This window comes from Pleurodeles waltl, chromosome 1_1 (genome assembly GCF_031143425.1).
Source record: "Pleurodeles waltl isolate 20211129_DDA chromosome 1_1, aPleWal1.hap1.20221129, whole genome shotgun sequence".
NCBI classification, from domain to species: Eukaryota; Metazoa; Chordata; class Amphibia; order Caudata; family Salamandridae; genus Pleurodeles; species Pleurodeles waltl.
The window spans coordinates 723,492,468-723,564,556 of NC_090436.1; positions in this window are offsets into that span (position 1 = coordinate 723,492,468).

Genomic DNA, 72,089 nt, shown 5'->3' on the forward strand with positions numbered 1-72,089 from the left:
GATCTATGAGGAGGTAAGTTCTCTGCTTCCTTCTCATCAAATACATCTTCATAAGACGAATACTGTTTGGGCAACTGAACTTCTTTCTCTGCGGCGGTAGCTATGTAAGAATGGCGAACTTCTGATTCTTGAGTCCTTTGGAGACAATGTTCTTTACATAGCACTGATGAGAACACGATCTTTCGTTCTGCCCAGTTAATCTCTGGATTGTGATGAGTTAACCATGGCAAGCCAAAGATGATCCCATACTGGGGAGCATGGATCACGTCAAGGATGAGTTCCTCTTTATGTTTCTTTCTTTGATTTTTACCTTCACAAATTATTGTCAAGGGGGCAGTCTGAAGAGTTATCAGACCTCCAGTCAAGAGTTTTCCATCAACTGCCTGGATGGTTTCTGGGGTCTTCTTTTCAATACATGGGATCCCCTATGCACGAACCAATTGGGTGTCAACAAAGTTTCCGGTAGCCCCAGAGTCGACTAGAGCCTTCTTGAAATAGGTCTTTTTCTTGACCTGAACTCTTATTCACAATTTTAGATGTTTGGATTGTGAAGGATCAACGGTGACACCCAAGAGCAACCCTTCTCTGCAACTTGGGTGCTTTAGATTTTCCGACTCGACTGATGCATTGGTTGCAACTTTCTGAACTGGGCCTCGCTTGCTCTTTGTTTTGACTGGACAATCTTTCGCGAAATGACCTTTCCGCCCACAATAGAGACATTGCCCATTTTTTCTGCGTAGGTCCTTTTCATCTTTGGTCAAAGGTCTCCTGATGGTTCCAATTTCTATCAGTTCCGGCGTTCTTTCTCTTGGAGTTTTTGAGTCTTTGTTATCATGAGCATGCCAAGAAGGTTTTTCAGTCTTTTTACGCGTTCCTTTTCGTTCATTTAAATGATGATCAAGCCTCAAGACAAAGTTGATTAAATCTTGACAGTTTGCAGGTTGTGGGTCGATTTGCGCTAAGATGTCTTTTAGCTCCTCTTTGAGTCCCCTGTAAAACAAGGCCGCTTGTTTTTCTTCAGGCCAGGATGTCTCAGCGACCACCCGATTAAAATTGGCTAAATATGACACTAAGTCCTGATTCCCTTGGCGTAAGTCTAATAATTCACGATCTGCTGACTGTGTTAAAGTTCTACGATCGAAAACTCTCTCAAATTCACAAACAAAATTTTTCCAGTTGTACAGCAGGGGTCTATTTTTACGCACAAGAGGAATAGCCCATGTAGCTGCATCTCCAGACAGATATGACAACAAGAAAGCTACTTTAGACTGGGCATCGGGGAAAGTATGTGGTCTGCAAGTGAAGTGAAGTTCCACTTAAACCAGAAAAGATTGCGCTTTCAAGGGATCACCTGCGAAGCGTTCTGGGGGAGCTAAAGGAATGGCTGAAGGAACATTGAGGGAAATGTTAGTCGGATTACCTCCAGAAGTCTGAGAAGAAGTACCTGGCCAAGACACACCTGTGGGACTTTGTTCTTTCTTCTCAACCTTATTCTGTAACTGACTCACCCTCTCACCTAGACCATTTGTCAAATCCTTTGATGATACCACTTCTGACTGGAGCTGGGTGATAGCCTTGACCAGCTCGTCCAGTGTGGCCATGCTGAGAACATACACAAACCAGGAGGATAATAATTTGTGGTCTCACTATTCTGTCAGAGTCACCAGATCCTCGGGGTCTGTGCACGTTCCCAACACTTCAACCACAAGACAGCTCCAATACTCTGATTAGATTTATCACAGAGTCTAAGAGAGTCCAAGTGGGGAAAAGGGGATTAGGACGGGAACAGCTGGGAAGGAGACCTGTAGGAAGCAAAAGGTTAAAACACAACATCAAAATTACATCTCATGAAATCAGTACCATGCTACAACTCTAAGCTTCGTCTTTTCCGAAAAAACATGAACAACCCTAGAATAGTCCTAAAACTGACTAGGCTTTAGATGACCGAATACCTGAGGAGGAAACAGGAAAATTTAAATAGGACTTTCAGATTCAAGTACTTTCTTTAGCATGAGAATCAGGAAACACTCTGAGCAATTTCTAAACAACCATATGAATCTCCTTTTAAGAATACATATCAGGAACACACAGCATTACATCTAGAACTCTGGTATTGTTGTGTTCATCTCAGAAAAAACATTGGAAAGTGAATTGCGCACATTGCAGATTTTTATATGAGTATTAAACACCGTAAAGGATTGTGCACCATGAAATCACACAACGTAGATTCAAGGAATAAATCACGCGACGTGTCAACTTTAAATGCTACCAAGAAAATGTCTTAGAATGGTAACGCACAGTAATTTACATTATTTATACACGAGGAAAGAATTGCGCGTCTTGCCGATTCAAATGCCACCATACAAATGCCAAGAAATGGTAGCGCACAATGAACAACATGAAAAGCATTCAGGAAAAAAATCGCGCGTCTTGTCGATTCAAATGCCACCATGCAAATGCCAAGAAATGGTAGCGCAGAATGAATAACTTGAAAAAACACTCAAGGAAAGAATCGCGTGTGTTGCCGATTCGAATGCCACCATGTAAATGCCAGAAAATGGTAGCGCACAATGAACAGCATGAATTACACACGAGAAGTGAGCCACCATGTAAATATCAAGAAAAGGTAGCGCACAATGAACAACAAAATTAAATGCTCATGAAACGAGTTGCACATCTTGCCAACTCGTAAACACATCATGTAAATGTCAATGTCATGTAAATGTCAAGAAATATCAGCGCGCAATGAACAACAATGTAATAACGAAGTAAAATCTTTATGGAATAAATTGCGCGTCCTCCCTATTTGCAAACCACCATACAAATGTCAAAAAATGGCAGCGCACAAGTAATCTGTTATTCATTTAAGAATGAAAATCAAGAATATGAAAATTCTCAATTATGGTGTTGGAAAATGTCCAAACACCGTCTTACCGCCTGGAAACAGTGATCACCAATGAGAGATGAGTGCAGAAGACTGGAAAATCCAAATAGGCCGCCGGGACAGGAGCTCAGGAAGAAGCTGCTGCTCTGCACCGGGACCTCTGAATAGTGAGCACTGGAAGTTGGGCTGACTCTCTTTTATAGAGTCTTGGCCCAGCCTAGAACCACACCCAGGCATGTTGCAGGGAAAGTCTCTAGAAGGCCCTGGAAAGGGACCACACCCTAACACACTCTGAATGTCTGCAGCAATACATTGCAAATGTACAGTATTTATAAGCACCTTAAAAATGAATCTTTTGGAAGGAATTCTGCAATGCAAAAGGTTAAACAATAACATATCATCACAATGCATAAATTACATTATCTTGCGAGTGTTGTTTTTTTGCATTCTAGATGCCCGTAGAGCGCGCACAGTCCTGGTGTTGACAGTGGGTATGTAACTGTGCCCTTTCTGCCCTTGTTTAGTAGGTTGCGGTACTTACCGTCATCGTCTTCGTCGGCAGTCTCGGTCGTGGAGGTATATGGCAAGGAACAGGGCTGGCATGATCTGCAACTCTCTATTCATTTCAGCTTTGACGTGTTGTGTGTACCTCCGGTGAGTGTTTCCTTTTATTTGTTTCATTTCCACCTGGCTCTGCATGGCGGTGGTTGCCGCCCCGGAACTGACGGTGGTCTAGTGCTTCATTATTTGATGGGCAGTTAGGGCCTTTCCGCCGGCCTGTGGACGGGCTCTGCAGTCGTTGTCGACACTTCTCTGCTGGCAGTAAGTGGTTTTCAGGCTGCCTGTTTTTAAGGTGGTTCATAATTTGGTGGTCCAGACCGCATGACTGTGCTTACTGCCGTGTTCATATTGAGGGCCTTAGTGTCTTATCACTGTCCAGAACACAAGCGCACAGTCAAAAGAGGCACAGACTGTAAAGAGGAGGTAAAAGTACACCCACTGTACCATGCTTGTAAACAGGATTTCCTATTACATCACTTCCTGTGTGTCACGTTTTATGTTATGCTTATTTCTATGACGCATTTGTGTGGGTATTTTAGACCCATGACGCACGTGCATCAATTTTATTGATGCATTACCGTTATGCATCGAATTCACTGAAAATCAGCATTGAGAAGAATGCGAAGGTAGAATTCAGGCTAAGGGCCCATGTGCCATATACCTTGCATTTGCGGATGTTTTAAGAGCATTTGAGTAAATTTTTGTGATTCCTTGTTTTTGTTCCACTGTCTTTAGATACACCCTGTATCAACATACAAATGACATGGGCTGTGCTGCAGTGTGGCATATTTTGCATGGCCCGATGTTGTAGTCCATGCAACAATGTGATGAGGGTGTGATTGGCCCGTTACACCGATGTGTGTGTTACAGAATCAACAGCATGCAAATAGTTGCATGTCCTGCATATGTATGCATGTGTGACAACAATGTAGCCACATATGTATGGCAGTGAGTACAATGCATTAATTTTGGTTTGTGATTGTGAATTGCGTTTTCGTATGTGATGTGTAATGTTGTTATACAGAGCATAATATTTAAGACGACATACACAGCTCAGGCATTGTTGATGATGGCTGAAATAATGTTACTTAAGAAATGTCACCCGACAACTGCCTCTCTAAGTAGATTTGGAGTTTATGGTGAATTGTGTGTGGCCTACACATATGTCTGACATGTGTACATCTTTGGTACATACTGTGTATGACACACTCTGCCTACTGTTTACCCAGATTATGTTTTGACCACAAATGTTTGATTCAACTCATTACATTTAGCATTGGTTGTGTGGTGGACCCGCAGCCCTAGTTGCATATGTTCTCATCCATACTGAAGTACATTCCACAGATGTGTCCATGGAATGTGTGAAGTCATGTGTACCCTGTGTCAGGGTTGGGCCCCATGGCAGTGGCAAGACAGATTACCATGGATGGTACTGCACAGGCCCAACTTCTTCCATTGCTTGTTATACCTGGGCAAATCATGAGAACCATTGTTACCAAATATGTCTCCCCATTGTCACACATGTTCCATGCAGCCATTACAACTCACACACTGAGTTGTGACAGTGTTCTTTTCCAACATGACTAACTTTCTAATTTTGGTCATCCACTACCTCATATGGGCCCCTTGAATACTTCCTATTTGGACATGATGTACTTGTGTGTGATGAGCTATTGATGAAAAGGTTGGCAACATGGTTGTACAAGATATGCTGTGGTCCATAGATTGTGTCCTTCAGTGGTCACGTTCCATTGATGAGGTTATTAGTGATGTTTGTGATAATGGCAGTACAATCATACACATCACATATCATGTTGCAACAGTACATGTCAAATTTGTATTTGTAACATGCTCCTTGAGGTTTGACTCACAATCCTATAGTATATGTAGTGGAGACTGAAGAGACCAACACAGGATTGGTTATATAAATGAAGTGTTTATTTTAAAAAAATGACAAGGTGATTTAAGTGGTGCTTAAGTGAAAAAGTTTTCAACTATGTGCTGTCTGCAGCATGTCCCAGCAGCTGTGTTGTGCTGTTCCCAATTCATTTCTACATCACCATCCTCCTCCTCCTACTAAGGCAGGTCATCAACCTGATCATACATGGAGACGTTCATGCGCACACATACGTTGTGCAGGATGGCACATGTCATGATGATTTTACAGACAATGTGTAGGGCATATAGGAGGCTGCCTTCTTTTATCTCCAGGCACCTGAATCTTGACTTCAGTATGCCAAATGTCCTCTCCATAATACTCCATGTCCTACGATGTCCCTTGTATTCACGCTCTGCTGCTATGCTTGGTGTAGGAAGTTGGCTCTCTGTATACTGTCTCAAAGTAAGAGATAGTGTGCACAGAATCCAAGGGTTCCCCTTAGAGGTAAGATAGTGGCAAAATTAGATAATACTAATGCTCTATTTTGTGGTAGTGGGGTCGAGCAGTAGGCTTATCAGAGGGTAGTTTTAAGCATTTGTTGTACACACACAGCCAATAAATGAGGAACACGCACTCAAAGACTACTCCAGGCCAATAGTTTTTATTTAGAAAAATATATTTTCTTAATTTATTTTTAGAACCACAAGTTCAAGATTTGAAGTAAATACATAAAATGCAAGGTACTCCACACAGGTAAATTTGGAACTTTGAATTAGATCAATAACATATACAGTTTTTGTTAAAATGGCAATAAGCTATTTTAAAAGTAGACAGTGCAAAAATCAACAGTTCCTGGGGGAGGTAAGTATTGGTCAGATTGTGACATAAGTAAGACACTTATAAGTCTCAGTTCCTGGGCATAGGCAGCCCACCGTTAGGGGTTCAAGGCAACCCCAAAGTTACCACACCAGCAGCTCAGGGCCTCAGGTGAAGAGGTGCCCAAAACACATAAGCACCTATGGAGAACAGGAGGGCTCCGGTTCCAGTCTGCCAGCAGGTAAGTACCCGTGTCCTCGGGAGGCAGACCAGGGGGTTTTCTAGAGCACTGGGGGGGACACAAGTAAGCACACAAAACACACCCTCAGCGGCACAGGGGCGGCCGGGTGCAGTGTGCAACGCAGGCATCGGGTTTTGTATAGGAAACAATGGAGGGACCTGGGGGTCACTCTAGTGGTGCAGGCAGGGCACAGGGGCTTCTCGGCCCAGCCACTACCTGGGCTAGGCAGAGGGTCGCCTGGGGGTCACTCCTGCACTGAAGTTCGGTTCCTTCTGGTCCTGGGGGCTATGGGTGCAATGCTTGGTCCAGGCGTCATGTCCCTTGTTACAGGCAGTCGCGGTCAGGGGGTGCCTCTGGATTCTCTCTGCAGGCATCGCTGTTGAGGTCCAGGGAGGTCGTCTCAGGCTACTCACGGGGTCACAGTCGCTGGGGAGTCATCCCTGTGGTGTTGGTTGTCTGGATCTCGAGCCGGGGGCATCGGGTGCAGAGTGTGAAGTCCCACGCTTTCAGCGGGAAGAGTGAGGTCTTTAAAGTTGTAGAAAAGTTGCAAGTTTGTTGCAGGTTGTTGAGCAGAGCCGCTGCTCATGGGAGTTTCTTGCTCCTGGGATTCAGGGCAGGCTTCAGAGGTCGCTGGTCCCTGTTGGATGCGTTGCTGGTTGCAGGTTTTCGAGTCAGGAGACAGGCCGGTAGGAATGGGGCCAAAGCAGTTGTCGTCTACCGTCGTCTCTGCAGGCTTGTAGGTCAGCAGTCCTTCTTCTTTAATTTAGGTTGCAGGAATCTGATTTCCTGGGTTCTGGGGTGCCCCTAAAGGGTAGTAGCCAACGGCTACTGTGCTGGAGGTGGCTACACCCTCTTTGTGCCTCCTCCCTGAGTGGAGGGGGGGACATCCCTAATCCTATTGGGGGAATCCTCCAAAACTAAGATGGAGGACTTCTAAAGGCAGGGGTAATCTCAGCTCAGGGCACTTTAGGGGCTGTCCTGACTGGTGGGTGACTCCTCCTTGTTTTCCTAATTATCTGCTCCAGCTTTGCTGCTATAAATGGGGGCAGTGGTCGGAGGGGTGGGCATCTCCACTAGCTGGGATGCCCTGTGGCGCTGTAACAAAGGGAGTGAGCCTTTGAGGCTCACCGCCAGGTTTTACAGTTCCTGCAGGGGGAGGTGTGAAGCATCTCCACCCAGTACAGGCTTTGTTCCTGGCCACAGAGTGACAAAGGCACTCTCCCCATGTGGCCAGCAACTCGTCTGGTTGTGGCAGGCTGGCAGAAACTGGTAAGCCCCACACTAGAAGTTGGATTGGTATTGAGGGGGCATCTCTAAGATGCCCTCTGGGTGCATGTTACAATACATTCCACACTTGCATCAGTGTGCATTTATTGTGCTGAGAAGTTTGCTACCAAACTTCCCAGATTTCAGTGTAGCCATTATAGAACTGTGGAGTTTGTGTTTGACAAACTCCCAGACCATATACTCTTATGGCTGCCCTGCACTTACAATGTCTAAGGTTTTGCTTAGGCACTGTAGGGCCATAGTGCTCATGCATATACGCCCTCACCTGTGGTATAGTGCACCCTGCCTTAGGGCTGTAAGGCCTGCTAGAGGGGTGACTTACCTATGCCACAGGCAGTGTGAGGTTGGCATGGCACTCTGAGGGGAGTGCCATGTCGACTTAGTCATTTTCTCCCCACCAGCACACACAAGCTGTGAGGCAGTGTACATGTGCTGAGTGAGGGGTCACCAGGGTGGCATAAGACATGCTACAGCCCTTAGAGACCTTCCCTGGCATCAGGGCCCTTGGTACCAGGGGTACCAGTTACAAGGGACTTATCTGAGGTCCAGGGCTGTGCCAATTGTGGAAGCAAAGGTACAGTTTAGGGAAAGAACACTGGTGCTGAGGCCTGGTTAGCAGGGTCCCAACACACTTTCAATCACAACTTAGAATCAGCAAAGGCAAGAAGTCAGGGGGTAACCATGCCAAGGAGGCATTTCCTTACACTTGGGTTTGCAAATGGGGTCATAATCCATGATTGTATGGCATAACCCTGATCCGCTGCAAAAGATAATAGGAGTAAGTTGTTGTTATTTTGAGGTGGTTATGACTCATCTGTGTTTGTGGTATGGTGTGAGGTCCTGGCCTTAGGCAAAGTTTTCTTAGCTCTGTGTTGTTGGACATGACCATATTGAGTATTGGCTAAAGGGCCTGGGACGTATGATTTGGTATCCTAACTGATGGTCAGTATGTATGTACCATGCGTTGTTCACCTTTGTGTCATTGTGCTATCACTAGAGGGGACATGACACATCCTCACAACACAATGTGGTCAGATGTGGTGGCAGCATGGTAGCACTACAGAGCTTGGACATCCCAGCCATTTTGACATGACCCATTACAGATGAAGTGCAACACTTAGGCCCATTCAATGAGTGTGTGACAATGCACAACATAGCTCCAAAATTGGCAGCACTGTGCTGCAATATTTTGACTATGTAGGAATGCACCATGTGTGACATGTTACTAGGCAACAGTTTGCTGTCCCCTGTGCCAGTGGCTTATTTGCAGCCGTGCACCAACACTACCAACCTTGCAGCAGGGTGCTTGGCTAGCTGCCATGTGGAGGTGGATCTATCTGTGCAGGAAGGGACACCTCCCCATTCATATGCTCTTTTGATTGATAATTGGCTTTTTCTGTGTGTGCAGCAGTATGCAGCATGCATTGGTTGGCACGTTCATAGAGGTTCAAATCACAGTCTAGTTCCTTATTGCAACCTGCAAACGGCATCTCTGGGGTGGTGTTTGATGTTGGCATTCCCTCAGGTTTTAGGTGACACCTACATCTGAGTCAGCATCATCATGCTATATATCTTGTGGTGACAGACATGCAGCAACTCACATTGCACGCCCCTTTCATGCGCAGTGCTGCGTGGGATGGTGGACGATTTCCAATATGACTTCATGTCACATGAGTGGTCATCCGCAGACTTGTACATACAGTGCAGACCATGCCAATTGCACTGGGGGCTCTTACATAAGTCCCTTAGTGATCCTGAGTGGCAGCTGATGTTTGTGCCAGCCATCAGGTGTCCAAGGGTGTGTATACATTGTTCAGGATGATCAACATTACTACCAGGGTCTCTCCTACCTTCCAAAACATGACTCAGCATTTATATTGTCACCATATGCACAGTGTAGGCTATGGGATGGTGCTCAGCTACTTAGCAAATGTGTCTGTTGGCACAGTGCATCATGTAAGGTCAGTGATGTCCTCTATAGTCCTACAGGGTCCCACTATGTCATCCATGATCTGCACTGTCTAACAGTGACTCTGCCCCATGGTGGGCCATTTATTGTTTATGGTACAGACATGATGGTGTTGGGGGTCAGTAAGTGGTGCATGTGAGGTGGTACCAAAGTAGGGGTGGTGCCACTTCTCACAAATCTGGCACATGGCATGTGATGGGCATTCATTTTGTATTCCTATGTGTGTGAGCCAATGCGTCAGGCAAATGTATATGCGCACTAAAGGTAAGTCAGGTATGTGTTCATGAAATGTAGTTGGCATTGGCAGAAGTTGTCTGGCATTTGATGTTTGTTCTGGCAGTGACTTACACAGCATGATTTGAGGGATCTGTGCCTATACGAGACTAACGTAACATGAGCATGGTGTATGCATTGACAATGCTGTGCTATTCTTTGTTTGGTGTACTGTGTGCAGAGAGTACATAGTAGGCAACCTGTGGGCACTTGTAGTGGTTTGTGTATTTCTACTGTTGGCAAAGGGTACATCTCTGTGCCTGTCCTACCCATGGTGTGCCTGACAAGTTGTGGGTGTGTTACGTACATGTGGCTGTATGTGTTTATGGTGTGCAATGATTGTGCTGTACTGCAGCATGGTGCATATGTGATGTTAACTGCATATCTGTGTCACCCTGGCCATGTGTTTTTGTAGTGGTGTGTGTCTTGTGTATCCTACAGGGTTGGTGTGTTGTGTATATATTGCTAAATTTGTTGACTTGACCACAAGTAGGCCATTTCCATATTGTCCATCCTGGAAGTGTTCGTTTATCCTGCTGTACTGGAATATGTAGGCGCCATGCACACTCCCAGGATACTTAACCAAAATGTTTGTGAATAGTCCCTCGTTGTCCACTATGGCCTGCACATTGCTGGAATGCATGTGCTTGCGATTCCGGTATATGTGCTCAGTTGCTGCAGGTGGCACAAGTCGCATATGGGTGCAGTCAATTGCACCAAACACATGCAGGAAGCCATGAAATTGGTACAACCCCTGTTTCATCTCCTGCTGCTTTTGCTGGGTGTTGGGGAAACTGATGTGGCGGGATGTCAGGGAGATTATTGTGTCTAACATTTTAGGCAGGAACGCAGAGAATGACGGCTGTGACACACCAACAACTAGGGCACCCGTTGATTGAAATGAGCCACTTGCCAGCATGTGCAGGACAGCTAGCAGCTTTGTCACAAGTGGTGTGTTGTGTTGGGTCTGCAGGCTGGCTGTGATTTGTGGCTCAACTGGTGCAGCTGGTGAAGTATGGCTTGCCGGTCGGGTCTGTATGTCCTTATGGTGTCATGTTCCCTGAGGCCATGGAGGTTTGTCCTGTTTCTGAATACCTTATCCTGCCTTCTGCGTTGCCTTTGTGGGCTGCGTTGTAGTGGTGGTTGCTGTGGTTGTTGCTGTCCTCTGCGTCGTCTCGCAAGCTGGAGCAGTATCACTTCCATCTTGTCCTGTGCATTTGTGATATTGCTTCTGTGTGTTTTCATTAAGTAGTGATGTGTTTTTGCCTCATGGTAATTTGATGTAAATCATTGTTAACTTCATTTTTTGGCTCCGCCTACCAGCCATGCATATTTTTTGCCAGAGTGGATAAATATGGCATTAGGGGCTTAGAGTAATTTTTTTTAGACGGGAAAACCTACCTTGCATCTCATTGAAATAAGGAGGTTTCACACATCCAAAATATGACGTAAACTCCAATATTTTAATGCTAGACTGATCTAGCGTCAAAATATACATATGTAGTTGTGTTTGCGCTGAATTAGTGTCAAAATGAATGACACTAATTCAGCGCAAACTGTATAAATATAGGTCCATGCGTGGTGTATTATCGCACCTCTGAGTCTTCGTTTTTGGTACATATTTGTATAGCGCTTACTACCCTTGACGAGGCATTGAAATTGCTTTAATGTTTTTCCTAGCATTCTTATTTTCAATGCTTGTGTGCTTAACTTGTAAATAAAAACGTGCCTGTGCCCAAGCCCTCCTCTTAAACATGTGGCTGCTGCCTTAAAATGTGCGAACATGGAATACTGAGGCGGTATAATCCTGCAGCAATCTCGGCCTCTTCAATCCATTTAAAGCCACTACCTGCCCCTTCAGCTCACTTTTGTAGTTTTCTGCTTTCTCTCATAGGGACGCTTTTTTGTTTTTCTCTTCCTCCGTTTTCCCATATGTGTCTTTTGCTCGCAGTAAATGCTTGAGGCAGAAAAATAAGTGCTGGCTCTCAAAAAAGTGGCAAAGCTCCGCACTGGAAACAACAAGCATAAATTAAACACTAGTCTGTGGCCAGTTTGTTCTCGTTGTCCGTGATGCTGTGCTGCACCGTGCAACCAATTCTGGTAGCTTGTTTTTTCAGTCTGTCGTTCATGTGGTCCTGACTTATTGCCAGTGATTTTATATTTGAGTTGATTGTCTTGAAGCTTTGTTGCATTTTATGAAACATCTATTGTTTTCATATTTGTGTCACCATTGGAAGTGGGAACATTATCCTCTTTCAGTTCTAGTCTGGTATCCCTTCCCTGTGCGTGCTTACATGTTTTTGTCTGATTGAACACCATCTTCGCTAGCTGGTGTTAGCTATTATTTTTGACAAGGGCTGATTAAGAAGTTACTTCAGATAAGTGCAGCCTGGCGGTAGTGGCAGAGACAATAGAGAGATGTATGCAGAATAGAGAGTATAGAGGGGTGAAGCCAACTGCTGAAGATGGCGGTCGAGTTGTGGGAGAGCTCCGGCTCGCCCTGCCGAGATCCTGATGTGTAATAGTCCCAGCCAGGGGCTGGGGATCGAACCCCCCGGCTCAGTCGGAAGCAAGCCTCTTCGGGGGGGTCCACATTGCCTCGGGCACGCCCCTGACAGCTGGGTGCATGCCGGGTGCTCGGCCGGCTCCGGCGATTAAGATGGTGACCACGCAGGGGTGAATCACCTGTGCACCGCGAAGACAGTGAGTTGGCTGAGCGGGAGAAATTGGACCCCTACCGCTGGAGGGGTTGGACAAAGGGGCAGCCCAGACAGGAAGGAAGGAGTGTGCGGGTGTCCCTAGTGCAGCTAAGGGAGTGAGCTAGCGGCGGCTACTAGGCAACAAGGACGCTGAGCAGGCCTCGTGCAGGCCACAGGAGAAGAGTGAAACTTCGAGGCCCCCTGCATGGCGATACAGGCTGGTTAAGGAGGCCGGCTACAAACATAACTGGGTGGCCCAGCTGTCAAGGTGAGGAGAGGGGGTGGGCATGGAGTGGATCTCTGCCCCCCAGCAGTGATAGTCTGGTAGAGATTTAAGAGGCCAGCACCCAAGGAATTTTGACCCCTGCTGGGCCAGGCATGGAGACAAGACTCAGTTCGGGGGCAGGCAAACCTCACAAAGGTGAAGGGGAACCAGGGGACAACTGTGGCAGTGTCGCCCAATTGACTGCAGCTGCAGGGGGGGAGCACTGTTTGCCTGTTAGGGCCAGGAAAAGGTGCAGCTGAGACCGGACCTCTGGAGGGACCATTCGGTGCAGAGGAGTGGAACTTGCTGCCCCTGCAAAGATCTCCCCCTGGGTCTATGAGTGGGGGATCCCCATACCTACAGAGGACTGGAAGTGGTGGGGCCCCTCTGGGACCATGTTGCAAATTTGCACCCCATGGAGGGGCGAGAGCGCGATCGCGCCGGACAGCTGGGGCAGAAGCCCTCTTTCCGGCTGCCCTGCCAGAAAGCTGTCCTGAAGGCTTGGAGTCTGCCAGTGGAGCCCTCCGATGGGGAAGCAACACCTCAAACCACAAGTGCAGAGACCATTCAGCCCTGACGATGCTGAGGAAGAGAGAGAGTCGACATTGGACCAGGCTGCGCAGCCTCCCCCAGTGCAGGCCACTCTCCATAAGATACTGGGAGTGATTGAATACTCTTCTTAGACAAGAGATCGCGGGCAGACCATCGCAACCTAGTGGACAGGGTAAAAACTACGGAGGAAGAGGTGGCGGGTCTGGGAACCCTACAGCGATTCCATGAAACACAGAAAGCCCATCTTTCGGACAGAGTACAGAGACTAGAATACTGAGCGGAGGATGCTGAAGGCCACAGCCACCGCAATAACGTCCGTATAGTGGGGCTACCGTAAGGAGCCGAGGGTGTGGACATGTTGGCCTTCCTAAAATCCTGGATGAAGTCCATTATTGGTGATCAACAGATTACTGCCTTTTTCGCATTGGAGATAGCACACAGGGTGTCCCTTAGGCCCACGGCCCTGGGAAGACCCCCCCAGCACAGTGGTGGCAAATTGCTACACTACAGGGACTGAGACATTCTGCTACAGAGAGCAAGGGAGGCACGCCCCTCTATGGTAGAGAACGGTAAAGTCATTATGTTCCCCGATTACAAAGCAGCAGTGCAGGAGAAGAGGGCTTCCTACTTGACAGTAAAGAAGGCATTGCGGCAGGAGGGAATACGTTATGCGCCGCTCTTCCACTCTAAGCTAAAAATAATGGGGCACGGTAAGATGCACTTTTGCCAAACTCCTGAGGAAGCATGGGAATGGCTAGAGTCCCACAAAGGTGGCAGACTTGATGGTGCTCAAGATGCCCATGGGCTATCTGGCCATCCGCAGAAGAGGCGCCACTCTAAAGATGGACCTGCTGATGACCTCCTGAGATGACCAACGCAACATCAAGTAACCCAGGAACAGCGAGCGGCAATCCAGACAGCGGCATCACTGACAGAATCGCCGGCCTCCGACAGGGATAGTGTCTACTCATCTGACATCTGTGAAACGGAGGACACTTCTGACCCCAAATCTGTTGGCAGTGCGACAGGGGGCTGCCCCGGGTGACACCCCAGATGGCAGGAGACTTAGGCCCTCATTATGACCTCGGCGGTCTTCTTTGAAGACCGCCAAAGTCCCGCCTGACTGAAGACCGTTAGTGTTGGCGTCTTCCGACCACCATATTATGACTGCTGGCGACCCTCTGCCATAATCTGGTCGGAGAGCCACCAGCAGCCATACTGGTAGTCGGCGGTGCAGTGGAAGTTGCTCCTCTGCCACCGGCACATCATCAGAACACTGCCCACCGAATTACGTTGCAGTATTCGGCATGGCGGTGTTCTGGTAACGGGGTGCTGGCGGTGGAGCAGGCCCCATGGAACCCTTTCCCATGGAGTTCGGGGCAGTGGGGAGGGGAGGGAGCCCTGTCGCCTTTGGGGGGTGGTAGGGGGGCCGTGGCTGTTGGAGGAGGGCTGTGGGGAGGGGGAGGGGGCAGGTGAGACCCCTATCAGTGCCAGGAAGGAATTCCCTGGCACTGATAGTGCCTACCGCCATAGTTTTCGTGGCCGTACAGCCGCCACGAAAACCATGGCGGTATGCGGGGTCATTATCCTGCAGTCGGACTAGTGATGGCCGCCGGGCTGGAGACCATTGTCTCCAGCCTGGCAGTCGTTACCGCCATGGCAGATGGTGTGGTACATTGGCGGTTTGGCATGAGCATAACTACCAATGTCATAATTTGGCAGTAATTACCGCCAGCCTGTTGGCGTTGCTACTGCCAAATTAACACCGTCCGCCAGGGCTGTAATGAGGGCCTTAATCTTATACATATTGGGGGTCCTTCCTCGGTCTGCTGTCGGCCCCCTGGTGGAGAGGCGGCATGTAACTAGAAGGGCCCAGTCTGATATGGCTTGGACGACTATAAAAAGCATCTGGACATCCTCCCCCCTTTTTTGCCCATGGAATGCTCCAGGAGGGCGATGATGAGAGACTGTAGAAGTTTGGTTCCACTGGTTTGGGCGGTCGGCCGTTGCTGGACTGCTCTGGGGTCAGGGAGTTGGGAGTTGTGTTTGGTTCATTTTTCTTTTTTTCTTCTTCCCTTCTGGCCCAGATATGCAATAGGTGTGGGATGGATGGTGATGGGGAATGGGGGGCATGACCGTGGGGACATTACAACCCACAAAACAAAATGCTGAACACTGACACACCTATTAAATTGATGTCTTGGAACATCTGAGGGATGGGGACCACACTAAAGCGGCACAACATACTGACCTACATGAAACAGAGGGGGGTCCAGGTGACACTGCTACAGGAGACCCATCTCACAAAGTCAGAGGCTGACAGCCTCTGCAGGCACTGGCGAGGGCAGCTCTTCGCCACTACCTACTTGGTGTATGCACGGGGTGCCCTGGTATGGGTGCAGGCAGGGTGCCCTTTGAGCCCAATACAATTGACATGGATAAAGAAGGGCGGTATGCCCTTGTGGAGGGACACCTTGATGGCAGACCCATAGTACTGGGGAGTGTGTATGCACCTAACCAAGACCAGAATCATTTCTGGCAGACCTTGACGGTCCGACTGGAGCTGTTCCCTGAGGGGCCCTACTTGCTGGGAGGGGACTACAATAGCATTGTTGACCCAGACAGGGACCACTCCTTCCCATCGCTATTGGGAGCTGCTGCACTCAGGGTAGCAAAAGGCTTGGAACAACGGCTAGATCATTAGACATGGCAGATGCACGGTGGACACAGCACCCCCACAGTAGGGAAAACTCGTACTACTCATCTCTCCACCAAGTGCACCCGAGGATAGATCACATGTTCTGCTCTACGACACTCATAAGCGATGTTCTGCATACAGAGTACCTAGGTAGGGCATTTTCTGACAATAGACCTCTACTGTTGATGCTTCTGACACTGGGGGGGAGCCCCTCGATCCCAACATGGCAACTGTCTCCCAGAGCTCTGGAGGACGAGGACTTCTGTACTGCACTAACCGCTAAACCGAAGGACTATTTTTCCCTGAACAGGGAGTCGGCCTCCTCTAGGGGAACGGAATGGGAGGCCCTGAAGGTGGTTATAAGGGGATACTGCGATTGGGCACACACTGGGGATCAGGAAGGTGCTAGAATGGGACCTTACCCACTTGGAGACTGAGTTACGTAAGTGGGAGTTAAGGCTGGGGGCAGACAAAGGGACCTCGCAGCAGCTGGCTGAGGTGCTTGAAGCCCACACTGAAACCCTAGAGTGCCTCCGATGCCATGACTACAAGACATACCTGGGCAGTCTGCATGCATAGGGGGACAGAGCATGGAGATTACTGCCATGGCTGGTCAGACCAGAGAGCAGGGGCACCACGATTACCCAATTGACATCGAGAACCGGGCCTCCACTGTATTCCCCGACAGATATCAACGAAGAGTTTCATTCTTAATACACAAGCCTGTATGGCGGGCCATTAGAGGTGGTTCCGGACTCTCCGTACCTACCTGGAGGGCATGCAGTTGGTAACGGTCTCAGAACGGGACAAGGAAGAGCTGGGGGCACGAATGGATGAACAGGAAGTGGGATTTGCCCTCTTAGTGCAGGCATCCGGGAAAACGCTGGGTACTGATGGATTCCCACCAGAGTTCTATCAGAGGTTTGTCGGGATACTGATACCCCAGATGGTAGAGCCATACACAGAGGCTTTTGAGATGGGCAAACTACCACAATCGACTATGGAGGACCTAGTGATTCTGCTTCCTAAGGGTAAGCGGACGGGCAAGACAGTGGCTGATGACCCCCCTCTATGCTCAACACTGACATCAAGGTGCTGAGCAAGACGTTAGTGACTCGGTTGCTCCCCCATGTGCAGACCCTCATCCACACTGACCAGAATGAGTTTATACCCACAAGCAGCACATCACATAACTTACGGAGATTTTACTGTCTCCTTTACAAAGACACGCAACACCTGGGACCGACAGCTATGATAGTGTTGGTGGACCTGGAGAAAGCCTTTTACACGGTGTGGTGGGACTATCTAGAGACAGTGATGCTGCAGATGGGGCTGGGACAGCGATGGGCGTGATGGATAAAGCTGCTGTACACTCAGCCCACGGCGAGAATGAAGATGGGTGAACATTCTCAGGCAGCTATCAGATTTGTATAGGAACCGGACAGGGCTGCCCCCTCTCGACCCTATTATTTGCCCTTGTGATCGTGCCCCTGGCGGCGAGTTTCCAATCAAAGGCCGGAGAATGGGGAGTGATCAAACAAGGAACACCGCACATCATTTCTCTATACGTGGATCATCTCCTCATTTTACGGGATGGGTACTTGGTGCTCCCACAGGTACTGCAGATGATGGAGGATTTTGGCTGCCTCTCGGGCCTGCGCCTTAACCAGCACAAGACTTGTGTTTTTCCAATGGTGGTGGGGCGCCACCCCTGCTCTCGTACACTACGGATGTCCAATGGGCCCCCGTATTTTTAAATAGCTGGGTATCCAGATCATGATCTGAAGGATCTGCGCGAGGGCAATCTGGGAGGCGCGAACAGCGCTCTGAAAATGGCGGTACTCTTTTGGTGTTCGCTAAAACTCCCCATAATGGCTCGGAGAGCCGTGTCCTCAATGGTGATGCTCCCCAGGCTTCTTTACTACTTCACCAACTTGCCATTGCTTATCCCTGCGGCCTGGTTTCACACTCTGAATGGGCTCTTGCGGGAGCTAATATGGGACGGGGGAAGCCAGAGAGTAGCACTGGCGATGCTCCGCTTGACACCGGAAGTGGGAGACTTCAAGCTGTACCACTTCCTTCTCCACCTGGCCAGGCCCTGCGCTCCTGCGAACACAACTGCAGACCACATAGGCTCTCATTACAACCCTGGCGGTCAGTGTTAAAGCGGTGGTAACACCGCCAACAGGCAGTCGGTAAAAAAAATGGAATCATGACCATGGCGGAAACTGCCAACACATACAGCAACTTTAACACTCTGACTGCCGCGGCGGTAGCAACAAACACTGCGGAGGTAACTGCCAACAGCCAGGCAGAAGACAATGTACCGCCCACAGCATTACAACCCTCCCATCCGCCAGCTTTTCCGGGACGGTACCAATGCCATCAAAAGCACAGCGGAAACAGTGCTCTGAAGGGAAATTACTCACCTCTCAACACTCATGGAAGAATCAGGATGCCATGGAGCCCGAGCTTCATGTTTTGCCCATGCTGGTGTATCTTCTTATACACCAGGAGCATGAACGCAGGCGATGACAACCACAGTGAGTACTGCACCTAGCCCACAAGGGAGGGGGGAGGAAAAAGAGAGTAACACACACATGCAACACCCTCACCCTCACCCTCACTCACAACACTATACACACAAACACATGCAACAACATTACATATACACCCCATAACACTCGGGAATAACGCAAGGACAAAAGGAATGGAGTCAAATGAGTGTAATATTAGTAATACTTAGAAATACGTTCAGAAAGCAAAAACTGTATGTATAATATATACTATATATACAAAAGGCGGGACAATGCCCACTCAAAAACTGTCTGTGGCCCACTGGGCCAAAACACAGAGGCCAAGGCCACACTTGACTCCTGCCTCAATACGATGAGAACACTGCAGGGCCATCACTTCGAAAACACACAGGCACCTCAGGGGGACGGGGAATGGAGGGGCACCTCAGCCAGAAGATGGTACAACGCCACGGCTCCTGGAGGGGGCTCCATGCCCACTGCTTGGTCCTGGGGAGTGCAAGGCCACAGTCTCTCAAGTGGGTGGTTTGCCCACTGCATAGTCCTGGGGAATGCAAGGCCACAGGCCCTCTAGTGGGTGGTTTGCCAACTGCTTGGTCCTGGGGAGTGCAAAGCCACAGTCTCTAAAGTGGGTGGTTTGCCCACTGCTTGGTCCTGGGGAGTGCAAGGCCACAGTCTCTCAAGTGGGTGGTTTGCCCACTGCATGGTTCCTGGGGAGTGCAAAGCCACAGTCTCTCAAGTGGGTGGTTTGCCCACTGCTTGGTCCTGGGGAGTGCAAAGCCACAGTCTCTCAAGTGGGTGGTTTGCCCACTGCTTGGTCCTGGGGAGTGCAAGGCCACAGTCTCTCAAATGGGTGGTTTTCCCACTGCATGGTCCTGGGGAGTGCAAGGCTACAGTCTCTCAAGTGGGTGGTTTGCCCACTGCATGGTCCTAGGGAGTGCAAGACCGCAGTCTCTCTAGTGGGTGGTTTGCCCACTGATTGGTCCTTGCCAATTGGTCCACTTGTTCTGTAAGGGGCATTGTGCCCAGCATGCTTCATCCTGGCAAGGAGGGGCTGAGTGGATGGCTTCTTCTACTGGTTCTGGAGGGGGCATTGCACCCAGTGTGCTTCATTCTGGCAAGGAGGGGCTGAGTGATGGCTTCTTCCACTGGTTCTGGAGGGGGCATTGCGCCCTGTGATGCAGATGTTTTGGAGTGCAAGGTCACAGTCTCTCATGTGGGTGTCACAATGACAGCTTTTGCAAGGGCCAGGACGCACTGCAGCCCATGTAGTCACCACTACAGACTGCTCACCGGCGGTGATGGCTGCTCAGTGAATCGTAGTTGCGTTGCAGGTGGCGCGTTGGCAGTGGTGGTGGTAGCCTCCAGGCCTTCATCTGCAGCCTCGGACGGTTGCCCACTGCGGCTGCTGCCAGTGGTGCTGCTTGCGGCGGTGCAGGTGGCAGTGCTGGCCGCAGTGCTGGCCGCTGTGCAGGTGGTGGTGCAGGAAGTGGTGGTGGTAGCCTCTAGGCCTTCACCTGCAGCCTTGGACAGCTGCCCACTGGTGCTGCTGCCAGTGGTGCTGCTTGCGGCGGTGCAGGTGGCGGTGCTGGGTGCGGTGCAGGTGGCGGTGCTGGCAGTTGTGGTGGAAGCCTCCAGGCCTTCACCTGCAGCCTCGGACGGCTGAAGTGCCAATGCTGGTGTTCTGTGCCCCTTCGTGCCCTTGGCAGATGGTGGTGCCTCCTTGCTTCTGCCAGCTGGAGTTTTTGACTTGTCCTTGCTGGCTGGTTGTGCCTCCTTCCCCTTGCTGGATGCTGTCCCCTTCTTGCCCTTGCCAGGTGGCGGAACCTTCTTGGCCTTAGCAGGTGTTGGTGGCACACTGGCTGGGCTGACGGATGCCTCCTTGGAGCCTCTCACAGCTGCAGAAACCACAGCGGACGTGGACTGGGTGGGTGAGGTGCTGGGATGGGTTCTGGCCACCCTGGCCCATGGTGAAGGACGGGGGAGGGGTAGGGAAGAGTTCAATGTTTGGGAGTGGAGGAAGAGGGAGTGGTTGTAGGAGGTGTCTGTCTGCTGTGTTTGGGTGCAGGTGCATGAGCTGGATGCTGTTGTGAGGTGGATGGCTGTTGGGTGGGTGTATGCTTGCATTTGTGTAGTTTGGGAGGAGGGGTCTCACACACAGTGGGAGAGGACACACGGGACGTGTGCATGGACGTGGGATTGGTGACTGCCAGTGAGAGGCATGTAGTGATAGGCGTGCTGGTGATGGAGGTAGTGGATGAGGATGTAGTGCACGCAGGTGTGAGTGGAGACACTACTGGGAGGGAGGTGGAGGAGGAGGGGGACACAGTGGAGGCAGTGGATGTTGGTGTGTCTGAGTGGGGATGGTGCTTGTGTGAGTGCCTGTGAGATGAAGTGTGGTGCTTGTGTTTGCCTGAGCCACTTCTGTGTGTTGATTTGGGTGATTGTGGGTCTGAAGGTGTGCTTGGGATAGGCTGTGGTTGAGGGGATTGGGACTGGGTAGAGGAGGTTGGAGGGGTGAGCCTGGAGACAGGGACAATGGCTGCCATCAGTGTGGAGGCCAGAGCCTGAAATACTCTCTGTTGGGCCGCCACACCAGAGTGAATGCCCTCCAGGTATGCATTTGTTTGTGGCAAATGCCTTTCGTCACCCTAGATGGCATTCAGTATGGTTGACTGCCCAACAGTGAGGGATCTCAGGAGGTCAATAGCCTCCTCACTGAGGGCAGCAGGGTTGACTTGGGCAGGGCCTGAGGTGCCTGAGTCAAAGGAGATGCACACCCTCCTGGATGAGCGTGCACGGGAAACACGCTGAGGGGCTGCTGGGAGGGCGGTGCTGGTACGGGGTTGGCGGCTGTACCTGTTGTTGGGGTGGGTATAGAGGTGTCCGCCACTGCCAGGGAGCTTCCATCAGAGGAGGAGTCTCTGTCGGTACTGTCCCCTCCTGTCTCCGTCGTGGTGCTCAGCTCGCCCTCCGTCCCACTGGTACCCTCACTGGTGTCGATCCAGGCCCATGTGGAATGCAGCTCCCTCCATTTCCCGTGCCTCTGCTCCACTGCCAGATGATGCTAATGCACACAAGGACAGGGTGACAAAACAAGAAGGGGGGAGAGACAGACGAAACACTTGGTCAATGCGAGCAACAACACTACCGTTGGCCGTACAGAACACACAGGGAACAGCCCTAAGCACTAGTCCATGCACTACCAGTTACAAAGCTAGTCACCAGCCCATGGGGTGCATTGCCTAACGCCATTTGCTGCACACCTGAAGCCTACTGGACCCTGCCCAGTAGTAGATGCCCACTAACACTATTGTGGTTGGAGTGCTTCAGAAACTGCCCAACAAGGGACCTACCCTGCCAGTTCGCCCTGGCCTAGGGGCACCCACAGCCCACATCCCCCACCCAGGTAAAACCTTAACACGCACAAGGTCATGATTCTGAATCTGTACTCATCCCTTTGTGGCTGCTGTGATGCCTTCAAGAGCCCATCCAATTACGGATAGGCCACTCCCAGGATGCAGAACATCAGGGGGGTCAGGGTACGATGGGCACCCCTTCCTCGTTGGGAGGCCAGCCCCAGCTGGACCTCCGCCACCTTCCTTGCCCAGCGGCGCAGGTCCTCCCACTGTTTGTGGCAGTGGGTGCTCCGCCTGTCAAAGACCCCCAGGGTCTGCACCTCCCTGGCAATGGCACGCCAAATACCCTTTTTCTGATGGGCGCTGACCTGCAGGAAAATATGCGTAGAAAAAGGGATTAGTCATACCGTCCGGAATGTTACACTCATAGCCCACAATATCCCTCCCATCCCCTTCCGCACAGACATTGACCACCAGACATGCAGCACTCTGCCCAGGACACCTCAGTCTCCCCACACGAGGCTTACACACACAGCAATCTATACATTCATGGCCCACGCATCATGCTCACAGTATACTCACCTGTTAGTCTGGAGGACCATAGAGTAAAGTATACTGGGGTAGGACCCCATCCACCAATTTCTCCAACTCCTCCGAAGTGAAGGCGGGGGCCCTTTCCCCAGACACTCTAGCCATTGTCGCTTCCAGACACAGGTCACAGCAGCACTTGCAGTGTAGGTCCTCTACTGTTGAAGGTCAGGTAGCAAGTGAGGGAACAGATAGAAAATGGCAGTCACGTCCGCGGTGGTGAATACCTTCACCGCCGCGTTCATCGTCATTGGCTCCTGGAACACATAGGGACCAATGATAACCAATGCGAAGTTGTGCTGTGGTCGTTGACCACCGACCGCAACAGCACACAACGCCAGTGTAATTACCTCATTTCCACTTGTCTCTCCTCACAGGTCAAGTAGCCCCCATTTCAGGGGAGCACAGGCCATGGCACCTAACTGCGTCACTGCAGACAATGGCAACTGACTCTCAAATTCACATACTCTTTCTGTTAAGAAAGAAATGCATTTTTATTTTCACATATGTGTGAATATGGCCCTGTGGTCACTCTTTTGCACCCGGAAATGAATAGGAGAGGGGGACATCCCCCAGTATACAGACCCCGGGTGGACCTGGCGACAATGTAGGACAGGCACATTATCCTGACCTACAGACTTGATAGGGCCACAATCCAAGAACTGTGTGCCCAATTGGAGACAGACCTGATTTCAGCTATCCGCCACCCCACATATATTCCCCCTCTATTGCAGGTCCTGTCAGTGCTCCAATTCCTGGCAAGTGGTTCCTTCCAAGCAACAGTTGCCATGGCATCAGGGAGGTCTCAGCCATTGTTCTCCAACGTGCTGACCAGAGTGTTGTCTGCCCTGATGAAACACATGCGCAGGTGGAGGATTTGGCCACAGTGAAGACTGACTTCTATGCACTGGGACATATCCCCAACATCATTGGTGCCACTGATAGTACACATATTGCATTTATCCCCCCCAGGAGAAATGAACAAGTGTTTAGAAATGGAAAAATCTTTCACTCTCTGAATGTGCAGATGGTGTGTTTGATGGACCAGTACATCTCCCATGTGAATGCCAAGTATCCTGGCTCTGTGCATGATGCCTTTATCTTGAGGAATAGCAGCATTCCATATGTGATGTCTCAACTCCAGAGGCACCGGGTGTGGCTAATAGGTGAGCCCATGGTCCCCACCCACTTGATGTAGGTATATGGGTGTGGGTTTGGCCCTAATAGTGAGTGTGTGTCTAACAGGTGTCCCTCAATATTTACAGGTGACTCTGGTTACCCCAACCTCTCATGGCTACTGACCCCAGTGCGGAATGCCAGGACAAGGGCAGAGGAACATTACAATGAGGGACATGGGCGAACAAGGAGGATAATTGAGCACACCTTTGGCCTTCTGAAGGCCAGATTCCGGTGCCTCCAGATGACAGGTGGATCCCTGTACTACTCACCCAAGAAGGTGTGCCAGATCATCGTTGCATATTGCATGTTGCACAACCCAACCTGGCCTTGAGACGCCAGGTGCCTTTTCTGCAGGAGGATGAGCCTGGAGAAGGTTTTGTTGAAGTGGTGGAGCCTGTGATGAGTGACGAAGAGGAGGCAGAGGAAGATGATGTGGACAATAGAAGTACACTCATTCAACAGCACTTCCAGTGACGCACAGGAAAGACACTGTAACTTCACCTTCCATTGCAATTTTGTGTTTGACATTGAACATGGCAGTCTGATTTCCCTATGTCTATGGCCACTTACTGTACCCTTTGGCATCTCTATTTTCAAGTCTCTGTGCCCCACTCTGGCTCCTGGTGTGTTTACTGGTGCCCACTACAGGTCATACCTATGTAAATATTACAGTGCATTTCAATTGCAATATTTACAGTTTGTTAAACTAATACATATGTCAAACAATTGACAGACTCCATGCTTGAATTTGTTCCAAGGGTGTTTATTTTAGGTGCTAATAAGTGGGGGGGGGGCATTGCAATGGGCTGGGTTGCTGATGGGGGAAAGTCCAGAGTAGATTCCAGTCTATTTGTATCACAGGTGCAGTGTCCAAGGGGGCATAGGAAGGGGAGCAATGGCAGTTCAAGGTGGACAGTGTGACAGTGTGGGACACAAGGGTGACAATCAGGAGAGACTTATTTCCTGACGGGGGTCTTGGCAATGTTCTCTGGCTTTTGCCTGGATCACAGGGACCGTTTGCGGGGTGGTTATCCTTCAGCAGGGGGTGGGGTGCTGGTGGCCTGTTTGTCCTGTGGCGGGGCCTCCTGTCCACTAGCGCTGGAAGAGGTGGAGGGCTGTTCTTCGGTGTGGCTAGTGTCAGGGGCCCGGTGGTGTGCCACTGCCTCCCTCATGGTGTTGGCCATGTCTGCCAGCACCCCTGCAGTGGTGACCAGGGTGTTGTGCATGTCTTTCAGGTCCTCCCTGATCCCCAGGTACTGTCCCTCCTGCAGCCTCTGCGTCTCCTGCATCTTGTACAGTATCTGGTCCATGGTCTCCTAGGAAGGGTGGTATGCTCCCAGGATCCCGGCAAGTGCCTCGTAGAGCGTGGGTTCCTTGGGCCTGTCCTCCCCCTGTCGCACAGTAGTCCTCCCAGCTTCCCTGTTGTCCTATGCCTCTGTCCCCTGAACTGTGTGTCCACTGCAACTGACCCCAGGTCTCTGATTGTCTTGGGTTTGTGGGGTTGCCTGGGGTTCCTGTAGTGGTGGACACACTGCTGATTGGTGTGTCCTGGGGACAGAGGTATGGGCAGCTGGGTGGGTGCTGTGCTGGTAATTCCTGAGGGGGGAGGCTCTGTGATGGGTTGGGACTGTGGCAGGGTAACCGACTGTCCAGAGGTCCCTGATGGGCCAGGTTGGTCATCGTGATCCAGACGTGCAGAGCTGCTGTCATCACTGTGAGCCTCTTCTGTGGGGGGACTGGATGTGGCTGGCACCTCCTCTCCGGTGACGTTGAGTGGGGGTCCTGTGGGGATGTAAATGCAGTGTTATTGTATCTGAGTGTGCCATCCTGTGCATGGATATGTTTCCCTCTATGGTTGGTATTAGCAAGGCAGCTTTGGCTTGTGTGAGTTGTGCTTGGTTTGGCTAAGATATTGTCACTAGTGTGCATGCTGTGGTGATGGGTGTCCATGCAGGTATGTGATGGGTGTCCATGTATTGGTGTTGCATGCAGGGCTTGGTATTGGGATGGGTGGGTTGTGATAGTAGGGTATATGTGAGGTGGTGGAGTGATGGGGGTGAGGGTAGGGGTAGGAGTTTGTGATGCCATGCAGGTAGGGTGGGGGATATAGTAGTAAAGATTTGACTTACTGAAGTCCAGTCCTCCTGCTACTCCTGCGAGGCCCTCAGGATGCATGATCGCGAAGACTTGCTCCTCCCATGTTGTTAGTTGTGGGGGAGGAGGTGGGGGTCCACCGCCAGTCCTCTGTACAGCTACCTGGTGTCTTGCAACCACAGAACGTACCTTCCCCTATAGGTCGTTCCACCTCTTCCTGATGTCATCCCTTGTTCTGGGGTGCTGTCCCATGGCATTGACCCTGTCTGCGACTCTCTGCCATAGCTCCATCTTCCTAGAAATAGACATCTGATGCACCTGTGATCTAAATAGCTGTGGCTGAACTCGGATGATTTCCTCCACCATGACTCTTAGTTCCTCCTCTGAGAACCTGGGATGTCTTTGTGCCATGGGTGTAGTGTGAGTGGTATGTGTGAGGGTGTGTGGGGTCATGTGTTGGGGTGTGTAATGTGAGGTGCGTGGATGGTGTATAAGTGATGGTGTTATGTGCTCAGATTCAGCGGGTGCTCCTGGCTTGTCTCTCTATCAGTTGGCAATAAAAAAATTTCATTGTAAGGGGTTGTGAGTATTGTGGGTGGGTGTTTTTTAGTGGTCTGAGTGTGTGGGTGTGGTGTGTGTATGTGTGTCAGTTGTGTGTAGTTTGAATTGTCCAATGTGGTGTAGTTTTGTTAGTGTGTGTGTATTTTGAGCACAGCGGTGTGTACTGCCAATGGTTTACCGCGGTTGAATGTCTGCCGCCGTGATTCGTGGGTCATGATGCTGTGGGCGTACTTCTGTTGGCGTAACGGTGTGGGTTTTGGTACCGCCAGTTTATCACTGACCTTTGGGCTGGCGGACTTGTGTGGGTGTCTGTACAGTGGCATATTTTTCTGTGTGGGTCATAATACCTGTAGCGGTATACCGCCGCGGTCACAGTATGTTGGTGGCTGTCAGCACGGCCATAGGCGGCATTTACCACCAATGTTGTAATAAGGGCCATGGTCTGGACATATCACTGGGCAAGTTGTTTTGTTTAAATAGGTTAAGATTGTTCACTTCAGCACTTGAAGAAGTTAGGTACCTGGGAGCCTTGAAATGATGCTGGTGGTGTATAGCCACTTGGCCTCCTGAGCACACCGCGCGAACCGGAGAACCATTGATAACTTCCAATGTACTTGGTTGTTCTAGATGCAGAGCGAGACGGTGGTTAACCAGCAGAGTGGGATGCATACTGAAGGACAACAGGGTATGATGGTTCCGCAATGCTTGTCATGAACATGTAAAGTGCGAGATATTTAACAGTAAAAATGTTCCTGTGACAAAGATGATGTACCAACCGAAGTACCAATAAATAAATGTTAAAAAAAAAAAATTAGAGAGTATACTTTGGGTTTCTACTCAATGCTGTTATATAATTGAGAGATACCTGCACTTTACCAGCACAGCAGTGTTGAAAAATAGGGTAATTCAAGCACAGTTATATTGGATTCTTAAGTGGGTCTTTCAACCCTGACCCCGACCCTGACACAGTGCCTGTTAACGTATAGACCTCATAAACCAACCACTATAGAAGGGATATAACATCTATTGCTGTATTTCATCTATAAAAAACAGACCATAGACAGAGTATTACATCAAGCTATAAATACACATACCTCAAAGAGCTACACTTTGTTGAAAAGGCAGTATTTCACCACTCTCCTTAGCAGTCCATACATGCCGAGGCTTCTAAGATAAAGTTTACAAAATGGATCCATGTGCATAGAGGACAGACTTAAGAATTATGCTTAGGATGGAATATGCATATGGTGTTACTGCATTGAATGCAATTCTAATAAGCACACAGACAACTACACCACACCAAGGGCCTCATTTACAAGGCCCGTGGGGCAAGGCGGTGCAGCAAAAACAGTGCTGCGCTGCCCTGCACCACCAGGAAAGTGCAGAAATGCTCCACATGTGCAACATATGGTGCATATCTGTTCTCTCCCCCTGCGCTGATATAACAATTGCTGTCAGGTGCCAACCCAGGCACCCTTGCACCATGGTGCAAGGGTGCAAGCATTGTAAGGATGATTGGTTTTGTGCAGGAAGGTTTTACGCCTTCCTGCACAAAAACATTCACAAGAGGTGTTTTCCTATGACTATGTGCGCTGCAGAATGCAGCACACATTGAAAGAGGAAAAAAACATGGAGAAATAAAGATAGTTCTCCCTGTTGCGTCACCCTTACACCACCACTGAGGCGGAATAGGAATCTGATGCATTCCCAGACTTATAAATCTAGGAATGTGCCAGATTCCTTCGGGTTCCATGGGTGTTGCGTGGGAACACACCAACCAACGCCCATGGAACACCCCTTTCACACAGTGTTATGCATGAAATTGTTCCATATTTACAAGTCCATGAAAAGCCACGCAAGACGGCTTTGCATGGCCTTGTGAATATGGCCTGGCACATTGTGCCACGGAGCATAAAAAGAAAAAAAAGAAATGACAATCCAGTTGCGCAGTGTGCTGCGAAGGATTCGTAAATGGGGCCCCAAGGGTGCAATTTATGGCCTCAAGATATGTCACCCTGTTGCATCATTTTACTAATCCCTTACATACATTATTAATCCATCATAGTCACTGGGGATTAGATAATTTATAGTATAGTAGGAATAGACAATGTATAGATTTTAGACAACTACATTTAATGGCATTATTCAAATTGGTGGTCCAGAGCAGCAGTTCCTAACCTTTTGACTTCTGTGGACCACCCTTAATCATTATTGGGTCCCAGGGATCCCCACTGCATTATTATTGGAATCTGGGGATCCCCACTGAGTGATTATTGTAATGGTGGGGCTTCGACTAAGTATTTTCAATGATTTCAACTGCAAAACAATACAGAATTAAAATTTTAACTTTAATTGGAAGGGTAGTGCTTTTCTATATTCACTTGAGGCCACTCGTAATCGATACTCTGTTAGATGCAGTTGTACTGCTCCCACAAATCTGAGGATACTAACTTAATTTTTAGCATCCATTTTCAAATCCCTTCACATTTACAGAATGTTTTGAAATGTTAATTTTTTTACTTTGCTTCTTTATTTATACTTATCTGTTAAAATAATTTAATTTAATTTTCTAAGCAGTCGTGGGCACCCTGAGAAAGCTTTGCAGACCACAAGCAGTTCCAGGGCCAAGATTAAGAACCTCTGTTCTAGAAAGCATCCCAAGTTTTAGTTTTGCCTCTAACGTGCAAACTTCATTCTCTGTTGATTAGCACGTGAGTACATTCTAAATACAGTGTTAGTGTCATCTCCAGGTTACCAGCATAGAAAGCAAGGCAGCAGGGTAGTATGAGAAAACAATTACTTTGGAATCTTGCAGTTGTTTCTGTTTTCCAAAGCTAAGTAGATACAGTAGAGCATTTAAATAATTTGTATTCCTGTATAGAATTTTGTAGGTTAGCTGCTACTTTACTGAAGGTCAAAAAGTATGCTTTTGTGCTTTGTAGCATTAGTTTTCTGTGTCCTTGGAAGCATATTTGCTCTTTGGACGGATTTGTTGGTAGACGATGTATCTGTGGAATTTATATACATCTTCCGTGAATTTTCAATATACCTCTTCACAACCCCTTCAGGGGTGCCGAAAGAAATCACAAATTATAGTGAAGATTCTAATTTTCTTTTCAATGCGAACCATGATTTGACTTTACTTGATTGGTAGAGAGCTAAAAATCAGTGGATGATGGCTGGATGAAGAGTATGTAGGGTCGGTAAGGTTGGGGTCATCACATTTTTGATGGTGTTTGGTAGCGGGTACCTTATTTTGCCATTTTGCAGCAGTAAGAGTTGTAGTAATGAGTAATTTATCTTCTCTCATCCAAATTAAATATCATTATCTGCTCTAATGAATGCGAGTTGATAAAGAGGTTAACAGGTGGCTCATTTACTGTAATTAAAGAAAGCAAAAACATGACTCCAAACTCACATTTAAATATATTATGTAAACAGTTTTTGGCAACAGTTTATTATAATCGCCATCACTATGAATTTCAAGTACCATTAACATATTTACATATGTAACAGCCCTTACACAAATGTCAGGTTAAGATGGTTCTAATTAGTAAAGTATGTAGTAATTTTGGAAGCAATTTATTAGGATGTTGAATGGTGTTTCTCCTCTCATCCTTGTTTGCAGAAAATGCGAACTCATATCCAGCATTATTACATAACGATGCTTGTAGTAATTTTTGTTATGGGGACGTTTATTTCCAATTGAAATCCCACATTTGTATATTCTGACTGTCTTGTAAAGCACGTACATGTTAAATTAGAAAGTGGCGATATATTGCAAGTTAAAATGCACTTTGTAAATTAAAGTTGGGTTATTTTCGTAGAGTACAACGCATTATAGCGCACTGCGAAATTTATATTTTCCAAATAAAGGGTTAATTTAAGCTCGTGAATGCCATTGAGGTGGGAGCCCCGGTCTGCAAATTTACAAAACAAATGCTAAAGGTTTTTTTTTTATTTTTTTTTTACAATTCCTGGTTTGAAGTGGAAGTGGCTAAAATCGAAATGGTGCGGTTATGAGCATGGTCTCTGTTGGGACTGTTTTACTACTGAACGTGATGAGATGTGGATTGTGATTTTCGTCTTGTTGCTGTCGTGTACCTGCACCTATAAGTAGAGAGGAGAAAAGTAGAGTGAGAGCTAGCTGTGAATGTGGCTGTGCCCAGAATCACTGTAAGGAGGAAATCGGTTTTGTTTCTTATTGGTTAGAGTACTACCATGGGTGCAGCTTAGTCAGTGAGATTAGGGGTGTGTGAATCACAAATTTCCCAACTTAAAAACAGTATGCCAAAGGGTGGAGGGATGACCAGGGCTTGGGATAAGCTGCTCCCATGAGGAACAGGTTTAATCATTACTTGCATTAGGTGGACCTCTGTCTAAGTTCCTTTTAAAATATAACAAGTTATAACCTTTTAGTCAAACGAGAACAACGAGAAAAACAAACAAAGGCATAGAAGACCCAAGGGCAGATCCCCCAGACCCAACTCTCAGCCAAGAATGCATTTATTGGGGGAGTGGGGTTGTCACAACCCAAACACCTTTCCTGAAGTTACACCCCTGAGTCCTAAATCATCTGATGTCCATACATTCATGCTATGGACAACTAAATGTATATATTGGTCAATTTGTGCCTACTTTTGAATATCTTTAAAGTTTTAACTTCTATGAAGACACGGGTCAGAGTACACAAAAAATAAAGAACTACTCTCCTACCCAAATAACAAAAGAAAACATCCTTTGTTGAATACAAATACGATATAAACAACTATCCTTTATTATGTATCAAAGGTCAGAGTGACAACAGTTCTTTCAATCAGACTCTTAACATTGGAGATCAGTCAATAGCTTGCTCATTCTGCCAGGTCCAGGTTTGATCTTGATGAGCTAATCTCTTGCATAAGGTCTTAAAGATGGAGGGAAAGGTGCCAGAACAAACATTTTTGCAGAAGATGGTTCTTCTTGCGTGATACAAAGGAGATTGAAAGGTTGGTAAATATGAACCTACTTCTATATTGTCCACTTAGACAGAAATAGATGTGACCTACGGGTAGACTTTTCTTCGGCACACCACAATTGAATTTTACATTTTATGGGTGTTGAGCCGGTATAGGAAGAGACCACATAAGGTGTTACCTTTCAAAGCAACATTAATTTAGGGGCTTATATGTCTAGAAGATGATTAACAGTCCATGGGGAAGTATAACAGCCTGTGGGGAATGTGTAAACAGCAACCCAACAGCAACCATAGCTTTTGGGCTATGATTCAAATTAAATGAAAATTCCAGAAGTCCATCAGCATAGGTCCATCTCACAGCAAGTGTCACCTTAAAAATTGTAAGTAATGTAATAGTATTTCGCTTCAGGGTTGGATTAAGAGTTTATAATGGCAAACATGAAGCAGTGTAAGTGTAACTCAGAGGAAGATACAGCATTCATTAAAATACCCAAGAGATTTATGTGGCCATGGGGTTTACCAACAATTGATGCTAATACACCTAACAAAAGATGAAGCTTCATAGTACCAAGAGTAAAAACTAAAAGCTTAAAGGTCCACCCAGAAGCAGCACAGGCCCAATTGAAAACAGATTTCACAAATCACCAAGTAATTAGGTCTAAAAGCTCAAATTAATTCAAAGGGCACACCCAGACGCAGCTTCCATATAACATTCAGGAAGATAAAGCAGCTTCAAATAAATATTAGAACTTTTAAGAGTCTATGTGGTTTGTCTAGAAGTGTTGCTGTCACATCCCATAGAAAGATGCCATCTCCACTAGCCACCAATGATATTAATAATCTATGTGATACACCTTGATGCACTGTATGTGTGACCCACAGGAAGATGTAGCTTATGAAAATGATCAGAAAAATTGAGCAGTAGGGACAAGGCAATGAAGAGTGGATGTGGTCCAACTAGAAGCATCTCAGTTTCATTCCAAAGAAAAATGCACCATTAAAAAAATCATCAGCGGAACTAGCAGTTTATGCCTTATAAGAACAATCCACAGAAAGATGCAGTGTTAATGACTGAACTTAAGAGTTTGTGGAGTCTATTTAGAAGTGGTATAGGTTCAAGCCAAAGTATTATTCCACTTCAACACACCACTAGTGAAATTAAACATCTGTGGGCATCTACCTTCAGGTGGTAAAGGCAATACTCACATGAAGATGTAGCTTTGACTAACCAACACTGAAAGTGAGAGTCTGTAAGGTCTTCTTAGCAGTGTCACAGGTCAACCTACAGAAAGGCATAGATGTAAAAACACTAGAGAAATTAAGTAGACCACCTAGAAGCTGCATAGGAATAACCTACAATGATCCATTTGTTCCAGAAACCACATGTGAAATTAAGTCAATGTGATCAACCTTAAAGTGGTACAGTCACAAATCAAAGGACAACACAGCTTCCAAAATAACATGAGGTACATAGGCATATGGGTCACAAGGTAATTAAGCATCCTTGGGGTCCACCTAGTTATGAAATTACCAGACTGCATGGGAAAAATCAGCTGTGAAATTAATAGTGTATTGGCCAACCTAGAAGTGGTGTACTCTCAACCATAAGGAAGATTGTACAAACCACTAGTGCAATGATGCCATATATTTATCAATGTCTTGCACTGGTGCAAAGTCTCAAAGTGGTGCACACTGGCAGAAAGTGTGGTTAAACTATTTACTTACCAGCACAACATGTTATATGTGCTGGAAAGTAGCTTATAAAGTAATACAAAATAGTGATTTGTAGAACTTTGCATCGAGGGGGTGTTCAATGATTTTTTTTTTTTGTGCAGAGCCTTAGCTACTAACAACAATAGACAGGCCTTTGTATAAAACAATAACCTCTCCTCGAGGCAGGTGTTAAGGTCAAGAAATCTTTTCTTCTATCTGTTCAAACAAGCATGTGTGCTGCACTGTACAGCACCCATCTAATGTGTCAAAAATGTACATTTCATCTAAGAATAGCACTTTGTAGAGGAAGGGTACATTTGCAGTATAAAACCTAGGCTATACATCAATCACACCTTTGAACTATTGTGGAAAGAAATATGTGTGTGGTGCTAGGCAACCTAACTGTGAACCAGTACTCTGAGCACAAAATAAGAGAACAACAGTGCCAAATTGTGAGCACAAAATAAGTAACTGATAAATGAACACTCTGTACCTATTTGCATCACGTTTGGTAAATGAAAAAAAGTCCCTAAGCATTGATGGAATCCAAATAGATGTGGTGTAGGCACTTTACCACACATTATCACCAACCCCCAGTGAAAGTAACTTGAAGTGGCATGGTGACCAATCACAGGAGGACACTGCCTCCCAAAAGCAATCAGGGAAATATGGGACCACCTCAAAGTGGCAAAGGAAGGTGCATTATAAAATATTCACCCGTATAATTGTGTTAAAAATTGTCTATTCCCATCATACAAGATCACAGAAACACAGTTCAATAACAGCACAATCATATTATTCTGAAATTGACCCCACAAAACAACTCTATCACAATTAAAAACATTTCAAATTAGCATGGGTTTAAAAATATACATTTTAAAAGAACACCAACTGTATCACTACATACTTCCTATCTTCCAAAAATAGCACAGGAGAATACACAGGATTTCATCATATAAATAGAAGAATCTGCTTGACCAATCTGTATAAAAACAGTAAGCTGTTCCAACAACAATTGAAGTCTTTTAGCAGCTTCAAGGAAATAGAGTACAGTAACCAACTGCAGTGGTGATTTTAAGGACATCCTGCCAATTTGGGATTTTCCACAGCTAGTCTACAATTTCTAGTGCCAAATGCTCACGTAAGTGGGTACACACAAAATATGCTTTCTGAGTAAGACTGAAATGTGCAAAATAACAACAAATGAATAATGTGACAGAAAATGACACAAGTATGCATTTTTATGCTCAACTACAGTGTGACATGACATATTTGTATGTTGCATATTCACGCATAATTTTGCCATGGTTCGCATAGTTACACAAAATGAAAATTACACAAATTACAAGCACCCGTAATAAAAGTAAAGCACACTACTTTTTGGGATTACTGAGCTCTCACAGTGAAATAAAGATATTTCCCTGGACAGGCTTAGATGAGATTCAACTCTTTATTTCCAATTTCTAATTGGGAAAATGATTCAAAGTTCTTACTCAATTTCTAAAATCACATTTATTGGTGAAATCAGAATTCTGATAAGTGGAAGGTAGCTTTTTACAATGTACTTTGTGCCTCCTACATCAAATCCCTGGGACTGGAGCTGCTCTCCAAGGGTCAAGTGGTTGGCCTCCTGTTTATCTGCTTCAATGGCAGAAATGCAGAAGGTTTCTTCATTCCAAGTTGATTAAACAGGATTGGAATCCTCAAGAGTCCTGGCTCAGAGCTCTGGAGAGAGGCCTAGAAGCCAACCCTAAGCAGCTAAGAGCCACGGGAATGACTGATAGAAGTGGGAATTTTGTTTCCACCTCTGGAAGAGTAGGACAAGGTGCAGAGGCTCACTTAGGGGAGGTTGCAGCAAAGGTGGGTAAGAAAACTAGGTTAATCCTGCTCAGTTCTTTTTTGTTGCACTGAAACTAACTGGACTCCATAGCAAAGGTATCCAGGAATCTGGAGCCCTCTCTGGCTATAGCACACAGCCTTGACACCCCCTTAAGAATTTTGATGTCTAAAAAAGTGACTAAGTTCAAAAGTATAACCTTGGAGCGGGCAGGGTGACAAATCAACCCATCGGACAAATCTCGTTGTCCATGAAATCCAGGATTGGTACACTCAACCTTTCAGTGCCAAAACCAATGGCTTCAGCAGGCAAAAATATGTAACTTCAAGGAACTCTCACTGGTTAGAGCCTTGAAAATTGACCTGCTGGAGTATCATGGCTTCCATTTCAGGTATTAAGACTGAAGGTAAAAACTTTGTCTGGGACAACCGCCTGTAGTATCCCACATTTTCTCCATCAACATCAGCCTAAAATCAATCAGGTCCAGGTGAACAGCAAACAGTGACTTATGATTGCCACTTTATGTTTTTTTGGTGCTTTTTAATGAAAAAAATAAATAATAACCTCTCCAGTTTCTCCTAACCTAGTTAATTTATTCTGGTGAATTTTCGCCCGTTAATGTTTCTCAGCTTTTTCTTAATTGTTTTTTTTTATGTTGTATTCTTTATTTTTGGTACTGCGTGGTCATAACAGAAATGTCTCTGGGGACTGACTGCTCCTTGTGCAATAGCTACCCGTGGTTGAGCAGAGACTCTCTCGGAACTTTGTTTTCACCCGTCTGGTGTGGATTTCTAAAGTTGGTAGTGTTACCCCATCCTAAATTTATAACACAATTCCTGATATGTGGTTAGCAAGAAAACAAAAAGCAAGCTTTGAGATATGCATAGTTATTTATTTCAAATCACCCACATTTGAAAGAAATTGTTTTACAATGAGGCCAGCCCTGGAAAAGATATATACAGTCCATTTTTGATGGGCCAAGTTGTGACAGGTGTTGTGAGAAGCAGAGACATAAAAGTTATTAGGGCATGTGCCAAAAGGTGGGAGAGCTGAACTCAAACTACCTGCTTAGGTAAAAAATAACAAAGGCCCAGATCACGGGGCAAGACCCACCAGGAAACTAAAAAATGTGGTGCTGGGTGAGTACACACAACAAAGGGAGGAAATCAAAATAAAAGCAACAGTAGGATGCACCCCAGGGGGGACAAAGAAGCAAGAACACATTAAGCAAGCTGTCAGATGCTCACAGCTATCAAATATGGCAAATTTTGTTATGTTATGTTATGTTATGGGGTCGCCATGTGATATAGCACAAACAGCTCACTCCAACAGGAGTATCCCAGCTTGAAAAACCTAATGAGAAAGGAGATAAGAGGGCAAATCACAAAAGGGCACAAATGGCAAAAATAAACATGTTCTTCACAACTTTTTGAAGGCATAAAACTATGATATGGACGAATATGAAAGTACAGCTTTTTCTAGTGCTAAGGTGCAAGGAAAGAGAAAGAGGCGCCTCCATTTTCAGTATTCCACATGTGACTGGGGGTGGCTAGTGCAGTGTCAGATGACCTACATTTCCTGACTGGCAAGGAAAACCTGTTTCATGTCCGAAGGTATACTGAACCCTCACCTTACAAGGCCCTAAGGGCATGGCAAAAGAGCTTAAAAGCCTAACACTTCCTGACAGGAAATCAGAGAAGGGATCTCAGACCAGGGCCTTTTAGCTGCCAGGTGAAAGATGGTGGACCAAACAGACAGCTGTATTCTGGATCACTTGCAGGCTCAACATAAGGAACACATTTGCTCAGAAGGGCATTACCATAGTCAAGGTAGTTGGTTATGAGAGCCTAAATAATAGTCTTGCTTTAGGGCAGAGGAGAGCCAGGAGAAGATCTTTTAAAGCAAGCAAAAGCACAGTTTTTAATACAAATATTTTTAAAATAGAGGTGGATCTGCACAAGATTTTAACAGTCAGATGCTGGACAAGAAGGAAGTTTCAGCTGCTTTTGAGTCCTACCCCTCCACACAGTCCCTGTAGTGCCAGCTCTACATTCAGAGATGTATGTGCAAAGTTGAATAAACTCAGGGTAACCACCAGATTATTGGCAGTTAGCAGGTCCCATGACCAAGCAGTGGGGTGCTAGGCCTACAGCTACCTGTATAGTTCAGTGATACTCAAGGCTGAGCTCAAATGACAAGGCCCTCCGCATTCCATAAAAAGATGGATAGGTAGGAATCAATGTAAAGGGAGGAAATGAAGGTAGAAGAGACAGCAGAAAATGTTGAAAAAGCAGTGAAGTACAGTTATAGCTGCAGATCACACAAGTGCACAGAGATACAGGAAGATTCAGAAATGTTTTTTTGTGCAAATAAGAACAAAACACACATTTTGCACAAAAGTCAATTCACAAGTGGAAAAGACACATGCACAATGCTCACTCACTCACTCATTTTTGCACAAAATATCTAAGTTTTATTTTAGGATGACATGGACACTCTGGCCTGATTATAAGTTGCACAATTTGAAATGTTATCATTAACATGCAGTAAATCCTTCAATACTGTGAAATTATGAGAAAAACTCAAAGGGATGGAGAATTACAGCAAGGACCTGATTTTCCTGGCCATAAAGCTATAGGGTTCTCTCAGATTAATTGGTGTTTCAATCCATAGATTTCATACTGGACAGTAGCAGGTGGTAAATGTAGGTCGGGGCCCCTGGATAGGGGTGGGATGTCAGAGGAGGGTTGGTAGGATAGGAAATGGAAGGGGGAGGTTGGTAGGGGTTAGTATTGTATGCACACCTATGTCACAAAATGGGGAATGGGGCTTTGTTGCTGCTGCAGTCAGTCTCATGCAATGTCTATGGCCAGTAAGTAAGGTATAGTTCTCCTACAACTGGGAAAACAGGTGTGCAAAAAGCTACCAACTCTGAATCAGGCCAAGTGAAATTTTGATACACTTGTTTTATGAGAAATGGAAGTACAAACATGCATTTACTACAAAATGCATTATCTGCTTAGCATGGGCTGCTACCAAGCAGTGCTGACAAAGGACCTAAATGTTCCCTGCCACCAATGCATTCCTAACCTATCACATCTCATGTAACCATTGAGATAACTAATAATGACTTATAGGCCTGATTTAAAAAAAGTAGGAAACAATACAGACTTAGTGGCATATTTACAAGTCCCATGGCGCAGGGCAGTGCAGCAAGTGCCTTCCTGCACTGCCCTGTGCCACCATAAAAGGGCAAAAATGTGCTTTCTCTACAAGATATGGTGCATTTCTGTCCTCTCCCTCTGCGCTGGCACACAAATGGCTGCATGCGCCAACGCAAGTGCCCTTGCATCTGGGTGCAAGGATGCCAACATCACAGACAGGATTGATTCTGTGCATGGACGGACAACTTCCTGCACAAAAATAATCAGTGGAGGAGATTTCCTCCTTCTATGTGTGCTGTAAAAAGCAGCACTCATAGAAAGAGGAACAAATGGGGAGAAATAATGTTATTTCTCCCCATTGCACCTCCCTTATGCTACCCTTGGGGAGGTGAACACTTTTGCGCATTCCCAGGTTTATGAGTTCTTGTAAATCTGAGGATGTGTCAAATGCCATGGGTGTTAAGTGGGCACACCCACAATAACGCCCATGGCATGACTTACTAAGAGAGTGTAAGGCAATGCAGCGACTTGCTCTGCGTTGCGTCACATCATATCTACAAGGCCATGAAAAGCCACATAGGTTGGGTTTACGTGGCCTTGTAGCTATGGCTCTTCAGTTTGCATCACTGGAGCAGCACAAAAGTAAAGCTCCAGTGGCACATTAGGAATTTTAAATATGCCCCTGAGATCTCCACCTGGAAAGTTGGATCAGGTGCAGTTTTCAAGGCGCATGTCTTGAAAGGCCACGTGACTTCTGTCTCAGCTCCTGTTTGCACTATTGAGAGTTCTTTATAGGATGGAACACTCCACAGTAGGTATAGAATTTCCAGTAAAAATGCACTTTTTTTCTCCATGAGGAAAATATCTTCCACAAAGAGAAAACCCTTCACCTACGCCTTCAGACAACTGGGGGTGACCTATTCCCATTCCCACCCTGAAAGGAAATTTATGCCAGCTCTATACTGGACTAAGGGGGTCATTACAACCCTGGTGGACGGTGTTAAAGCGGCGGTAAGACCGCCAACAGGCCGGCGGTAAAAAAATGGGAATTATGACCATGGTGGAAACCGCCAACAAAGACAGCCACATTAACACTCCGGCCGCCATGGCGGTACAAACAAACAGCGCAGCGGTCACCGCCAACAGACAGGCGGAAGACAAAGTACTGCCCACTGTATCACAACCTACCAATCTGCCACCTTTTCCGGGGCGGATTCACCGCTGATAAAAACACGGCGGAAACAGTCATTTCAAAGGGAAAATGCTCACCTCCACTCACTCCACGAGGAAGGAGGGCACCATGGAGCCTGAACTCCATATTCTTCCTGCACTAGTCTTCCTGCTCCTATACTACGATCATCAACGCCGGCGGCGAAGACAACGGTGAGTACTGCACCTACGACATAGGGGAGGGGGAGGCAAAAGACAGGGACACACACATGCAATACCCCCACCCCCACCCCGACCCTCACCCACTACAACACACACACCAATGCATATCCAAACATTACAGTAACAACCCCAAATCCCCCCGGAAGAATGCAAAGACCAAAGGAAATGAGTGGAACCATTGTAATATATCAAAATACAGTAACCAAATATCTACATATAGATATATATATATATACATTCAACAAAATATACACCACGATTAGTAGTGCAGGTAATGCACAAGTCATTGTCCGTGGACCACTGGGCCCAAAATGCATGGGCGAGGCCCACACAAGATACCTGATCAAAACTGAGATAACACTGCTGGGGCATCAGATACAAATACAACAGGCACCTCAGGGGGAAGGGAAGGGGGGGCACCTCAGTCGGATGAGTGCACCACGCCAGATCCGCGAGGGGGCTCCATGCCCATTGATGTATCCTGGGGAGTGCAAAGCCACAGTCTCTCAAGTCTCTACAGTGGGTGGGTTGCCCACTGTACCATCCTGGGGAGTGCAAAGCCACAGTCTCTCAAGTCTCTACAGTGAGTGGTTTGCCCACTGTACCATCCTGGGGAGTGCAAAGCCACACTCTCTCAAGTCTCTACAGTGGGTGGTTTGCCCACTGTACCATCCTGGGGAGTGCAAAGCCACAGTCTCTCAAGTCTCTGCAGTGGGTGATTTGCCCACTGTACCATCCTGTGGAGTGCAAAGCCACAGTCTCTCAAGTCTCTACAGTGGGTGGTTTGCCCACTGTACCATCCTGGGGAGTGCAAAGCCACAGTTTCTCAAGTGGATGCCTTTCTCCACTGGTTCTGGAGGGGGCTTTGCGCCCAGAGTGCTTCATCCTATGCAGGACAGATGGAGTGGATGCATGTCTCCACTGGTTCTGGAGGGGGACTGGTGCCCAGAGTGCCTCATCCTGTGCAGGACAGACTGAGTGGATGCATGTCTCCACTGGTTCTGGAGGAGGACTGGTGCCCAGAGTGCATCACTCTCCCCGTGACCGTCCCAGTTGCGTCACTGCCCCTGCCGCTCATGGGCTAGCGGTGCTTGAGTTTGCGGTCCTTGCCCTGTTCGACGGTGCTTGAGTTTGCAATTTCTGACCTGTTCAGCGGTGCTTGCCATGGCGGTCTTTGCCCTGTTCAGCGGTGCTTGAGTTTGCAGTTTCTGACCTGTTCAGTGGTGCTTGCCATGGCGGTCTTTGCCCTGTTCAGCAGTGCTTGAGTTTGCAGTTTCTGACCTGTTCAGCGGTGCTTGCCATGGCGGTCTTTGCCCTGTTCAGCGGTGCTTGCCCTGTTCAGCGGTGCTTGCCATGGCGGTCTTTGCCCTGTTCAGTGGTGCTTGAGTTTGCAGTTTCTGACCTGTTTAGCGGTGCTTGCCATGGCGGTCTTTGCCCTGTTCAGCGGTGCTTGCCCTATTCAGCTGTGCTTGCCATGGCGGTCCTTCATTGCCCAGCTGGGCTGGGGCTGGCGGTCCTTCATTGGGCAGCTGGGCTGTGGTTGCCGGGGCCCTCCTGGGCAGCTGGGCTGTGGCTGGCGGTGGCCTCCTGGCCACTGACGATCGGGTTGCCCTCCTGGGCACTGACTCTGGTGGTGGCCTCCTGGCCAGTGACGATCGGGCTGCCCTCCTGGGCACTGACTCTGGCGGTGGCCTCCTGGCCAGTGACGATCGAGCTGCCCTCCTGGGCACTGACTCTGGTGGTGGCCTCCTGACCAGTGACGATTGGGCTGGCGGTGGCCTCCTGGGCAGCGGGAATGATGGCGGTCTTCTCCGCCGTGCTGCTCCACCCAGACTTTGGCGATTTCTTCTGCCCCTTCCCCACCTTGGGAGGAGTCACAGCTGAGTCGACACTCCCCCCGGGACCCTTGTGAGTGGCTTTGCTGGCTGGAGTCTTCCCCCTCTCCCGCCAGGCACTGTCCAACTTCTGGTGCTTCACAGGGGGGGGGACTGGCTGTGCTGTGGCTCCATGTCACACTGGCTGCCCTGGTGCCCGGTGCACTCCACATACCTGTAACAACAGGCACCACTGGTCCCGGAGATTTTTTGGCTGAGGTGCTAGTACGGGACCTATGAATTGGAGGGGGGGTGGGAAATAGGTCAAGCTTGGTCAGGAAAAGTTTCTTAGGAACACTGGGACGGGTAGCTGGAGGGGGTCTGGGAGTGGAGGAAGAGGAGGTGATTGTAGGAGGTGTAACTTTTGTGGCTTTGGGTTCAGGTGCATGCGCTGGAGGCTATCGTGAGGTGGATGTATGTTGGGTGGGTGTGTGCCTGCGTTTGTGTACTTTGGGAGGGGGTGTCACTGACACATTGGGAGAGGACACAGGGGACGTGTAAATGGTAGTGGGGGTGGTGACTGCACGTGAGCGGGGTGTGGTGGTGGGTGTGCTGGTGCGGGACCTAGTGGCTGTAGTGGTAGTGCATGCAGGTGAGAGTGTAGACGAGACTGGGAGGGAGGAGGGAGACGACGAGGAGGGGGACACAGTGGAGGCAGTGGATGTTGCTGTGTCTGTATGTGTGTGATGCTTGCGTGAGTGCCCTTGGGATGTGAGGTCCTTATGTTTGCCTGAGCTTGCTTTGTGTGGTGAGGTGTGTTCATGCTGGTCTGATGGTGTGCTTGGGGTAGGCTAGGGTACAGGGGATTGGGTCTGGGTGGAGGAAGTTGGAGGGGGGAGGCTAGACACAGGGACAATGGCTGCCATCAGTGCTGAGGCCAGAGTTTGCAGGGTTCGATGAAGGGCAACCTGACCAGAATGAATGCCCTCCAGGAATGCATTTGTGTGTTGCAATTCCCTTTCTAGACCCTGGATGGCATTCAAAATGGTAGACTGCCCAACAGTGAGGGACCTGAGGAGGTCAATGGCCTCCTCACTGAGGGCAGCAGAGGTGACAGGGGCAGGGGCTGAGGTGCCTGGGGCGAAGGTGATGCCCACCCTACTGGGTGAGTGGGCACGGGGCGAAGGCTGAGGGGCTGCTGGGAGGGCAGTGCTGGTAGGGGGGGTGGCGGCTGTACCTGTAGAAGTGAGGGGCACAGATTTTGCCGCCACCACAAGGGAGCTCCCATCAGAGGACGAGTCCGTGACGCTAGTTGCTGATCCTGTCCCCACCGTGAAGCTCCCCTCGCCCTCCGTCCCACTGGTGTATTCCTAGTCCGTGGTGTGGCCCTCCATGGCCATGTGGGATGCAGCTCCCTCGTGCTCCGGTGCCACTGTACCTCTGCCTGATGATGCTGATGCACACAAGAACAGGGAGACCACAAAAAGGGGGGGGGACGACAGAAGAAAGACAGGTTGAGTGCATGGCTTACCGCTACCGTTGTCGGACAATACAGACACAGCAGCACCCTGCACTACGCTGCGCTGTTGGGCTCTACAGATGCAGTTCCTGGGATATGGCCTACATGGCTATGGTCGACATCTGCACACATAGATGACACAGGGGCATGTATACCTGTACTTGGCACTCTACAGAGGTGGGGTGGGGTGCCACATGGCCTGCATTACGGACGGGCCTAGCCTACGGAACTCGCCCTGGCCTAGGGGAACCCACAGCCCTCCTCCCCCACCCAGACACCTTCACTGCGCGCAAAGTCCGCAGAATGATGTTGTACTCACCCCCTTGTGTCTGCTGTGATGCCCTTAAGCGCCCATCCAACTCAGGGTAGGCCACGTGCGATGGGCACCCCTCCCACGTTGGGAGGCCATCCCCAGCTGAGCCTCCACTGTCTTCTTGCTCCAGCGGCGAATGTCCTCCCATCTTTTACGGCAGTGGGTGCTCCGTCTGTGGTGGACCCCCAGGGTCCGGACGTCCTTGGCGATGGCACGCCAAATATCCTTCTTCTGGTGGGCGCTGACCTTAATGAAATGTACAGGGGAAGAAGAGAAGTCATTAGCAACTGCACCGTCGAAGTGAGTGGCCCACATCCCTACCCTTGCCATGTGGCACATGCATTCACAGTCCTTCATGCACACAGAACTGTGCCCCCTTCATTCTTACAACCAGCCCTCTCCACTCAGGCATAGCCCATACAACGTGCTCCCTGTGTACTTACCTGTTGGTCTGGAGGACCGTAGAGTAGCGTGTACTGGGGTAGGACCCCGTCCACGAGCTTCTCCAACTCCTGTGCAGTGAAGGCAGGGGCCCTTTCCCCAGACGCACGAGCCATTGTCTCTTCCAGACCGAGGTCACAGCATCAGGTATCGAGTGATTGAACAGATAGAAAATGGCGGTGACGTCCGCGGCGGTGCGTACCATCACCGCCGGCGCACTTCGTCATTGGCTCCTGGGACCCATAGGGTCCAATGTTAACCAATGCAGCATTGCACCGCGGTCTTCGACCGCCTACCGCAACGGTGTACAACACCAGCGCACTTACCTCACATCCCATTGTCCCAGTTTAGAGGTCAGACAGCTGTCATTTCAGGGGCCCACATGGGTTCATTTTTAAGTGCGTCACACATACCTAGGCCTAGACTCAACACACATACAGGCAACTTTTTAGATTATGTTTCGTGTTCTGTGTAGACTGTGGGTAGATACCTCTGTGTTGTTTGACTCTGTGCTCGCTGTTGTCCTTCCTAGGCACCGTCCGCTGGGACATGTGAGGAGATGGCGGAATCCTCTGGTGTACCGACCGCTGGTGGACCTGTTGACAATGGAGGAGCGACATTTAATCATCACCTACAGGTTTGACCGTGCCACAATCCAGGAACTGTGTACCCAGTTGGAGCCTGACCTGATGTCAGCAATCCGCCATCCCACAGGAATCCCCCCTCAAGTGCAGGTGCTATCAGTGCTCCATTTCCTTACAAGTGGGTAATTTCAAACAACAGTGGCCATGGCATCAGGGATGTCCCAGTCTATGTATTCCAATGTGTTGTCCAGAGTGTTGTCTGCCCTGCTGAAACACATGCAGAGCTACAGGTGGAGGATTTGCCTACAGTAAAAGGTGACTTCTATGCCCTTGGACATATCCCTAACATCATAGGTGCCATTGATGGGACCCATGTAGCTCTGGTCCCCCCCCAAAGGAGTGAACAGGTGTACAGGAACTGGAAGAGTTATCATTCGATAAATGTACAGATGGTATGTTTGGCAGACCAGTACATCTCCCAGGTAAATGCTATGTTCCCTGGCTCAGTGCATGACGCCTACATCCTGCGGAATAGCAGCATCCCTTATGTGATGGGTCAACTCCAGAGGCACCGGGTGTGGCTATTAGGGGACTCTGGTTACCCCAACCTGTCATGGCTACTGACCCCAGTGAGGAATCCTAGGACCAGGGCAGAGGAACGCTACAATGAGGCCCATGGGCGGACTAGGAGGGTGATCGAACGCACCTTCGGCCTCCTGAAGGCTAGGTTCAAGTGCCTCCATGTGAGAGGTGGATCCCTATTCTACTCACCAAAGAAGGGTTGCCAGATCATCGTGGCCTGCTGTATGCTTCACAATTTGGCTTTGCGACGACAGGTGCCTTTTCTGCAGGAGGATGGTCCAGATGACGGTGTTGTGGCAGCTGTGGAGCCTGTGGACAGTGATGAGGAGGAAGCAGAGGAAGAACACATTGACAACAGGGACTCAGTTATCCAGCAATATTTCCAGTGACACACAGGTGAGAATACATTCCTGCCTACTACAAGTACTTTCACACTTCTACCTCTATCCTGTCTGTTGATTTCAACCAGTATATGGTAACTGAGTTGTACATTTCCATTACGGTTTCACAGGTGTGGTTTCCAACGTGTGTCATCTGCTTAGATTCCTCATGGACTTGAGATGTGTGACATAGGTATGTTGACATTACATTTGAAAAATATACTTTTTCTAAATCACAGACTGACTCCAGGTTGTTTTGTGCTTCAAGGGTGTTTATTGCAGTGCTAAATATTGGAGGGGGGTTGTAAAATGGTGAGAGGTGATGGTGGAGGAATGTCCATGGCAGAGTCCAGTCTATTAGTCTCACAGGTGCATTGCCCATATGGGCATAGGAAGTGGAGCTGGGGCAGTCCCAATATGGACAGGGTTACAAAGTGGGACAGTAGGATGACAATCAGGGTGGTCTTATTTCTTGGCGGGGGTCTAGGCATCGTGCTCTGTCTTGTTCCTGGTTCTCAGGGACCGCTTGCAGGGTGGTTCTCCGTTTGCAGGGGCTGGGGTGCTGGTGTGGTGGTCCTGTGGCGGTGCCTCCTGTCCACTAGCGCTGGCGCAGGTGGTGGGCAGTTCATCGTCCAGGCTAGTGTCAGGGGCCCCTTGGAGTGCCACAGTGTCCCTCCTGGTGTTCAGTATCTCCTTCAGCACCCCTACGATGGTGCCCAGGGCAGTGCTGATGGTTCTGAGTTCCTCCCTGAAGCCCAAATTCTGTTCCTCCTGCAGGCGCTGGGTCTCCTGAAACTTGGCCAGTTCCGTTGCCATCATCTCCTGGGAGTGGTGGTATGCTCCCATGATGGCGGAGAGGGCTGGTCATCTATATCTAGGTGGACAGAGCTGCTGTCATCTCTGTGGGCCTCTTCTGTGGGTGGGGTGGAGATGTCTGGACCCTCCTGTCTGGTGACGTTGGGTAGTGGTCCTGCAGGGGTGGAAAGGCATGATTATTGCATCTGTGTGTTTGATGGTGTGCAATGGGTGGGTGACCGTGCACCCCAGTGCTAGCATTCCTGTGTGTGGGCTTGTGTGATGATGGTTTAGGGGGGTGTTATGGGTATGTGCAGTGGGCATGCTTTAGTGATGGGTGTCCATGCTTTGTTTTTGCATGCAGGGCTTGGTGTTGGGATGGGTGGTTTGTTATATTGGTACATTTGTGTGGAGTTGGAGTGATAGGGGTGGGGGCGAGGGGTGGGGGGATGTGATAGCATGCAGGTAGGGTGGGGGATATGATAGTTAAGATTTGATTTACCAGAGTCCATTCCTCCACTGACTCCTGCGAGGCCCTCAGGATGCAGAATAGTCAAGACCTGCTCCTCCCATGTTGTTAGTTGTGGGGGAGGAGGTGGGGGTCCGCCGCCAGTCCGCTGTACCGCGACATTGTGTCTGGAGACCACGGAACGCACCTTCCCCCGTAGGTCGTTCCACCTCTTCCTGATGTCGTCCTGATTTCTTGGGTGCTGTCCCACTCCGTTGACCCTGTCGACTATTCTTCTCCATAGCTCCATCTTCCTAGCAATGGAGCTGTGCTGCACCTGTGAGCCAAATAGCTTTGGCTCTACCCGTACGATTTCCTCCACCATGACCCTGAGCTCCTCCTCACAGAACCTGGGGTGTCTTTGCCGTGCCATGGGGTGGTGTAGGTGATGTGTGGGGTGGTGTATGTGGTGATAAGTGTGCTGATATGTAGTGGTGTGTGGTGTTTTGTGCGTGGAAGTAGTGTGGGTGATGGTGATGAGTGTCTGTGGCTGCTAGTTTGTGGATGGTGGTGTCTCTCTCTGTGCTTCGTTCTCAATTGTTGTCGTAGGGGTTTGTGGGTGATGTGGGTGTGTGTTTTATATTGTATTGAGTGTGTGGGAGTGGTGTGTGTATGTGTCTCAGGTGTGTGTCTTTCGAATTGTCCAATGTGGTGGTGTTTTTTATATGTGTGTGTATTTTGAGCGCGGCGGTGTGTACCGCCAATGGAATACCGTGGTTGAAAGACCGCCGCATGGATTCGTGGGTCGTGATAGCATGGGCGTATTTCTGTTGGCGTGACATTGGAGGTTTTGTTTTTGCCAGTTTATCACTGACCTTTGGTGTGGCGGACTTGTGTGGGTGTCTGAATTTTGTCGGATTTCGTGATGTGGGTCATAATAGCTGTGGCGGATTTCCGCGGCCACGGCGGTGTGTTGGCGGTCTTCTGCACGGCGGTAAGCGGCTTTTACCGCCAATGTTGTAATGAACCCCTAAATGTATTATCCTTTTTGTGGTGGGAAGGGGATGGAAAGGAGTTTTGAGGATGCACACAAAAGTACATACTGATGGGTGTTCCAAAACTACTAAGGCAAACAAAACCTTGAACGCTTTCTTCCCACCCCTTGAGTGGAACCACAAAAGCATTTGTGATGTGACCCAGGGCCTGGCTAGAGGTCCTGTGTCTACAAGACATACACACACACATTTGCGAGGGTATTCAGGCTCTCAACACTGTGCAGGCATTTCTCTGCCAGTAGGATCACAATATGCTTTTTAAACTGCATAGGAATTACCGCGTCTACATGAGACTCTTTGATCAAGGGTATGGTCAACACTGACGAAAGGCTTGTTCATCAAATGGTATCACGAACGTGGGAAGCAAATAGCTGTGAGCAGAAGAGAGCAACAGTCTATAGTTTGATAGGAAAGTGTCTTTTCATTGAAATTGTGTCAGCGAATCGTTTTTCAACAACGTTGAGAATATCTTCATACCTATCAGCAGGGAAAACTAAAATGCCTTTGTGTGTTTTTTGATTAGATTATGGTTCAATAATCTTTGCTGTCTATGCATATAGCTGCATGGACAAAAAAGTCTCCAAAAATGAAAGAGGAATACGTGCAAACTGAAAACTTTCCCATTGTGAAAGTCCGTTTAACTGAAAAGTATCATTACCCCCTTTTCTTTCTTCCTCATCACGATGTTTAGATTATAAGGAGGAATTAATGCAAGGGCAGCAAAAATGTCCTAACCATTAAACTACAGCCTTTCTCTGTCATGAGGCAATAAACAACCCACCTTTCTCTGCATAGTTAAGTTTGTCTGTGTTCTTGTTGCACAGTATGCCATGAATGCTAAATGCGTCTCTATCATCAGCTAGTTTTCCTTTCTTTTAAGATTTTTCTTCAACAGACTTCTTTATTCCTATCCAACTCATTTGATTACTTCACTTTCTGCATATCATGATTATCCCTGCCATGTAGGTTGATGTGCCTGATGGCTGACATTTTTTTTTCAGAGAACGACTTGTTGGGAATTCCTTACTGAGATACTAGGTATCCTGAAGTACCCACACTGGTTAGATTTTCTGCATGGAATAACTCCAATTACGAGTTAGACCCTTCAGAAATGCATAATATCTATACTGACTCTGATTGTTTTCCTGATTTCAAGGACATTCTTTATATAGCATATGAAGTTATACCTATTCATCTATGGCTTTTCTAGTTTGTCTTTTTTGCAGACCCATTCAGGGAGGAAATTAAAGTGGATGCCATAAATAGTGTTTTTCCATTTTTATTCCCAACAAAAATATTGCTAACATTTATGGCCAGACCTACTGAACAGAATTATTCCAAACTTTTCATGAACATACAGCGTCATTTAAAGGAGTACCTTTTCTATGCTTGGTGTAACCAAATTCAGAAGCTTTTATAATATTTGTTTAAAAAAGGGTGCTAAAATACCTTAAGGGGGAAATTTGAGAGACGTCATGACTCTTAATTTGAAGATCTTTTGGGGATGCAAATCCTGAAATCGTCCAAGTGTTATACATTTGAACAACAGACAAACCGATTGGAAGAGGGGGCTTTAGTTTCAGTCTTATAATATGGGGTCCATAAATACTCAGAGGATCCGGAAGATCTAATTGGCTGGCAGGAATTGAGCATTTTTGTTGTGGCAGCCACTGTAGGATGCCAGGCACCGAAGCATGTGTCTTTGCAATAAAATAACAGATGAGGTATAAGGGGATCAGTGATGCAGGCCCACTAGAAGCATTTAATTTACAGGCCCTCAGCACATGTAGTTCACCTTACTAGGGAATTATAAGTAAACTAAATGTGCCAGTTGGGTATATATCAATGTTACAGTGTTTTAGTGAAAGAGCACAAGAACTTTAACACTGGTTAGCAGTGGTAAAGTGTGCAGAATCCCAAAGTCAGAAAAAACAGGAGGTCTCAAAGCAAAAAGTTAGGGAAAACCACACCAAGGATGCCAAGTCTAATGTGTCCATCAGCTGAAAGTGGGAAGAACTACCCAAACCCTTGGAAGTTATCTTCACTAAGGCAGAATAACCTAGAGAAATATTCAGCATTAGCATGGTCTGTTCCAGGACAGTGTTTCACCGTAAAGTCCATTCCCTGTAACAAGATGGACCACCTCAACAGTCTGGGATTCTCACCCCTCATCTGCATTAACCATCTGTAGCATCAAGAAGGAGGTTTCAGCTGGTTTTGAGTTTTGCCCCTCCACACAGTCCCTGTAGTGCCAGCTCTACATTCAGAGATGTATGAGCAAAGTTGAGTACACTCATGGTACCCACCAGATTATTGGAAGTTAGCAGGTCCAATGACTTAGCTTCTTCAGTGCCCAGACCACAGCAAAAGCTTCCCCTTTTTTTGCACTCCACCTTTACTCCATGCAGGACTGCACTGGGAACCCTAAGCAGCCCCAGCAATTTTGTCAGACCTGCTTCTGGAGGAGGCAAGGTGGGAGGAAGGTGGGTGCAATTGTGAAGCACTGATGCTTTTGTTACTGGAGGCTGATATTTCAGCACTGCTGCAACACCAGCCCCCAGTAACAAAAACAACTCCCACAGCTGCAAATCTGGCCCCTACCCTTCCAGCCTCCTGAGGAAATGTCCAATTCCCGCTATGGACAGTTAATTCCTGGTTCTGTGGGAAGTAACCTCCTACTGATGAAAGCTAAAGGTTGATCCTGGCCCTCTTCATTTAGCTGTGAGAGCAGGGCCAATATGCCATGATCTGAGGTGTCTGTCTACAATATGAATTCTTCGGGCATTTCAGGACCTTAGAGCACAGGTGCAGTGCACATGGCCTCCTTCAGGGTGCCAAAAGCTTTCTGGCATGCCTCTGATCAGATATCTTGATGTGGCTGCTTCTTGGAAGTCATCTCTGTTAATGAAGCAACAATGTGGCCATACTCCTTGACAAATCTCCTGTACTAGCCAGTTAGGTCTAAGAAGGCTCTCACCTCTGTCTGAGTCTTAGGGGGTCATCAAGCAAGAATGGTTTACATCTTAGCCCAGAGGGGCTGCAACTTATCTCCTCCCACTTAGTGACACAAGTAGACCAGTGCCTTATCTACCATTTACTGTCCTTGATAGTCAGGCCTGCCTTCTGCGGGACCTGAAGCAAATCCCTGGGGCATAGGTGGTCCTCCTAGCTACAGCTGAAGACCAAAATGTCATTCAAATAGGTGGTTCTGAAGTTCTCCAACCCAGCCAGGACTTGGTTTACCAAATTCTGGAATGTGGCAGGGGCGTTCTTCAACCCAAAGGGCATTACATGGAACAGCAATTGCTCTTCCGTGCTAGAGAGTGCAGATCTGTCTTTGGCCCCCTTGGTCAAGGCAACCTGCCAGTACCCAGCCGTTAAATCAAACATGCTAATGAACTTGGCAGCTCCTAATGGATCGATGAGTTTATCAGCTCTGGGGATGAGGTGTGCATCAGTCTTGGTGACTGCATTGAGCCCATAGCAGTCCACACGGAACCTAAGTCTTGAAGTGACAACTTGAGGGGCAGCCTTTGTGACCAACACCACTGCGCTGGGCTAGGGCTGCTTGAGAGCTGAATAACCTTTAACTCCAGCATTAGTGGGTCTCCTCCTTAATGCTTGTTCTCACCTAATTAGATAACATGTACATTTTACTCTTCACAGGAATTCTGCCTCAGTATCAATTTCATGAGTACAACATGTATTGAGCCCTGGGGACTGCGAGTCAAACTACTGCAACAACTGGCAGCAGTCTCTTGGTTGTTCTAGGGTCAGTGTAGGGGAGAGGCTGCTACCCTCCACTGACCCATTCTGCTTCTTGGAAAGAAAAGAAGCTGGGAAGGGGTTTACTCTCCTCTTGCACCCTATCATCTGTGACTAGGAGCATGGTCATCTTAGACCGCTCGAAGTAGGGCGTAAGGAGATTGACATGTAGGACCCTCAAAGGGTTCCTGGGAGTCTTGAGGTTCACAAGATAGGTGACTTCACTCTTTCACTTTTTCACCTCATAAGGCTCAGATAGGCAGTCTTGCAGGGCCTTGGACTCCACAGGCTCCATCACCCACACTTTTTGACCAAGAGTAAATTTGATCAGAGTGCCATTCTAGTCATACCTTAGTTTCATGTCCTCTTGTCTGTCTTCTAGATTTTCTTGCACTAGCTTTCAGAAGCACCTGATCTGGCTACAGAGTAACAGCATGTAACTGACCACATCCGTGAACCTTTTCTGTAAGCTTGCACCCAGGCCTCCTTCACCAGACTGAGAGGTCCTCTCACAGGGTTCAAAGGGGATGAAGCCAACCCCCTTCTGCAGTACCTTCCTGTAGGCAAATAAAAGCCATGACAGGACGATGTCGCACTTCTGCTTCATGGGATTTGACAGTCCCATTATGATGCCCTGTGGGGTCTGTTTAACATTTCAACAAGCCTATTGGTTTGAGGGTGGTAAAGAGTTGAGAACTTGTAGTTTACCCCAAACTCCTTCCATGTGGTCTTCATGTGCACTGGCATGAAGTTGGTACACTGGACTAACACCACCTCATTGGAGAACTCCTCACAGGTGAAGATCCCCATCAGTGCCCTGGTTACTGTGGGGATAGCAACTGTCCTTAGAGAGTTAGCTTCCACGTACCAGGTGGCATGGTCTACCAAGACCACAATGAACCTGTTGCGCATGAGTTTCTTGGGGTCCAGAGGACCAATGATGTTGATGCCCACCCTTTAAAAAGGTGTGCCAATGACAGGAAAAGGTTGCAGGGGAGCCTTGTGCTGCCCTCTTGACTTGCCACTGGCCTGGCTGGTAGGACAGGACCTGTAAAAAGCACCTGAGGCCTTCCTCATTTGAGGCCAGTAAAAGCAGGTAACAAGCCTGTCACAGGTCTTATTCTGCCCTCAATGACCTGCCAGGGGTCCATCATGAGCTAACTCCAGTAGGAAGGCCCTGTAGCACTGGGGGACCACCAACACACAGGTTGCACCAGGCTCAGGAACCCAAGGCTCTCTATTTAGGAGAACATTCTTCCAGTAAACCCTGTGATCACCAGATGTGCTGCTAGGTACATGGGCCATGGACAGGTGCCGTAGTCCCACAAAAGCAGGGCATTTCCTCTGCACCTGCAGAACTCCTTCTTGGTGGACCACATTCCTTCTGCTAGTTGGACAGCTCTGGAAGGTTCCTTAGTTCTGCAACATTCTCCCCTGTATGCTCCAGGGCGACCCTCTCAAGGTCAGCCTCCTCCCATAGCATGAGAGTCTCCGGAGCGGGTTTCTCATGCACCTCCTCTTTTTCACATGGACCTGGACCATTCTTTCAGGCAACTCCAGGTCTTCCTAGCTACTGTCTTGGTCTGCCATGGTCAGTGTGGTAAGCCTAAACCACACAGGCAGCCCTACCCTTCAAGTGGGACCTGCACTTCATCTCCTTCCAGAAGGTATGCGCCAAGTCATTGCCAAGCAGATACTCCACAGGCATGGACAGACTCAAAGCTACCCTCAATAATCCTGAGACCCCTCTCCCCCTTAAAGGGAACTAGTGACTCTCATGGTTGCCAGCTGACATAACTTGGTGAATACATTACTTACTACCTGCTCTGAGGTCACCAGATGACACTGAAGGTTGTCATGCTGTATCCAGTATTTCACAGACCCTCTATCCTCTAGCTATTGATGGTGACCCACTGCTTGTCTTTCTCAGTGTTATTAGGTATGTGAGTTCCTTGCAGCACTTCTCCATCACCGTAAGAGACTAGGGTACCTCTATTCTGCCCCCACACTATCTGGGACAATCTCCTCCCCAAGCGCTACTCTATCCTGCTAGCCCTAGTGACTGCCCATTAGGGGGTGCCCGCTTGGGACACTTGGCATCCCCTTGAAGTGCCATTTCTGTTGACACTCAAAACTTCAGGGGTGCCTTCCCTGAAGACTTGCTGTCAGGAAACCATTTCTTCTTCTCATTTGTGGGATGGGAGTCCTGACCCAAGGAACTAGTTTGGACCCTTTAGAGAACTTATTGTTTTTATGTTTGTCCCCCACTCCTTCTTCTGATGGGGGACCCTGGCCACCCTTGTGGTGATCCCCCCCAGACACCTTCTTATGGACCCTGGTGCTGACCCAGTGGTACACTTCCTTAGCAAGCTCCCTGGGGTCAGAAAGCTTACTGTTAATCAGGTGTTGGCAAAGAACTTAAAAAGAAAGATTGACAATGTGCTCTTTTCAATCAAATTATGAAGCTCCAGGTATATTTTTTACTTTATTGCCCTTCACCCTGTTGGGCCAGCTTCTGTCTGCCCCTTAAACGTCTGTATGCACGTTTCTGGTGCCAAACCATACTTTCTGGCCAGGGCTTCCTTCATGGGGATACCTCATTCTGCCCTCCATTTCTAGGGTCAGTAGGGTATCCCTTCCCTTGCTGGAGGTATGCCTCCATAAACTAGCCCTCCCCCCAAAATCTCCCTCAGGGATTTTGTGCATCTGTAAGGCAATATTATAAGCCTCAAACCACTTGTCAATGTTGTCTCCCACAACAAAGTCTGGCACCAGATCTTTAGAAATATGGACCCTCTTATCTCCAGAGGACACTGAGGAAATGCTACCAGCATCGCAGCTGGACTTTGCATAGTTGGCCTAGAGGTCCAGCTCATTAAGACTCAGTTCATGAGCCAACATTGTTTTCTGCTCTATGGCCAATTTCTTTTCCTCTAAGGCTCACTCAGCCTCGGCCTTCTCCTTTTCTGCCTTCATGGTGACCCTCTTTTCCTCTATTTTGAGCTTAGTTATCTACAACCTGTACTCCTTCTCTGCCTTCCTCTCTGCCAGCTCCTCCTGGGGACAGGTTGCAGGATGACACACTGCTCCCTGCATATGAAGGAATTGCCAATCCTAGGAGCATGCTACTCTGCTTCTCCAAGGCCATCCTGTTGGTCCTCCTCTGATCCTTTCTCACCCTCTTCATCCTCCTGGTCTTCTGTTGTTTATGCAAATTAATGGGCCTCTGCTCGTGCTCTCAATGCTTTTTGGAGCTCTACCTTCTTGGTGCTTCTTTTGGTGGGCAGCACTCTCTCATGGCAAAACTGCTTGAGCTGAGACAGTGTAGTTCTCCAAGTTGGCAAGTTCAAACTCCATCTTTGCAGGCAAGGTCACAGGCACAAACAGCTTGTAGAGGAAGAATGAATTTGGAAAGCTCAAAAAGACCAATTAGGGAGAATTTAAAATTCAAATTGGTTTTAGATATGGGATGGCAGTGTACAGCAAATCACTGTAGGGTACTGCACAAACACTAGTCCTATCTAACCACTGATCGCAAATGTGAGAACTATACTTGTTGGTTGACTAGGCTGTGAGCCAAGGTCAAGCAGCAACCACAGTTCTTGCCAGGATCAGGCACAAGAAAATGCCAAATTAACCTGCACTCTCCCTCTGGTAGTTTGGCACAGAGCAGTCAAGCTTAATTCGACAGCAATTTGGAATTAGTACAACACTTCAAACAGTAACGCTGTAAAAACACCACACAGAATGAATCCCACAACAAGATAGAAAAATAGAACTTAATTTTCATAAATAAAACATGGCCAAAATGACAAAATTCCTCTCATTAGACTTTGAGTTATGAATGTTTAAAGAATAAACTGTAAAATAGCACCTAAAAGCAAAAAGCACCAACTGGGGAGGGCTGGTCACGTTGGACCAGGACAAAGTCAAACGTTCAGGCAGACCATGATGGAGAGCAAGCGGGCTACAGGAACCCACTTAGGCCTGCTGAACAAATTACCTTAAATGCTGGTTGCAGAGCGTTGCATGGATCTAAGTTGAAGATGTGTTGCGCGGCCGAGGCAATGCATCAATTCCGAGATGCAGTGAGGCTGTGGTTAGAGGTCCTGGGGCATCAAGGATCCCATTGATGGGGCTTGCAATATAAATGCCAGTGTTGGAGATCCATTGCGCAGTCACGGTGACACATCTGTTCCAATGAGCGGTCAAGTTGCGATAAGGAGCTTCGTCATCGTCATCGAGGGTGCCATTGACAAGAGATGCAAGGACCTGCTCTGGGGAAGCAACACACAATGGTGGTTCTCAAAGTGATGCAACAAACTCAAGATGCAGGATGAAGCAGTGAAGTGAGTCTTTTGCACAAGGTCTAATCCACAAAGCAGCGCAATGCTTCAGTTCTGCTTAAGGATGTGCCGTTCATCCAAGGAGATGCAACAGTTCTGCTCAGAGACGTGCCGCTCACTAGAGAGGATGCAACAGTTCTGCTGGTAAGCACCTCAAGCCCACTCTCAAGGGTCCAAGACTGGGGTGGCACCACCTAGCAGGGTAGACGCACATAGCAGCAGCCAGGTGCAGAAGTAGGGCCTTTTGTGTCCCTAAGACTTCAGATCAGGAGGCCAACCAACTTGCCCTTAGAATTACTCTGGGTTCTGGGTTCAGGAGCTGCAGGTCCAGACTTCTCACTTTTAGACAAGAGGACCACAGACCAGCACAGCAAAACAGGAGTCCGCCATAGTATACTCCTAAAGAGTGCATCCTTTCAGCAGCACACTAGTAGTCCTTCTTCCTGGAAGAGTATCCGCAGGTCCAGTGTACTGAACTGTTGGTGTATAAGGTCCAGTTCCTATACCCCGTGGTGCCTTTGATGTGGGGGAGGCTTAAAAGGCATGTCTTTGAAGTGCACAAATGTTCTGCCCGCCCTGTCCTGGCTCCAGACTAACTACAAGGAGTGTGAAGCCCCTTTGTGTACAGACAAGACGCAGCCTATTCAGGTGTATATAAGGCTGTGTCCAGCTCCTCCCTCCCATTCTGCCATCCTATTGTGTATGGCTGTGCAGGAGGTATACACAAAGTCCAACTGCCAATTACACCTAGCAACGTGACCTGAGGCAGGCTGCAGGCACCGAACGGCTGAGGCAAGAAAATGTTACCTTTCTGAAAGTGTCATTTTCAGAATTGCAGTTTAAAATATGACTTCACCATGAGTTAGGATTTTAAATTGTGATTCCAGAGACATGAAACTTGAAGGAGTTATTTCTTCCCATTTGGAAATTATGTTTCTAAAGTGTAATAAGGCAATTCCAGTGTTTACCTATGGGAAAGATGGGCCTGGCAGTAAAAAACAAATGTAAGAGTTTATCACCACCAGGACATGTGAAACTAAAAAGTACATGTCCTACTTTTTAAATGCATTACACCCTGCCCTCTGAGCTGTCCAGGGCCCACCGTAGGGGTGACCTCAAATTTATTAAAAAGGAATGTTTGGGCCTGGAAAAATGTTTATGGCAGTTCACAAACTGTAAACACAGGCTTTGCAGTGGCAGGCCAGCACATGCTTAAAGGGCCACTTGAGTGGGAGGCACAATCATGATACAGGTCCACTAGTTACATTTAAATTATAGATCCTGGGAACATATAGTGCACTTTACTAGGGACTTAGAAGTAAATTAAGTATGCCATTTGGGTATATGCCAATGCCTCTATGTTTTAGGGAAATAGCACAATAACTTTAGCAGTGGTGAAGTGTGCAGAACCCTGAGGCCAGCTAGATCAAACTCAGCAAAAGGGCTCGAATGCAAAAAGTTAGGGGAAACCATGCCAAGGATGCCAGGTCTAACATCACTCTATTCCCACATTTCTGAAACTGGGGTGTTTACTTTTGCAGTCAACTCTTCTGGTTTCCAGTTATCATGCTGCTCAATACAAAGTTTGTCTCTCCCTGGATATTTCACTTTTTTATTGGTACAGGAGTAGGATGCCACCACAACCCAGCATGCACCCTATCTAGAGGGGGCTCCTCTTTCATGATTCATTGTGCTATCAGAGGTTTCCCTAGCTTCGTCTTACTTCCCACCTCACTAGAGTTGCTGGTGGAGATAGGGGGGCATTTCATGTGTTTATAAAGGACTTCAGTGCTAACAACTCTTCTGATGACCGAGGAAACAGACTACCGCCATCTTGTATTTGCAAGGCACATAGAGTAGAGTTATATTTCCTGTTACAGAGAATCATGTTACTTTGTCTTGCGACCACTAGATGTCCCAGACCTTATAAATGCACCAGTTGTAAACCTCTTTATCATTTTCCAACGTTAAAAGTTAACTGCTTTCCTTGCTGTTGTAACCTTGGTGTTACGGTAAATCTAAAATGTTAATTGTGTGATTATGTGCTGTTATTTACTTTATGATTATAAGAACATATGATATTGTTTCTAGAATTAAGAATGCACATGGATATTTGTGTTGCATTGAAATTGTATGTACTAACATCTCATGTGAGTAATTAGGCATTATCCATAATTGGGAACTGTACCACAAGTCATAGACCTTAGGTTCTGTTGCATATTTTAAAATTAAAAATATGCCTTTAGAATAGCTACTGTTCTGACTTTTTCAGTGGCAAGTGACAGCGGACAGTGAAAGAATGGGACATAGGGGGTCATTCTGACCTCGGCGGTAAAAGTCGCTTACAGCCGGCCAGAAGGCCGCCATAACACCGCCGCGGCTGCGGTAAACCGCCACGGTCATTCTGACCCGCAACTGGCAAACCGCCAAAAACCCGACATCCACAAAAGTCCGCCACACCAAAGGTCAGCGGGAAACTGGCGATGACCAAACCTCCACCGTCACGCCAACAGAAATACGCCCATACCATTCCGACCCACAAATCCATGCAGCGGTCTTTCAACCGCGGTATTCCATTGGCGGTACACACCGCCGCGGTCAAAATACACACACCTTTAAAAATTACTACCACATTGGATAATTCAAAATACACACACCTGAGACACATACACACACCACTCCCACACACCCAATTAAATATAAAACACACACCCACATCACCCACAAACCCCTACGACCACAATTGCGAGTGAAGAACAGAGAGAGAGAGGACAGCATAGAGTACACCATCACACAGAGGCAAATCACAACATCACCCACACAATTTCCACGCACAAAACACCATACACCACCACACTCACCACACTCTACAACACATACACCACCCCTCACCTCATCCACACCACCCCATGGCACCCCAAAGACACCCCAGGTTCTCTGACGCAGAACTCAGGGTCATGGTGGAGGAAATAGTTTGTGTAGAGCCCCAGCTCTTCGGGGCACAGGTGCAGCACACCACCATTGCCAGGAAGATGGAGCTATGGCAAAGAATAGTGGACAGGGTCAACGCTGTGGGACAGCATCCACGCAATCGGGACGACATCAGGAAGCGGTGGAACGACCTACGGGGGAAGGTGCGTTCCATGGTATCAAGGCACAACATTGCGGTGCAGAAGACTGGCGGCGGACCCCCTCCTACTCCCCCAGAATTCACAGCATGGGAGGAGGAAGTCTTGCACATCCTGCATCCTGAGGGCCTCGCAGGAGTAGGCGGAGGAATGGACTCTGGTAAGTCAAATCTTCACTACTCCATTCCCCCCACCCCACCTGCATGCCAAATCATACCCCCTCCCTCACCCCCACCCCCATCACACCAACTCCTTGCAAATGGCTCACCATCACATCCCACCCATCCCAAAACCTAGCCCTGCGTGCGTCCCCAAAGCATGGACACCCATCCCCAAAGCATGCCCACTGCACACACCCATCACCCCCACAGGCCACTGTCACAAAGGCCCCCACAAGGGAATGCCAGCACTGGGGGACACGGCCACCCACCCATTACACAAAATGCCACACACAGAAGCAATAACCATACTCTTATAACCCTGCAGGACCCGAACGCCACCACACCGCCACGGAGGGTCCAGAGATGTCCATCCCACCCCCAGAAGAGGCCCCCAGTGATGACAGCAGCTCTGTCTCCCTGGACCCTGATGACCAGCCCGGCCCATCGGGGACCTCGGGACAGTCGGTTCCCCACAGACAGCCAAAGGCTACACCAGACCTAACCCCCTCTGGGAACACCAGCACAGCTCCCACCCAGCGGGCCCATGCCTCTGTCCCCAGGACACGTCAATCAGCGGTGTGTCCACCACTACAGGGCACCCAGGTTGACCCACCACCCCAACAACAACAGGGACCTGGGGGCAGTGGTAGTGGGCACACCGTCCAGGGGACAGAGGCCCAGGGAAACAGGGGAACAGGGAGGGCTGCTGTGCGACAGGGGGGGGACAGGCCCAGGGAACCGACTCTCCAAGAGGCCCTCTCCTCCATCATGGGAGCATACCACCACTCCCAGGAGACGATGGCTACGGTACTGGCCAGGTTCCAGGAGATCCAGGTCATGCAGGAGCAACAGTACATGGGGTTCAGAGAGGAACTGAGGAACATTAGTTCCGCAATGGGGACCATCGTCGTGGCCCTAACCCAGATAGTCACCACATTGCGGGACCATGTGGCACCACAAAGGGCCCCTGTCACTAGCCTGGACCAGGAACAGCCTACCACCTCCGCCGGCGCTAGTGGACAGGAGGCCCCCACACAACAACAGGCCACCAGAACCCCACCTCCTGCAGAAGAAGAACCACCCCGCAAGCGGAACCTGAGATCTCACAAGAAGACAGAGTAGGATTGCAAGACCCCCGCCAGCAAACGATACCCCCTGATGTCATCCCACTGTCCCACATTGTCACCCTGTCCAACCTTGAACTGCCCCTGCTCCATCCTTCCACAGGCATATGGACAATGCACCTGTGCAACTGAGAACTGGACTCTGCCATGGACATTACTCCACCATCACCCATCCCCGTTTTACAATCATGTTCCTTAAATTTAGCACTTGAATTAAATCACTTCTTGCACTAAAAAAATCTGGAGTCTGCTTGTATTTTGAACAAATGTATTAGACATAACGGTGCCAAAATGTTCAGTTACATTGTGATGACAACATACCACTGTCACACAGCTGTAGTCCATGGGCAAACAAAGCAGAGGTCACGCAGTGGGGCCCACAGCTCTGAAAACGGAAGGGAAAGTCACAACTCAGTTAAAAGGAACTGGGGGGGAACTCAGACAGTAGAGAGGCAGGAGACTTTAAGTAAATGTAAAATGGCGTGGTTGGTTCGTACCTGTGTGCTACTGAAAATACTGTTGTATCACTGTGTCCCTGTTGTCTGTGTCGTCCCCGTCGTCCTCCTCCTCTTCACTCTCCACAGGCTCCACAGCTGCTACAACACCACCATCTGGACCATCCTCCTGCAGGAAAGGCACCTGGCATCGCAAAGCCAGGTTGTGAAACATACAGCAGGCCACAATGATATGGCACACCTTCTTTGGTGAGTACATTAGGGATCCCCCTGTCATATGCAGGCACCTAAACCTGGCCTTCAGGAGGCCGAAGGTTCTTTCTATAATCCTCCTAGTTCGCCCATGGGCCTCATTGTAGCGTTCCTCTGCCCTTGTCCTGGGATTCCTCACTGGGGTAAGTAGCCACGACAGGTTGGGGTAACCAGAGTCACCTATTAGCCACACACGGTGTCTCTGTAGCTGTTCCATCACATAAGGGATGCTGCTATTTCGCATGATGTATGCGTCATGCACTGACCCAGGGAACTTGGCATTTACATGGGAGATGTACTGGTCAGCCAAACAGACCACCTGGACATTCATAGAATGATAACTTTTTCTGTTCCTGTAGACCTGCTCACTTCCACTGGGGGGAACCAAGGCCGCATGGGTCCCATCAATGGCACCAATGATGTTGGGGATATGTCCAAGGGCATAGAAATCACCCTTCACTGTAGCCAAATCGCCCACCTCAGGGAAAACACTGTAGCTCTGCATGTATTTCATCAGGGCAGACAACACTCTGGACAAAACCTTAGAAAACATAGGCTGAGACATCCCTGATGATATGGCCACTGTTGTTTGGAATGATCCACTTGCCATAAAATGGAGTACTGACAGAACCTGCACCAGAGGGGGAATCCCTGTGGGTTGGCGAATGGGGGACATCAGGTCTGGCTCCAGCTGGGCACACAGTTCCTGTATAGTGGCTCGGTCAAGTCTGTATGTAAGTATGACATGTCTTTCTTCCATTGTCGACAGGTCCACCAGCGGTCTGTACACAGGAGGATTCCTCCATCTCCTCGCAAGTCCCAGCGGACGGTGCCTAGGAAGGACAACATGGAGCACAGAGTCAAGCAACCCACAGGTACGTAACCACAGCTTGCACAGTACACGATTCGCTATGCATTGAATGGCTTGTATGAGTGGCAATGCAAGGCCTAGGCCTGTGTGACGCCGTAGAAATTCAGCCATGTGGGCCCTTGAAATGGCGGCTGCCTGACCTGTGAAGTGTGACAATGGGATGTGAGGTCAATGCGCTGGCGTGGCACACCGTGGCGGTAGGCTGTCGAAGACCGCAGCGCAAAGCAGCATTGGTTAACATTGAACCCTATGGGTCTCAGGAGCCAATGACGATGTGCGCCGGCGGTCGCGGTACGCACCGCCGTGGTACGCACCGCCGCGGGCGTGACCGCCATTTTCTACTTGCTTAATCACTCGAGACCTGATCATCCACAGGAGAGGACCTATACTGCAAGTGCTGCTGTGAACTCGGTCTGGAAGAGACAATGGCTGCTGCGACTGGGGAAAGGGCCCCTGCCTTCATATCTGAGGAATTGGATAAACTTGTTGATGGGGTCCTCCCCCAGTATGCGCTACTCTACGGTCCTCCAGACCATCAGGTAAGTACACTGGGAGCACGTAGTATGGGCTATGCCTGTGTTGAGTGGGGTGGATGTAAGATGGTGGGGAGGGGAGCGAATGAGGAGTGCAACGCACGACAGATGAGAGCATGTGCCACATGGCAAGGTTGGGGAGGAGGGGCCGCGCACATCGACCATGCAGAAAAGTGATGCTATTTATTTTTCAACCCTGTACATGTCACATAGGTCAGTGCCCATCAGAAGATCGACATTTGGCGTGCCATCGCCAACGACGTCCGGGCCCTGGGGGTCCACAACAGACGGGGCACCCACTGCCGCAAGAGGTGGGAGGACATCCGCCGCGGGAGCAGAAAGACCGCCGAGGCTCTGCTGGGGATGGCCTCCCAACCTAGGAGGGGTGCCAGTCGTCAATTGACCCCCCAGATGCCCCGGATCCTGGCGGTGGCCTACCCCGATTTGGATGGGCGCGTGAGGACATCACAGCAGACACAAGGGGGTGAGTATGAGCACATTCCGCTATATTAACGCACAGTGGAGGCGTCTGGGTGGGGGAGGAGGGCTGTGGCTATCTCTAGGCCAGAGCGGTTTCTGTAGGCTAGGCCCCTCCGTTAGACATGGCCCTGTGCCCCCGCCCCCACCTCTGTAGGGTGCTAAGTACAGCTATCCATGGCCCGGGCTCACCTATGTGTGCATTTGTCGTCCATAGACTTGTAGGCCAAGTCACTATAATTGAGTAGTGTACCCCGAGTGCGCGGCGTAGTGCAGGGGGCTTCTGTGTCTGTCCTCTCCGCCAACGGTGCCGCCAATGCATGCACTCAACATGTCTTTCTTTCTTCTCCCCCCCCTTTTTTTTTGGTTTTCCTGTTCATGTGTGCATTAGCATCATCAGGCGGAGGAGAAGTGGCATCGGCGCACGAGGGAGCTGCATCTCACATGGCCCCGGACGGCCCTGCAACTGACTCGGAGTTAACTAGTGAGACTGAGGGCGAGGGAGGCTCCACAACGAGGACCCGTGGAGACGTCAGCGACACCGACACGTCCTCGGAAGGGAGCTCCCTTGTGGTGGCGGCAACATCCGTGCCCACCGCAACAACAGGTACAGCCGCCACCCAGCGCACCAGCTCCGCCCTCCCAGCAGCCCCTCAGCTTCCGCCCCGTGCCCGCTCGGGCAGGAAGCCGGCCATCTCCTTCGCCCCTGGCACCTCAGGTCCTGCCCCAGTTACCCCTGCTGCCCTCAGTGCGGAGATCATTGACCTCCTCCAGACGCTCATTGTTGGGCAGTCTACCCTTTTGAATGCCATCCAGGGGGTAGAAAGGGAGGTGCATCGGAGCAATGCATACCTGGAGGGCATTCATTCGGGTCAGGCTGCCCATCAGCGATCGTTCAACGCTCTGGCCTCAGCACTGACGGCAGCAATTGTCCCTGTCTCTAGCCTCCTCCCTCCAACTTCCTCAACCCAGTCCGACTCCCCTGTTCCTCTGCCTATCCCAGACACACCTACAGACCATCCTGCTCACACCTCAACACCCAAGGGCAGCTCATCCAGACATAAGCACCACAGATCACACAAGCATTCACCCAAGCAACATCCACATGCAGACATGCCAACAGCCACTGCCTCCTCTGTGTCCCCCTCCTCCTCGTCTCCCTCCTCCCTCCCTGTGACGTCTCCACTCACACCTGCATGCACACCACCATCAGCCACTACGTCCATCACCACCACACCCACCAGAACAGTCCACACACGTGCAGTCACCACCCCCACTGCCATTTACACGTCCCCTGTGTCCTCTCCCAGTGTGTCTGTCACTCCCTCTTCCAAGCCACACAAACGCCGGCAGCCACCCACCCAACAGCCATCCACCTCACCACAGCCTCCAGCACAAGCACCTGCACCCAAAGACAGCACACTTGACTCTCCTACAACCACATCCTCTCCCTCCACTCCCATACCCACTGCACCTACCCTTCCCATTGCTCCTAAAAAGTTGTTCCTCTCCAAAATTAACCTCTTTGCATCACCTGACCCACCCCCTCCATCTCGTAAGAGTCCAAACAGCACCGCAGCCACCACAAGCCCTGCACCTACTAGGACCATCGTTCAGGGCTATTGGAGTCCACCAGCTCCTAGGGCAGGAACATCGGCCAGCAGCAAGGGGACAGCCAGCCCACCCCCTGGGAAAAGAACCAAAAAAGGGAAGGGCCGGCGCGACAGGCCTGAGACGGCTGCCCCCAAGGACACCACCCTTGCACCGTCACCTGGCCCATCCACAAAGGGAGGCAAGGGCCCCAGACATTTGCCCAAGGGGGGCAAAGGCAGCAGGGCAGACAAGTCTGGCAGCAGGCGAGCTGCCCAGGAGGACCCCACCAGCCACATTTGGGGTGTGACGGAGGACACCCACGGGCCCAGGAGTCCAGCACAGGAGGGCCCCGCAAGCGATAGGTCGGATGGCGACTGAGCGGGAATGATTGCCCAGATCTGGTTCCCTAGGAACACAAGACAAGCACCGCTGAACAGGGCCCCGCCGTGAGAAGCACCGCTGAACAGGGCCCCGCCGTGAGAAGCCACGCTGAGAAGCACCGCTGAACAGGGCCCCGCCGTGAGAAGCACCGCTGAACAGGGCCCCGCCGTAAGAAGCACCGCTGAACAGGGCCTCGCCGTGAGAAGCACCGCTGAACAGGGCCCCGCCGTGAGAAGCACCGCTGAACAGGGCCCCGCCGTGAGAAGCACCGCTGAACAGGGCCTCGCCGTGAGAAGCACCGCTGAACAGGGCCCCGCCATCTCTGCACCGCTCCGCTGGGCCCTTCCTGTCAAGCACCGCTCCGCTGGGCCCTTCATCTCAAGCACCGCTCCGCTGGGCCCCGCCGTCTCTGCACCGCTCCGCTGGGCCCTTCCTGTCAAGCACCGCTCCGCTAGGCCCTTCCTGTCAAGCACCGCTCTGCTGGGCCCTTCCTGTCAAGCACCGCTCCGCTGGGCCCCGCCGTCTCTTCACCGCTCCGCTGGGCCCCTCCTGTCAGGCACCGCTCCGCTGGGCCCTTCCTGTCAAGCACCGCTCCGCTGGGCCCTTCATCTCAAGCACCGCTCCGCTGGGCCCTTCATCTCAAGCACCGCTCCGCTGGGCCCTTCATCTCAAGCACCACTGGCCCATTGGCAGGGCCGGATCTGTGTCGGGCAGGGCTTCACGAAGCACTCTGGGCACCATGCCTCCTCCATAACAAGTGGAGTCTGTAATCCACCAGATGGACTGTGGCTTTGCACTCCCCAGGATGGTACAGTGGGCAATCCACCCACTGAAAAGACTTGTGAGACTGTGGCTTTGCACTCCCCAGGATGGTACAGTGGGCAATCCACCCACTGTAGAGACTTGAGAGACTGTGGCTTTGCACTCCCCAGGATGGTACAGTGGGCATGGAGGCCCCTCGTGGATCTGGCGTCGTGGACTCATGTGGCTGAGGTGCCCCCCCTTCCTTTCCCCCTGAGGTGCCTGTGGTTTTATTATCTGATGCCCCAGCAGTGTTCTCTCCAATGGAATCGGGTCTCGTGTGTGGGCTTTGCCCATGTGTTTATGCACATTGGCCCACGAACAATGGCATGTAGCCAATATGTGTCGGACTTTTGGACTATGTATACATTGTTCATGTTGTGATTTATTTATTTTAAAAATCTCATATTTCACTTAAGTTCAAATATGCTTTAATATACTTCTATTTTAATGATCATTTTATTTTGTCTTTGAATTATTCCGGGGGGTTTGGGGGGTGTAAATCTGACTTGTTGCTCTGCATTGGTGTGTGGGGATTTGGGGGGGGGGGGTGTCGCGTATGTGTGTGCCCGTAATCTTTTCTCCTCCCCCCTCCCCTGTGTCGTAGGTGCAGTACTCATCGTTGTCTCCTGCGGCGGCGTTCGTGCTCCTGGTAGAGAAGCAGCTAGACAATCGCTGGTTGGATGTTTAATTCGGGTTCCATGCTGTCCAGATTCCTCGTGGAGTGTATAGAGGTGAGCGTTTTCCCGTTCGTGGTCTGTTTCCGCCGTGTTTTTATCGGCGGGGCTCCCGCCCCGGAAAAGGTGGCGGATTGGTGGGTCGTGATAGGGTGGGCGGTACATTGTCTGCCGCCTGTCTGTTGGCGGTGACCGCCGCGCTGTTTGTTTGCCCCGCCGTGGCGGTCGGAGTGTTAAAGTGGCGGCCTGTGTTGGCGGTTCCCACCAGGGTCAGAATTCCATTTTTTTTACCGCCTGCCTGTTGGCGGGTTGGCCGCCGCTTTAACACCGACCGCCAGGGTTGGAATGACCCCCTTAATGTGTTGTGTTTGAAAACTTGGAGATAACGTAATGAGAATCACAACACAACTATTTCCTGTTGTTTCACACCACCTAAAGTCATACATTCTACGGGCAGGTATTAAGGTCACAGGTGCAGAGAACATCAGTGGTGAAGAATTTTGCTCTATTCACTGATGCACTATTGAAAATAAGTAAATAAAAGTCAATGATGTTGTTAATTTAGAGACAGATGCACGAATATGCGTTTTTGGGACCCTCCATTTCCCATCGGTAGAAGGAAGCGGATCTATAAAAGTAACACCTGGAGTGCTCAACATAGTTTTCCAGATTCAATCATTTGTGCTCTATATTGCTTAGTAAGTTTTTTTTATATATTATTGCTATGATCTGTAGCATGATTGTCTGTTAACATGTATTTTACCGGAAAAGACGCTGACAGCAAATATTGTGCAGCTGTTGTGTACCAAATAGTTTTGAAGTTTTCATATTTTCTTTCATATCAGTTAGAAACACGATATGCACCTAGATCAATTTATTTTCAAATACATTTGGTGATAACAATCATTTGAGGCACCTATTGCTGTGCAAGTAGAACAAATGAGGTTTAGGTGGTTCAGGCTTTAGGTCAGTGGCGGCCAGTGCCAAATCAAGGGCAAGAATTTGACCCAATTACTCGTCCAGCTCATGGGGTCCCTGATGGAAAATTACTATTTACATTTCTAGTGCTCCTGCTATGTTCAAGGCTCCTAAAACATACAGCACCCACAACAACATGGAATAAGGTAAAACTGATGGTTCTTGTTAGACGCCCCACACGGCAGCTAATTGCGTACACACCAGGAATCCCTCTAGAAACACAGGCCTTGAAATGCTTCTCTGCTCTGGGTCCCAGTCACTGACAGGACACACACAGCAAACACAGAAGAGGGGAGCCAGACATAAATGTGTTCTTAATAAATACACCAATTAATTGCGGAACACCGTCACCTATCCCACCATGTACTGCTTCCAGGGACGCAAGTATGTCCTGAGCTCCCGTCTCATCCGTCCGTTGGATTGTGCTCAACTAGCTTGTGTTCATGTGGCTTGCAGCATCATGCTTTTTCATGTGAACAATATTAACACTGCAAGCTTCGGCAGGATGACGTCAAACGTAAAGGCGAGCATGTCACATACACATAGACAGACTACATAATGAATGCAAGTTCTTGCTGCTAACAGAGCCCACCCACTCTACTGCCATACCCACTTCCTTCCCCCTTTGCTAGCATAATGACTTACACCAGTCCATCTCGTTTCCTTTATCAGCAAGCACCAAGATTGGCTGGAGCACGCTGGTGCGATGCTCCTTCAGCCACTGAGGGTTTGTACATTCTTTCCACTTGGAGTGTTTAAATTGCCCATGTCAGGTTGGCCGTTGCAAGACAGCCAACCAAATGACATGCACACTTTAAACAGGAGTATGCACACACATACTGTTCCGCCCTGCTGCTGACCCCGCCTTCAAACTCGACTGCTACTGCCAGCATGAAAAATAAAATGGTAATAAATTTGTTTTATTACCACTTTATTTTTCCTGTTTGCTGCCCTTGCAGCGGAGGGTTGGTGCTCCTCTGTCCTAATGGAGGGACCGCCGCTGCTTTAGGTGTGTGTGTGTAGCAGGCATCTGGGTGACAGGTCAGCACATAACTATGTGTTATGAAATCAGATACATTATCAAGTTTAAATGTTTAGCATTCTGCAAATATTAAATCCTACAAAGTTATTTGAGTTGGGCTTTTTCCTGTGATCTATCAAATCTGGAAACATATTTTTACATTCTTAAATATAATTTCATGATTATGTACAAAGATCTGCATATTAAATATGGAATATGTCACTCCCTGCCATACATTATAAAGATATTTGAAGTCACAAAGGTGCTCTATGACTATAAAGAAAACGAGGCCGAAGGCTGAGTTCCTTTATAGGGTTAAGGAACGCCGAGGTGACTTTTAATATCTTTACCATGTACACGAGGGGGTACTTTATTGCATATAGTACATGGTCACGCCATCACTTCTCCCACAAACCACTTAAAACCTTGTTGCATAGCTCTTTCATATGATTAAGAGAGCATGTTTGCAAAAAATAAAAATAAGTAGCTAGGAATGTGGTGAAATATGCAGAAAGACTCTAGCCTTTCGTTGCCTGAGGAGTGCCAAATATAAACATGCTCGCTCTGCTTGACATTGTACGCTAGAAAAATTGAGAAGAAGAACGAAAAGCAATGTTCAGTTTGTTGCTTTAAACAACTGCTCCTATTATGCTCTGTGACCTGATCTGCCTTTCACCTGTGCTGCTGGCTTCGGCAGCAGGTATTGTGAGGTTAGAACTTGACTGTAATAACTTTGGAATAGTTTTTCCTTGTAATGGGTGACTAGGTGCATCACAAGTCAATGATTATAAAGAAATTAAAGACAGGCAGAAATATAGGGATTACAAAATCCCATTTATTATATGATTAGGGGTGGGCGATAAATTCTGCTCTGCCGGTGGAGGTCGAGGCGTTTTGTCCACTCCCCATTCCGTTTGGAGCCTGGAGTTCCTGCAAAACTCCAACAACCACAGGGTGGCGGAGTTTTTTCTCACATGTGGCTCACCAAAGTAAAGTTGGCAAATACAAGAAATAATTTTTGCCCCGTAGCTTGATTTTCTGATGCTAGAATTCCACCCGGCAAGATTTGTCAATGTTGATGTTCACATCAAGTTTCGAATGTTTGGGTTGAGAAAGCTGCAGCTTGAGTAGAAAATCTACTTAAACAGCAGAAAGAAACAGAGCACTCAGGTGCACTGTGTGGTGCCATTCACACTGATTTTATGACATCTTACAGACTCACCATTATTTTCTACCAATAATATGCCCAAAGCTAACTGGTCTTGCAAAACCATTGATCTAATAGCTCCTAATTCTATATTTACTGTTAGCAAAGTCCCAGTTATACTAGTAACTAATTTAAAAAGGTCTACTCCTGCTGGGTGGAATAAATGCACCAAAAATATATCCCAAAAATTGTGTCCCTACATTAGCACTATGTTCATGTGAGATGGATTATCTGTTAAAGCTTTTATGCCATTAACATGATACATTCCTGGAAACATTAAAGCTAAATAACAAATACCATCCCAATCAGCAGAAAATTGGAAAAATGCATTTTGCCTTCATATAAAGTATACTCCAGGGATAACTGGTTCTTCCACTGTTAATATTTGAACATGCCCTCCAAGAACTTCAAATGTTTGTTCACAGCTACTTATCCCCTTGTGTCTAGTTCTTATTTGATTTCTTCTTTTGTAAAAGCATAATGTCCCTTTCTGCCATCTGTCTAATTTAAATTTGGGATATATCATTTTCTATTTATGCCCATCTTCCTGTTTTGTTGCCTTATGAAACATGCAAGCTCTCCTTTTCTCCAAACTTGTAAAAGTTAATTTTCCAATGTACTCATTGAGCATGTCACATTTCATTAATTAGTCTTAACAGTGCCCGCGTAGGGCACCCTAAAAAAAAAACAAGCTGTTTCCATCTCTTTAGCCTTTAAGTGGGGATGCATTCTTTTGTGAAGAAGAACTCCAGAAAGGATAAAGTCACAACTAGAAATATATTTTTCAAAACGATTCTGTCTATAAAATAAACTTAAGCAATATACTACATGTTACTGCATATGAAAGTGAAAGTTGATGGTAGGTTACATCCTCAGTAGCTGAAGCAGGTAAATGTGCATGAACATAGCAATTCTTAGCATCTAAAGTGTATTTTATTTGCTTTCTGTTCTTTGGCCATTCCTCTTTCATTTGGATCCTCTCGCTTCTCACAAATGTGTTCCTTTGCCAGAATCATTTTGTTGCACCTGATAGCTCTGATAGTTCTGCAGCATCCACTCTTTCCGATCCCAGCTGTTCTTCTTCAGGGGATGCTTCCATGCCACTCTGCAAGATTCCAGGAACATGGATAGGTAAGGAACTCCCATTAATTCTGATGAACGTCACCCCCATCTGGTCCTTCAGGACTCACGGACACAGGAGGGCATGTCTTTGGTTCAAATGACACCACCTCATTAAGTGGGCACTTCAACCTTTGGGTATGTGAGGCATGAAACTCGCTGGGTATCCCATCACACTGCATAGCAGTGTAGGTGACCAGGATCACCTGATAGGGCCACTTCCACCTTGGCGCCAAAAATATTTTTTTATTTTGACCAAATCGATGGAGTTAAGGTTGTTTAATTGCTCTTAACTCATGATGACTGTAGCAGCACTAACTTAGTGAGAAACAAAACATACCACATCAGCCAATCCCTTGCAGTAGTTGAGAATCATGTCATCTGTGACCCTCACAAGGTGCCATAGGAGGTCACATGGCACATCCCATGAGTATTTCATGTTCCAACTATCCTGTTCTTCTGTCAGAAGTGCTTTGGAGGATCATTAACACTAAGGGCTAGTCATCTGGCCATTTTAGAGAAGTGGATGTGCGTTCACTGCCCAGCAAGAATTCAGAGTGCCATTAAGTTGCTCAACTATTCCTAAAGCTACTGGTTGGTATAGTAGCTACAATACAATCTCTGTTCCACTTGTAGTGTCACACACAGTAATCTAAGGATCTCATTTTTAAAATGAGTCCCTTGGTATGACTCTAAAAAAATGCACACTATGACCAGCATGTATCTCAGCCCATTACAAACAGGCTTTTTGATAAAAATCAAAGTGCATTCTGCTAGAGTCTTAGAACTCAAGATTGGGGGTTAAACAAATTCTGCCTTCATAGTCTCACTATGGCATCCCTTTTGATGTATTCAGGGACATGAAAATGTCTTGTCATGAGAAATAATAGTCTATCAGCAATATGGGCCTTCCATCATCTGAGACCCAAATCTCATTTGCATTCTTAACACATCCTGCTCTGACCCATCCTTTTTTTGCCTTTGACATTTCTTCCTGCAGTCTCTTGATTTTCTCCCAGGTATCAGCAAATACCAATAGCATTGAAACAATGGTGCCCCAATCAGATTAATTTGCATAATGTCTGTTAAATGCATCTTCCACAGTTGCAAACTACCAAGCAACTTCATCAGCATATCTGTTTTCAAAAGTTGTGTAATCATTTCCATTTAAGTGGGCTACATATTGAGCAACTGCACTTTTTTGTGGTAATTGTAATGCTTCCAGCAGTCTTATCACATATTCTTTATTCCAGGGAGTAGACCCAGAATCACCTCTGTGATCATATCAGAATTGTGTCCCACACAAAAGCCATATTGACTGTTAGCACATATTGTTTCTTAGACACAAGATGTCATCAAAGTTGATATAGTCAGCCCATCAAGGGGTTTATCCTTAATATCAGGTCTTGGATTGGCGCATACATTTGTAAGACAGTCATGTTCAGCCTCTTCCACATCAATTTCATTTTCAGGCAATGTAGCTGGATGAAGAGTTTGACATTGTTTCAAAGTGACATTCTCTGCTGCAAGAAGCGACGGTTCAGATTTTGTAAGCCTGCAATGTGTCACGTGTTGAGTTTTGGATCAAGTGAGCAAAATCTCCACAGAATGAGGGACCATCACTATAAGAGAATGTCCCATAAGTATACTTTCACTTCTCTCAATACTGACACCAACTACCACAACCCAAAGAAGGCACCCGGCAGTCCTGCGGCAACAGGGTCAAGGGTATTTGAAAAATATGCCACAGGTCTGGAAGAGTCACCA